The following is a 72089-nucleotide window of genomic DNA, read 5'->3' on the forward strand; positions in this document are numbered from 1 at the left end:
AGGAGTTGGGAGGAGAGTTGGCTACAGCTCCTTTCTGGTGAGCGGGGGAGTGAGCTGCAACCTCCTCTCAGGCGTCTATCTCCATGTCCTTGGCACAGGAAGGCAGGCATCTCCGGTTGTACAGTATAGAAACAAAAAGGTCTTTTCCTGGCTATAGAGAACAAAGAGCTTCTTTCTAGCTGTATTTTTAAAGATCAGGGAAAACAAGCTTCGGGAACATCCAGGGGCTTTACCTTCCAGGGAGAAATGCTCTAAGTCGGGGTCTCACAGACAAACCTGCTCGTGAATCCATTGTGTTGCTCTGACCTTAGTTATGAATTCATCACCTTCTAATTCTGCAATGGCTGCTGACTGAAGGTTTGGGACAATAGGGGACTGGACACCATACATGATTTCAAAAGGAGTTAGTCCTAACCTGTAAGGAGAGTTCCTTACTCTATACAGGGCAAAGGGAAGGAGTGTCACCCAGTCTATGGCAGTCTCTAGGGATAATTTAGTCAAGGCCTCCTGAAGTGTCCGATTCATTCTTTCTACCTGTCCTGAACTTAGGGATCTGTGCGCACAATGTAACTTCCAATCTGCCCCAATATATCTTGCTACATTCTGGCTTACTTTGGACACAAACACTGGTCCATTGTCTGATCTATCATATGTGGAAATCCATACCTGGGTAGGATGTCTTCCAGCAACTTCTTAGCCACTACCTTTAAAGTCTCAGTCTTCGTTGGAAAGGCTTCTGTCCACCCGGAGAAGGTATCCATGAACACTAATAAGTACCTCTAGCCATACTTTCCTGGTTTGATTTCTGTAAAATCAACTTCCCAGTAGGCCTCTGGTCTCTTATCTCACAGACATGAGCTAGGCTGTTCCGCAGTGTTGTGGGTATTGATCAATTGGCAAGCTTTGCAACTTGATACTACATCTTCGATAGTACGCTGCATGTTTCTGGAAGTCATTTTAGATTGTCTCACTGCATTTGCCATCCTGTATACAACACTGAAGTGTCTCTAGTATCAGTAATTCAGGGGTTACAACACATACATGCAGTCAAATCATATATATATATATCCATGGATATATATATATATATATATATATGTATAAATTAAAACAAGAACTCACTATAGAAAAAGGCCTACACCCAACAAACATAGACAGAGCCCAGCATACCAGTGCATATGCTATAGAAGCTCCTGGAGAGAAGACAGAAAGGTGAAAAAGATAACTGTCCAAGACTTCACATATCAAGAAGCCCCCCCCCCCCTAAATTCCAGGAAGGATCAGCACAAAGAGATTGTCAAAACCCAGAGAGGGGGGTGACAACAGGAGATAGTCTATAAAAGCATGTCTGTTTTTCTCCAGCAAAGGTGGACTTTCCTCTAGTTTCCATGAAGTCATTGTTTCCACTGGGATCAGACAGGAGGTCACCTGTGCTTCATTCAGAGAGTGTCTATGCCTGGTTTGTCCAGCACAGGAAAACTTTGGCTGCAGCCTGGCCATCGCAGGATGCTTCCAGCCAGGTTTAGACTGAGAACCTGTAGAACTAGAAAACGTGTGACTTTTGGCTGGAAAAGGAATGCAAGTAATCTTGCTGCCAAGCAGAGTGTGGTCCCTAAAGAGCCTGGCACTAGAAGAGGAAAGATACTTTGAGGGCACCCCGGGATTACACAGGACCACAATCACAGCAGGCTTAGAAGACATAGAAGTCGGTTTCAATGACTTAGATGTGAAAAGAGAAGCCAGGGTCTCCCTGCATGAGGGATAACTTGTGGGAATAACAAACATGTAAAATACAAGAGATATGGAGTCACCGACACTTCCACTTAGCTTTTTTTTGTTTGTTTGTTAAATGGTCTGAGAAGCAGCAGGGGTCAGGGTTGAAGTCATTTCAAGAAGTCCCTGAGATTGTAAATGAATCTGCCAGGGTAAAGCTGAGCCTTCCAGGGGGACCCTGGGAACAGAACAGCAAGGACATGGAATTACTAGGAAAGCTGTAGGCAGTCAGTTCTCTGAAACCAGCAAGGCCATCGTGGTGCCCATATCACACTGCACAACAGGCACGAAGGAAGCTACAATACTGAGTGTGTGTCTTGCTGCAGGTGGCTGTTGCCTTGGCCTCTTTATGATTTGCCTGTTTCTCTCTCGGGATGGGACTGTTGATTCTGTCCTGGAACTTTTCGGAGGTAGAGTCTAGCCAATTAGGTATGGTATTTGTAGTTTGACCATCTTGCAGGAGTATGTTTCATGCTCCCACTGTGATAAACTATGCTGCCCAAAGTACAGGCCCAGAGTAATGAGTCAGCGACCTGGGCTCAAGACCTCTACACCAGTGAGACAAATAGTGAACACATTCTTTAACAGTTGATTTATCTCTGAAATTTGGTTACAGAAAGGAAAGGGCTGACTCCATAGGTCCCTTAGTTACTTCATAGCCACCCTAGGCATCTGATTAATTGATGCAATGTTAACTTTCATTTCTTTTTCTTTTTTGTTTCTGGTTTCTCTGTGTAGACCTGTCTGTCCTGGAACTTGCTCTATAAACCAGACTGGCCTTAAGAGATCCCCCTGCCTCTGCTTGCCAATGTGTCTACCACCACCAGTGGGCCACTTGTAATGCCAGAATGTTCAAACTCAAGTAAATCTTATTTATCATGGCTTCAAAGTAAGAGATCAGTGGTTATGGCCATTCAACTGCCAAAGGGAAACTGTACAATGATTGCTTTAAGTGAAAAGACAAAAGTGTGATGTACGGATATGTAGGAAACTGTAACCTCTATGTGCAGTTTCAGACATCTGTTGTGGACCTTGGAAACATATCTCTCATAGATAAATAGACTACTATATTTGAAAATGGTGTTTGGGGAGTTATTTAGGCTCAATGAAGGCATGAGAGCTATGGCCTCATGATTCTTACCATTAGAGATCCAGCCCCGTCACCTCACTCCAATATGGGCTAATTTCTTTATCGTTTAAGGAAATTTAGGGTAAATCTCTTATTTGCCAACAAATCCCCGGGGACAGAAACCAGGTAGATTGCTTTCCTTGAACAAACTGTTTTCCTTTGCAGGACACTAAGCATAACCCTTCAACAGGTTTACTAGTTTCAGACCTCTGAGGATGTTCCAAACAAAAAACAAATAAACAAATAACAACAACAAAAAACACTGCCATACTGGCTGGTTTGTGTGTCAACTTGACACAGGCTGGAGTTATCACAGAGAAAGGAGCTTCAGTTGAGGAAATGCTTCCATGAGATCCAGCTGTGGGGCATTTTCTCAATTAGTGATCAAGGGGGAAAGGCCCCTTGTGGGTGAGACCATCTCTGGGCTGGTAGTCTTGGGTTCTATAAGAGAGCAGGCTGAGCAAGCCAGGGGAAGCAAGGCAGTAAGTAACATCACTCCATGACCTCTGCATCAGCTCCTGCTTCCTGACCTGCTTGAGTTCCAGCCTTGACTTCCTTTGGTGATGAATAGCACCATGGAAGTGTAAGCTGAATAAACTCTTTTTTTCCCTAACTTGCCTCTTGGTCATGATGTTTGTGCAGTAATAGAAACCCTGACTACGACAACTGCCTAGAGTTTTCAGAGAGATTGAGAAATCTGTTTGTCTATCATCTTTCCCCACCCTGCTCCTCCTCCTAGTGCTCAGTTCTTTTATGCAATAGGCACCTTTTCAAATAGTGTGCCTCTGCCCTGTTCAGAATCACCCCAGAAGCTTCAGATTCTTCTCTACCATGAACCTCAGCGCTGCACACCACCAAATATCCCTAAGTGATGGGAACAACATTCCACTCATTGGGCTTGGAACCTACTCAGATCCTAGACCGGTATGTATATTCGTGTGTGTGTATGTGTGTGTGTGTGTGTGTGTGTGTATGTGTGTGTTTGTTGTTGGTGGTGGTGTATGTTGCCTAAACCGATTTTAAATCAGAAGTCAAATTCTATCCGGTCACATTTTTAAGGTTATATAGTTGCAGAATGCAGTTTGTTTGATTTTTTTTTTCCTTCTCCATGAAAGTCAACTGAAGGCTAACAGCCAGAGTGAAACAAGGGACTTGGGAGTTAATGATTTATAAATAACTTTTTTAAAGTTTTTATTTAAGAACTTTTAGTTCAGTCTAATAAGTGTTTAATGAATACCTGCCACACAGGCATATCTTAATTCAAGCTTTTTCCATTGTGACATGATGTCACCATCCACAGAGTACAGGCTTCAAAAGAGTACAAACAAAGTCACAACATTTTAAATCTGTGAGTTTGTGGAGAGATGCATTCATAGTCACCTTTGTCCAGATGTGGTCTGTTGGCTACAGGCTAGACTCATCTGTAAGCATGAGTCTGTAGAAGCTTCCAGTATGAAGAGAGTGTCTTGCTATGTAGGCATTTACATTCTAGGAGAAAACAGACTCCTTACCTGTGGAAGCAGAGAAGGTGGAGTTTGGTTCTAGAACTGTGCCTAATATCTGAAAACAGTGAAAGGAGAGGAACCAACATCACCACACAGAAGAGTTTCTGCATGGTTGTTTCCCTGTGTTGCTTTGATCCTGTGGTAATGCTGACTCTCAAGGTGGTGAACATCGTGAAGCAACATTGGTGTCTTTGTGTTGACTGGGATGCAAACTCCAATTGAGGGTGTCAGAGGAGTGGCACTGGGGTCTTTATGCTGCCCATGTGTGATCATGCATACTTCCACTCCTCATCAACTACAAATCCCTCATTCCTTACCTTATGCTCTAAGCTTTTATAGGTTAGCTGACTTGTCTATCCAGCCCATTAGCCACTCTCCGTACATGCAGATCATGACCTAAGGCTGGGGAGAGGCACAGTGGGTGAAGTGTTTGCTTTACATAGGTGAGGATCTGAATTCACATACCGCTTCCCCACACCCCACACCCCACACCCTACTCCTGCTCCCCCGGGCACTCACATAAAAAGCCAGGCATGGTGGCATGTGCCTCTGACTCTAGCTCTATGTAGGGAATGGCAGGCAGATTCCATTTCCTCATTGGTCAGCCAGTCTAGTCAAGACCTAGAACTCCAGATTCTCCTGTTCTTCCATAGAGTCCCCAAGCTTCATCTACTGTTTGACTGTGGCTGTCTGCATCTGTCTGAGCTAGCTGCTAGGTGGAGCCTCTCAGAAGACAGCCGTGCTAGATTCCTGTCTGCAAGCATAATAGAGCAACATTAATAGTGGCAGGGATTGGTGCTTGCCCATGAGATGGGTCTCAAGTTGGGCTGGTTATTTTTTAAAGATAGGATCTTGCACTGATCCTAGAGCTCACTAGCTGCTACAGTGGCAGACCAATGAGCTCCAAGGATCAATCTGCTTGTCTCTGCTCCTCAAGCCAGCACTGCAGATACAGACTCACCCCTTCATGTGTAGCTTTTATGTGAGTGCTGGGGATCCAAGTTCAGGCCCTTGAGTTACTAGGGCATGCAGTTTACCAACTGAGCCATCTCGAAGCCCCTTATAGTAAACTTTGAAGGATCAAATCAAAGGATACCTCTTTCCACTCATGACATCCTAACTCCCACATGTTCACACATTGTCTCCTGTCCTACTGACACTCTGTAATCTTTCTCACTAGCCCGAGAAGTTTGTTAGAAAAGACCGTTGCTCGTTCAACTCTAGAGTCTCATGACAATGCCTTGTATGCAATGCATGTTCAAATAGTGCTTATTAATCTAATGGAAAAGTTTGTGAGAGGGATGTGTACATTAGACAATATGGAGATATAAATAAATTTAAAAAAATAATAGCTAAAAGTGTTCTAAACACCTAACTATGTGCCTGGAGCTCTGTACATGTTTTGTAGCACATGCATTTTCTAACATAATCCTCACATTGCAAAGCCAATACCAGTTAAGCCCACTGACAGATGGGGAAAGAGAGATGAGCATAGAGAGACTGAACCCATCACTCCAGGTTAGACTGCCAAGGCCCAGGGCTGAAATGTGAACCAATATCATTCATGTCCAGACCTTGGTCTCTGCACATTGCTTTGGCAATACTGGTTAAATCACATTTCTGAAGCTCCAGTGTCAAGGACAACCTGGAGTGCACAGATGGAGCATTGAATGAGGCAGTTCACCAGAGTCTCTTACCTCTACGATCTTCCAATCATCAAAGCATGACATTGGAAACTGTTCTGTGAGCTATAAATCAATGTATCATGAGATATCCTTTTAAAACCCATTTCCCTCCTCCCCATATTTATCCCCCTTATCTCATAAGGTCCCTGGGAAGACCTATGTGGCAGTGAAGACAGCTATTGATGAGGGGTACCAGCACATTGATGGTGCCTATGTTTACCACAATGAGCATGAAGTCGGTGAGGCCATCAGAGAAAAGATAGCAGAAGGGAAGGTAAAGAGGGAAGAGATCTTCTACTGCGGAAAGGTGAGTCATGTCTTACTATGTAGATACAGTGAATGGGGCGTAGTGTGAGAGCAGAGCTTAGTAAGATAGTCCTCACCAGGCATGCCCAAGGCCCTAGAAATGATCTTAATCAAACACTAGCAAACAATAAAGGGAGGAAGAGGGGGAAGAAAGGGAGGAGGTGGTGGGCAAATTATCATTTGTAATCCCTTAATTTGCTAAAAACAATATACCTGTGTATACATGCATGTCACTTAAACATAATACAGCACACACATCGAAATATAACAAGTAAACAGAAGGCCATGTGTAACTGAATTCATGGAAGGGCTGGTGGCTATGGCCTATGAAGCTCTGCCTTCACTGCAGTTTTACCAACACCCAAGGGCAGTATGAGGTGGAGGATGAGTGCACAGACTTTGTGGTAGGTTTTCATGGTGGTTTAGATAAGAATGACTCCATTGGCTCATATCCTTGTATGCTTAGTACCCAGTTTACACACTGTTTATAAGGATTGTGGGGGGGGGGGGCTTGTTTGAGGAGGGGTGTTCTTGTTGAAAGAGGTGTGTCACTAGGGGTAAACTTTAAGGTTTCAGTACTCTCTGTGGATCAGTAAGTAAAGCTCTCAGCTACTACTTCAGGTCCATGTCGGTGTGCTTGCCACCATGATGATAATGGGCTAAGCCTCTGAAACTGTAAGCAAGACCCCAATTAAATGCTTTTTTAAAATAAGAGTTGCTTTAGTCTTGGTGTCTCTACACAACAATGGAATAGTGACTAAGACAATTACCTGTGTGAGAACATTAATCCCACAGAATAATAAAAGAGAATACTTACAAAAGTAGCTATATGGTCCAGCTGTGAGATACTTAGCATTTATGAACCTTCTTTTCCCTATATAAGTTGTAAATGATAAAGCCAAGCATTTCCTAAACTTATGGGTTAGTATTTACAAAGCACTTGAACTGTACCTAGCACAAAACTAATATTGTATGTCCTTGTTGAACAAAGGAACATTAAAGAGGGCCTGTAATCCAAGCTACTCAGGAGGCTGAGGCAGAGGAATCACAGATCAATGCCTGTTTGGGAGAGTTAAGACAGCCTAAGTAACTTAACAAGACTTTATCTTTAATTTTAGAAAGGAATTAGGCTGTAGCTCAATGGTAGAGAGTTTACCTGGCATGATTAGGCCCTGGGTTCAATCCCCAGCACCTCAGAAAGAAAAGAAAAAGGAAACTAGGATGGAAAACATACTTTCACTTGGATGGAATGGCAATGATAATGGAAGCCCGTGGTGATAATGGAAGCATGTTTTTCTCCTCTCTCCTTTACATTTTTTCTATCCTATCCCCATTACTAGGGTTTGAACCCAGGGCCTTGTGCGTGTAAGGTAAGCACTGATGCACTAAGCTACATTCCAATCTTTGAAATGATATGTATATGCAGGTAGGTGTGTGTGTGTGTGTGTGTGAGAGAGAGAGAGAGAGAGAGAGAGAGAGAGAGAGAGAGACTGCGTGGTGTGTGACTGCATGGGTCAACCTCTGCTGTCATTCCTTTGTAGCAGCAATCCACCTTGTGTTTTTGAAGCAGGGTCTCTCACTGAGATTTGGGGGTCACTGATCAGCTTAGGCTAGCCAGCAAGACCAGGGATTACCTGTCTCTTCCCCTCTAGCACTGTAACTGTGTATATGCTACCAAGCCTGGCTCTTTTCCATGGGGCCAGGAGATTAAACTCAGGTCCTCATACTTGTATGTCAATCCCTTTACTGCCAGCCTCTTCCTCCAAAGCTCCCTCCATCAATTAATCCTTCCTTAAACTATAGTTTGAGACAGATTCTTGACATGTTACCTAATCTGGCCTGGGATTCTGAAGTCCAGGTAGACCTTGAACTTTCCACCCTTCTGCCACGGTCTACCAAGCAGTTAATATTAATTACTGTGTTGTAAAGGTGTCTTTTATTCTTTTGTTTAAATGTCAAGTCTCCAAGGCTTCTTGTCTCAGTCTGCTAACCTAGGCCTGGTCCTGAAAATGTCTAGTCTCTGTACAACCTTATCTAGACCTAGAATGTTTTCAGCCTCGGAGACTTACTGCTGAAGAAGCTCACCCTTGCTAGTTCTTTCTGGGCTCTGCTGGCTGATTCAACTCAGCTGCTTAGGCTCAAATTTTTCTCCAAGCTGGCTGATTTAATACGGCTTCTCTCAGTTTCAGAATTGCTCTGCTTGGCCTCATACTAACTTTGGCAATTTGTTCTAATCTGGCTCCTTCTCATTCTCTGGGTCTACCTGTTTCACCTGGTCTAACTTGTTCTCTCTCTGCAGCCTGTCTCTGTAAAACTGTCCTGGTAAAAATATCTTGTCCTGTATGCACTGTTCTCTCTCTCTCTCTCTCTCTCTCTCTCTCTCTCTCTCTCTTTCTTGTTTTTTTCGAGACAGGGTTTCTCTGTGTAGCCCTGGCTGTCCTGGAACTCACTCTGTAGACCAGGCTGGCCTCGAACTAAGAAATTTGCCTGCCTCTGCCTCCCAAATGCTGGGATTAAAGGCGTGTGCCACCATGCCCAGCTGCACTGCTCTCTTAAGCAGCCTCCCTTTCCTCTCTTTGGTCAGACTCTCTCAAATCTTTCTGATTCATCACTTTGTCTGCTACTCAATTAGACATCACTTTCAAACACATGTACTTTCTATTTCAAACTAACTTTGCCTTCATTGTTTGGGATTAAAGGTGTGTGTAAGGCAGAGCCATACAACAACTAGAAAGAGAGTTTTTCAGTAAATAATACAATCTCGGGATTCACAGTGTGATCAAATATCCTGCAACATTATGTCTGTACTTTTAAGACAAGATTAAAACTGGTGGAGTCTAATTTTCCAATTTTATATCCTGTGAAAAATATATAAGGTCAACACACACACACACAAAAGCTTTGGAATAAAATTTATGCTACAATAAAATGTACTGGTTTATCTGATTACCACTCTGTTTTCTGCATTGGCATGGAAACTTGGCCTTACTCATCCACCATTCAACACTTTGAACTCAGAGTAAAGCCTTAGCAATGGTTGGCAAAATTGCCCTGGGGTGTGAGACCAAATAAGACTGTGGAACAGTGGATTGTCACGGTGGTGTCAAGAGACTCATTGAGTCTTCCTACCCTCAAGTGTAACCATGCGTCTGTGATGGAAAAGGAGCAGATGACATGTGTGTGAGGGTTTTGCTATGTGAATGTGGAAGGAGTAGGTAGTCTTTCACTATCCTTCATGACTTTCTTTGCAGTTGTGGAATACAGAGCATGTCCCATCAATGGTCCTCCCAGCCCTGGAAAGGACGCTAAAGGCTCTCAAGCTAGATTACATAGACCTTTATGTTATCGAAATGCCCATGGCCTTTAAGGTAAGCCTACATACCTAAACTTTAGAGCTCTATTTCAGATTGATCATTCTTTAATAGCACTGAATGCTATAATGTTTGCTACCATAGATGGGAGTATAATGACCTTGCCTGACAAAAACTCAACAAATAATGCTTACAGGTTTGGGCCCACGTTTCTGAACTCAATGCGGTTTCTGTGATACATGTTTTAACAACTGTAGTTTTCCATCAAAATAACACTGTGCTCCACATTTTAGTTGGACAGTATCTAGACATATCCAACTTCGAACCCCACAGCCATAAAAATGTCTTCACATATCACAGAGCAAAGCACATAATATAATAATAATTTTTAGAAAGTCTTACCTTTCATCCCCATCAACAGGAGATGACTAAACACAGAGATCAGATTTGTGACACAAAAACCAAGGCGGAGTATGAGGATGACAATTATTTCTGGAATACAAGTACAGTCCTTTTGGCACTTTTCCCATCTATAGATACAATGTTTATTTAACACTCTGATATATACAGTTGCTGAGCAGCAAATGCTTTAAACTTTAATTGAGAGAAAGAGAAATTACGAAACAGAACTGGACTTGGGAGAGTGGATCCTTCACTTTGCCTGGGCAACACAGTAAAACTGGTTCTGGTAGAGGGGAAGTAGGTGAGGCAGCCCAGAGAGTGTGAGCATGAGAGAGCTGGCCCAGCCCCTCATCTGCTGTGCACTAGTGTGAGGGAGGGAAAGATGTCTAAAACACACTCACACACACCTGTGGCAGGCAGGTGAGCTGGCCTTGCTCCTCATCAGATGTAGCACTTGAAAGGACTGGAGAGTGAGCCCAGACCCTTGCCTGGGCAGCACAGTAGATTTGGCCCTGGTGGTATGTGTGAGGGACAGCTGGTCCTGCGGGCAAGAGCACAGGAGAATGGCTGGGCTGGCCCACTCAGCTACCACCCAGTCCCAGATTCAAGACTCAGAGTTGGCCCACCCCAACATCCACCTTGTCTATGACCTACTGCAGCTTGTCAAGGGGTCAGTCCTGCAGATCCAAATCTGCAGAATCTCCATGACACAGGGCAAGAACAAGATAACCGAGAGGTGTCCGGTATCAATAGCAGAAGCCAGAGACCTCGAACCAGACTCATGACTCACTGAACATTTGCAAGTAGGGCTGTGTGATCAAAGGGTGTGCTGTGGGATACACTGCAGCTTCCTTGGCGGGAGTGCGATATACTGCAGCTTCCTTGGCGAGATGGGTTTTGTTAGCTTGGTTTTTGTTTGTGTTTTCTTTTGTGGGGAGGTTGCAAGAGTGAGGGCAGATATAAAGGTGATGGGGAGATGAGTGAGATTGGATGAATGATGGGAAATTCACAAAGAATCAATAACAGGTATTTTTTTTTAAAAAAAAGAACAAAAACAAACAAAAAACCAGCAACTCAGAACTGAGTACTAAAATGCTAAAGTGACAGGCCAGTGGTTAAGCCTGCTTGCTGCTTTTGCAAAGGACCTGAATTTGATTCCCAGTGCCATTCCCAGCAGCTTACAGGCATCCGTGACTCCGTCTCCAGGGGACCTGGTGCCTTCTTTGGCCTCATGAATGTGTATATACATACAAATGGAAATAAATAAATCTTTTTCCTTTCTCTTATAATTTTTGCTTTTTCGAGACAGGGTTACTCTATGTAGCCCTGGCTGTCCTGGAACTCACTCTGTAGACCAGGCTGGCCTCAAGTTCAGAGATCCACCTGCCTCTATCTCTGAAGTGCTGAAATTAAAGACATGCAGGAGGCACAAGCATGTCCTTTTAAAACAAAGGAGCCAAACTAGTTAGCTGTCCGCAGATTGAATAGCATGGCACAGCTCCAGAGAACTTTGTGTCTCAGTGACTAACATAGTTTAAGCAATCAATCAATCGCACTGCCCAGGTTCTGCTTTGCTGTGACTGTCCTCTGAGGCCAAGGCTGGAAGGGACTCTGAAGATATTTTCCCTTTTGTGTGGAGGTATGGGCTTGGTGTCTTTGCAACAGCACTGATAACTGTACGCTTTTAGTCGGATGAGGATTTAACAGGCAGGACAATATAGATTTGTTTCTTCCCCTCAACTTCTCCCATGTCCTCAGTCTACCTATTCTCAAATTTACTACCTCATCATTCATATGTATATACATTCATGTATGTGTGTGTGTCTGTCTCTCTGTGTGTCTGTCTGTGTCTTTCTATGTGTCTGTCCGTGTGTATGTCTGTGTCTCTCTCTCTGTCTGTCTGTCTGTCTCTCTTTATCTCTCTGTGTATGTATCTGTCTATCTGTCTTTCTGTTTGTCTCTCTCTTTTGTGTGTGTGTCTGTCTGTGTCTGTGTGTGTCTGTCTGTGTCTCTCTCTGAGTCTGTCTCTCTGTGTATGTGTCTGTCTGTCTGTCTGTCTGTCTCTCTCTTTTGTGTGTGTGTGTGTGTATGTGTATGTGTGTGCGCGCATGTGTGTATGAAACCTACTGACTCCAGTTATTTTTGCCTTTATTTGCATGAGTTTTGGGATAACCACTTAGGATTGGGTTTTCATCACTTAAAAAACAAACAAACATCTGGTTCTCCCTCCCTCAGCTGCCACTGACTGTCTATAGCTCTTCATCTACTTGTTAGGCCTGATGAAATTTTCCTTCATCCATGTCAGCCTGTTGAATAATGTGGTCTTGACAGATCTTGTCCGGAGGACTATACTTTTTTTCGCCAAAAGATTTCTTCTCTCTCCTCCATGATTTGACCTTGTCAAGGGAGCAAAAACTTTGTTGTCTTGAACTTCAGATAGGATAGATTGCTAGAGCACCGACCCAGAAAGTCCTCATTCTCAGCTACCATGCTATTCTTTAAAAGGTACACATGGCTACCGGTAAAGCCTGAGGAATTCAGGCAAGGTAATGAAGTAATGTGCCAAATGCATTGGACAAATGGAGCTACCTGGAGACTCCCGCAAAGGGAAGGTTGTATTAACTAAAGATACTAACTATATCTAGAGGGCAAGAAGCCCTTGTGCACACAGATTAGCACTGGAGAAGCCAGAAAAAACGAAACATGCAGGCTCATCTCATCAAGGGAAAAATATGTCTACCTGTCTTCCTCCCAGAATGCTGGGCAAGACTGTGGTTCACATCCTGGTGACCCTTCGCTGTCTGTAGAGCCAGGCTTCAGATGTAACCTCCAGAATTTATGCTTTGTTTATCCCAGACCCTTTCCCCCAAAGCTTGAATGTTGTTTCTAAGTCTATTTATTAAGCCCCTTATGAGAGACGTCACGTCACTCCTACTTTACAGCAGCCTAAGCGATGTCTATGATATCTTAGGCCAGGCCAGCTCTGACACTGATCGTATGCTTACCTTAGCCAGACATTCTCCCAAGGCCCTAAGTCTGGAGCTTAAATACGGCTAAAACAAACCAATTTGATGTCAGAAGCCAAGAAGCTTGGCTCAGCACCGGCGGAGTCAGGCTAAAGAGAGTTTCATTCTTACCTCTTGCCTGGATCGTTTCTCTGCTGTCAACGATGCTTGCAGGGACCCTCCCAGCTGGCACCAAATGTGGGGCACACAACCCTTTGAGAAGGTAAGAACATTTTTTCTTTAAATAGAGTTCCAAGGTCTAGGAAACTTGGGCCTTTCACCCAAGCATTGTGCCCATGGAAGTGAGAGAATGGATATTAACACAAGTTTCCTCTGTCTATTGAAACACAGCATTTGGTACAATTATTGAGATACTTGTCAAGATCCAGAGGAATAAATTACTCAGAACAACAGCTCTGCACCTTTATACACATGGGAAGAATACAAAGAGAATCTACGTAAAGAGAGATTAAAATCCCTGGCTAACTCTTACAAGCTGGAGTAAGGTCTTGCTTAAACCCTCTCAGGAGAGAGAGAGAGAGAGGTGGGGGGGAGAGAGAGGGGGGGAGGAAGAGAGAGAGAGAGAGGAGAGAGAGAGAGAGAGAGAGAGAGAGGNAGAGAGAGAGAGGGGGGAGGNAGAGAGAGAGANAANAGAGAGAGAGAGAGANNAGAGAGAGAGAGAGAATTTTCTACTAGAAACAGTTATTGGCAGTTATTGGCAGAGCAGGCAAAGTCACAGAGTCACCTCAGGGCTCACCCTCCTGAGTGATGATGACCTGGCTAGAGTTCAAAGTTCTCTGCCTGCACTGCTTTCCACATAGCCCTTTCCACAGCCAGATCCTGGTAGTGCAGAGCAAATTCCAAAGTGTGAAATTCCAAAGAGCGGGGGTGGGGGGTGGGGGTGGGGGGGTTGGTGGGGGGTGGGGGGACTCTATTACTCCCACTATGAGCAGAGACTCTGCTGCCCCAGGGCTTAGTTTTACTTTGCTTGTCTCTTTGTGTGTGTTTTGTTTGTTTTCCCTCACAGTGAAAATAACTCAGTACAGACTGATCAATAGTCCCTTCATGGAGAAAAATTAAAACAGGCCCAGCTTTTAGTGCAGCAACAATTGCAACCAAAGTCTAAGTACCCAAGCCTGTGCTGACTAAGGTTCCTACAGGCTAATGGTTGTTCACTGCTGGTCTAATCAACACTTAAATGAGTGCTTAACTTGCATGGTAAATAAACCAAGAGAAGAAAATGTAAACGCAGCTCCAGATAAAATACAAAAGCAACCACCTTATAATTATTTAGGATGCATTATTACTCTACGACAAATTTGCCATCAGCCTCTCAGTGTAAAACTTCCCAACAATGTACTCTAAGTTACTTACAAAGTATGTGGGGCCCTATCAAATTGGGTGTATCCTTACCTGCCTGTCACTACTAAGAATTTGGTTCCAAATCATCCCCTGCCACGGACCATCCCAGTCGGGTATGGCGGTCCCTGGAATGAGGGTCCTCGAACCTAGGTGGGTAAGGATCCAGTGGTGACAAACAGAAACAAACACAGAAGCAGTTTGATCTGAGTGTATTCTGCAGCCATTAAACAGGGGATTTTATACATTAGAACACCAAACATTACATCTCTTAGAAACTATATCCAGTGAAACAATCACAGCTACCAACAAAAATCATTTGGCACAATAAAGCACAAAAATCATCCAAGCATTACAACTCTGAAACTATGTATTCAATGAATCACAAACAGAACAGGTGACATCATTATAAATCATCAAAATATAACAATTCTAAAAGGATGTATTCAATGGGGGGCTGTCGTCCAAGGCTAGTGGCATATTTCTTGGAACAGGTTAATAAATCTTTAACAGCCCAGACACTGAGGAGCACCGGGCAGGTAGCTGGCACCATGAAGATCTGGTCTTCAGAGCATGTCTTTGACCATCCATGAGAAACAGTTACTACAACAGCAATGGAGAAATACCCAAACCCCAAGAACCCGAGTACGGTTGACATTGATGTGCTGGACAGACATATGGATCCCTCTGCAAAGTTGCACAGCCACAGACTGCTCAGCACAGAGTGGGACCTGCCTTCCATTGTGAAGTCTTTTATTGGTGCAGCAAGAACGAAAACGTACGTGCAAGAGCATTCTGTAGTTGACCCGGTAAAGAGGACAACGGAGCTCAAGTCCACCAACATCTCATTTACAAATATGGTCTCCGGAGATGAGAGGCTCACATACAAGCCACACCCACAGGACCCAGAGAAAACTGCCCTGACCCAGGAAACCCTCATCACTGGGAAAAGGGTCAATCTCAGCAGCTACCTTGAAGGACTCATGGCAAGCACCATATCTTCCAATGCTAACAAAGGCCAAGAAGCAATGGAGTGGGTGATACATAAACTGAATGCTGAGACTGAGGAATTGGCACATCAGCACGAGAAAGCATAAGGGCACCAATGGCGGCGGGTGGCGGCGGCGGCGCTGGCAGCGCTGGTGGACAAATGACAATGGAAATTGGTGTGCAGCATCAGGGCCCCAGGACTCTCAAGCTGGCATCATATTATTTGTTATTTAAAAGATACAATTATTTTTAGGTAGATTTTTTTTTTAATGAGCTGGAGTAAGGCTGTGACTTTTGATCAAAAGAAAAGATCCAGGACTTGTAAGTCAAAGGGATCATCTGAGTTAGGATGTAAGACTGGGAGAGGCTATGTTCGTGTGAACAATTAATTAGGTTTGTTTGTTGTTGTTGTTTAAGTACTTAGAAGAAATTGGTGTTGATCTGGAGTCTCTTAAAGCTCCAGATACTGGAACACTACCTGGCAGCGGACCAACCAGAGCAGAACTCAGCCGTCCTCCTGGCCACTCAGTTGCCCGCTGCTATGAACCAGAACTGCCCACATAGAGTAACTCACTCTACATAGAGAAATTGTAAAATTTAAATGACGTTAATTTGTATAAAACAGTCTGCCCTGCTGGGAACCAGTGTTGGGATTTGGTACTTAAATGATATTTTTGGAGTGAAAATTAGCACTAAGGTAATATATGACTCCAGCAAAAATAGTATTTTATTATATTAATGGGCACTATAATGATTTGCCAAATTTTGTGACTAGTAAAGGCATTCCCTTCCTTGAAAAAAAAACCTTTAACGGTCAATACTCTTAATTGCTGAACTAACTCTCCAGCCCCATGGTCAATTATTATTCAACATCGAGTGCCTGATTTTTTTTTATAAATCTTCAGTGTATAAATTTAAACTATTTTAATTCTTTCTAATTAAGGCTTTCTTTACCATTTACCAAAATCCACCTCCGATGACCCATGTGTAGTCATATGAAATTTTATTGTTGGGAAAGTTTTTAATCTATTATAATAGTTTTGTAAATGATTTAGAAAGTCAAGCATTGGTTTCCCTGGGGATAAGGTCATGTTAGTGGCTCCATCTCTAGGGATGGTTTCTTACCCATTATTCTCACTGAAGATCTTGGCCTAAGCTACCAGGAACATGTAAGTAAGAAAAGGAGTAAGAGAAAACAAAACAAATAGATTGCCATGAGAACTACGGATCAATATTTTTTTTTTCTCCAGCGAAGAGTTCCACAACCAGTTCCAGGAGGCCTCCCTGTTCTGAGGTCGATCGCCTCAGTCTGTGGAACTGTCACACAGATCCTACTGGAGGTGGTGTGGCAATCCCCTTAAAAAAATTTTTTTTTGAAGATACCCTATGGGTATTACCTAAAATGACATCTAAAAATCCTATGGAGATTTCTCCTAGGGCTTCTCCAGGCGGCTCTTCAAAAAGACAAGAAGCATTTATTTATCTTTTATATACAATTCCACATGCACCACAGAAAAGACTGTACATACTCTAAACTCAGTGTATTCAGTTTTATTATGAGACATTTCTCAGCCTTAAATACTTTAACTCACCTCTTGTATAAATTTGTACATAAAAGATGCAGATACACTATCAGTGTAATCTGGCCTAACGTGAAAGGAAATGAATGGTTAAAAAATCTCTAAGGCTTTTCTACTTTCCATTCTTAAAAATCTCTTGTTCATTGGACATGAAAAAATATCTGTAAAATTTGTAACAAAAACTAGCTTGAAACTTATAACAAATAGGACTAAAGAGATGGCTCAGTGGTTAAGAGCACTGACTGCTCTTCCAGAGGTCCTGAGTTCAAATCGCAGCAACCAGAGATAGTGGCTCACAACCATCTGTAATGGGATCTGATGTCATCTTCTGATGTGTCTGAAGACAGCTACAGTGTACTCATCATGTATATAAATCATCATATATATAAAATGAATAAATAAAATATTTTCTTTAAAAAGTTTTTAAGAAAACCCATAACAAATGGTTAATAGCTTTAAAAATGTGTTCACAGGCAGCACCTATAAAAGGTGTCATTCCTACTGAGCCTCCTGCCTGTCCCCTTATGTCCTGTTTAGACTAAGGCGACCACACAGGCCTGCAAAATACTTTGGATTAGGATGAATTTTTATATAATGATAAATTCCTAAGGTTATAAAGGTCGTCTCAGGTTAACAAAACCTGACTTAGAGATGTATATTTAACCACTTAGGTCTTTGCTAACTGTTCAACATTAGACTTCAAGGAAATTTTAAATAAGAAATGTCAGGTATTTGATAAATAAGTTATATCTGATAAATAAGGTTTATAAATTCCTAAGATCTAGTTAGGGTAACAGAAACTGACTTAAAGATCAATGTCTAGCCTCTTTGTCTCTGCTAACTTAGTTAATTTAAGCTTTAGCTGTTTGGATAAACAGAGTCATTTAAAAAAAACCCTGATATTCGGTAACGGTGCATTATGAACAAGTCAAAAGCTAAAGTTCCCAGCTCTCTAAAGACTGTATTTATGGTTTAAATTTTGATTTTATTTTTTTGATGCTAAAAGATTTTCAATTAAATCTTAAATACGAATTATTAAGGCTCAAACTCAACAGGGATAAAATTATAAAAGCTACAGACTTATAAACTACTAAAGATAATTAAGAAATGAAAGTTAATTTTCTGGCACTTAAAAATTATCAGATTTTCCCTGGTCTATAAAGTGAGTTCCAGGACAGCCAGGGCTATACAGAGAAACCCTGTCTCGAAAAATCAAAAAAAAAAAAAAATATCAAATTTTGCAATGTGCTCAAAACTGTACTTGTAGTCATACTAAGTACAAATGCAATTCATTATACAGGGGCAAGCTTCATTTAGCATCCTGAATATGTTTTCAAGGTTAAGCCTAAAGCAATAATTAAAATAATAATAGTAATAATAATAATAATGAAGTTTGTTTATACAGACAGTTTATCTTGCTGACAGGCTTCACCCTAAAAGAGATAACTCACAAAACAGGTTCCAATATAAGTTTTTACTATTTCTTTATTTAAAGGGATTTTCTTTGCAATAGGTAAATTTTAAAAACTACTATCGGAACATGATAGTAATCGTGAACTACTGGCCCCTCTGTCTCTAGAGAACACTAGCAGAAAAGGCCCGTGGATGGGAAAGCCAGAAACAGCCTGACTCAGGAGCTGGCGGGCAGCTGCTCCAAAGGCTTTGTTCAGTGAGTTGTCTGTTCCTGAGACTACGGATGCGTTCCCTGCAGGTGCCTCATCAATGCCGCATCCATCCATGGTGCACTTGGAGTAGCAGCAAAATAAGAAAATTTACCTTGCCTTTTACATAAAGGAAGAAGACTTTTTCATTTCACGCCTTTCAGGCAATGAGAGCCGGGACGCTGCGGCGCAGATTCCTTTTTTATTTATGATTACCAAAACTTAAATTTTAAAATTTATATTTTTGTACAACATAAGAAAAAAATTAAAAACAACTGTGTAAACTGACTTGGGATGGACTTTGAAAACAGGAACTAATTTTTAAAAATGTTTTGAAAAAATATTTCATTTGGATAATATGGTAACTGCTAATTGCCAAAAGTAACTTCATGTTTCTCAAATCCCCCTTGGAGGTCAAAAGGAGTTAAATGAAAACATCAGTAGAAATTAAGTTATCTGGAAGTTTTCACCTATTATATTTTGAAACAGCCTAAAAATCTGTTACAGCAGACTGTCTACAAAATGTGGTACAACTGAAGCCATACAGCAGCTTATCTTTCTATGAAGCTGTTAAGCTTTGATGTTGCTCCCAGTTTTTGTTTCGTTTACAATATCAGCTGGCTATCAGCATTCATGATGACTTGGGAGAACGCTGTTATCTTCTCTTTCAGGACGCTCTGCATTTGTTTCTCAGGTACTTCTGAACACCCTGTTCCCTAACGGGAGAGGCTTGAGCTCAAAATTAAAATTGCCCTGAACCTTAAAAAAATCTCAAATTTCATAGCATGAACTTTAAGTCTTTAAAAGTTATTTGCCACTAGGCATGGTGGCACATGCCTTTAACCCAGCACTTGGAAGGCAGAGGCAGGCAGATTTCTGAGTTCGAGGCCAGCCTGGATTACAGAGTGAGTTCCAGGACAGCTAGGGCTACATAGTTCTCTTAGTAAAATCCTGTCTCAAAAACAAAACAAAACGAAACAAAAAAAGTTATTGGCCATTGTTTATTAAATAGATTTTGTTCATTTTTTAGTTTTATGCCTTTGGTCTTGATAAATGATCTAGACTCCAGCAAGAAAAGAAGTTAAAGTAGGCTCGTATGAGCTATCCTCTATTAAAGACACTGTTTCCTACAATCTAAAGAATTCTTAAATCTTTTTTAAACTTTTTATTTATTTACTTTGAGACAGAGTTTTACTAAGCAGCCCTGGCTAGCCTGGAACTCACTATGTAGACCAAGCTGGCCTTGAACTCACAGAGACTCAGCTACCTCTGTCTCTCAAGTGTTAGGATTAAAGCCTTGCACCATCATGTCAGGTCCCATTAAAGGAATAATTTGACAGTATCCCAAGCTTCTAGTGTATAATTAGTGGTGAATGAACATCAAATTGACAACTGGAACTACTGTTATCTATGTCTGGGATATTCACTATTGTCAAGTACATAGACATCTATGCTCAAAATTCACTGTAGATAGGTATACTGTCTTTCCCTGACTCATGCCCCAGGAGTGGGCTGAGACCCAGAAAAATAGCATTGTGTTACATTTAAATTTTTACTTTGTCAAATAGGACCTTATACATGTCCTTTCAAAGAGTTCCATTACAACTAAAAACTGATAATGATCCTGTCTAAAGCATCTTTTAAATAATAAGAGCTAAAATCTAATCAATGAAAAGGACCTGATGTTCTAACATCAAGGAGAGACTATGCTTATGTCTTTCCAGAAAATAAATAAAACCCCACACTTCCCACCTTGATGCATCTGGCACAAAATCCCCTAAGGTCATCAGACAAATGAAATATCTGAAAGTAGATGACAAACTAATCAAAAGGAGATGTGTGGTTGTACGAAAATGACCCCCATAAGTCCATAGGGGGTGGCTTTGTTATATGTGGCCTTGTTGAACAGTCTGTTACTGGGAGTGGGCTTTGAGGTTTCAGATGCTCAAACCAGGCCTAGCATTGATATCTCTTCCTGAACTGTAAGACAGCCCCAATTAAATGGTTTTCTTTATCAGAGTTGCTTTGGTCATGGTGTCTCTTCACAGCAATAGAAACCCTAATCAAGACAAGATGGAATAGTAAGTCTATTGCTAACTTGTGGGGAGAAACATCAAGACTTTAACTCATAAACTGAGACTTTGGGGAAACAGCAAGGACACTATCCTTGTGTGTCCTTGGGCACAGACCCAAAAATGTTGTTCCTATGTTTACTGACTCTATTTGTTCATTAACTCTCAGCTTGTCAATGCAAAAATCTCAATAGTTTTTGTCAGGTTCTTAAAAGACACACCTGTAAGAGCAGACAGTTTGATTGTGTTTGCCATGCTAGAGATTGTTTTTATGTTCTTTGATTGCTAATCACAGGACTAGTTACTGATACACAAAGAGAAGTCTCAAAGGTGACTTATATGATTAGTAAAACTATTAATACTGTGGCAAAAATATTAGCAGAAATTAATCAAGAGATGGGCGAAGTGAAGACCACAGTTTTATAAAACAGAGCCACTACAGATGATTTGTTGCTCAAGATTAATCTTGGTTGTCAACAATTTCTTGGCATGTGTTGCTTTAATGTGTCAGATTTTTCTATTACCATGGATGCTGGGGGCAAGAGGCCCTTGTGCACACAGATAAGCACTGGAGAATCCAGGAAAGTTAAGCATACCGCTTATCTCCTCAAAGGGAGAAGATTTTTACCTGTCTTCCTCTTGGAAAGGGTATAGTTTATAACCTGGTGACTTTTTGCTATCTGTAGAGCCAGGCTTCACCCATACCCCCTAGAATGTATGTTTTGTTAATCCTAGACCCGTCCCCTACCCCCCATGTTTTGATCATTGCTTCGGAGCCAACAGAACCCATCTTTATAGAAGAAGCCATGTGTGTCTTGTAAAGAGTTTCCATGTAAATATATCCTAAGTTTGTTGTAACTTGGAACTGAGTTGTCATCAGAAAACTTTTTTTTCCAAAATTGTGGTGCTTAAATATGACTAAAATAAACCAACAGATGTCAGACTTGAAGAAGTTCATCCCAACACCTGCTAAGTTGGGCTGAGTCAAGTTTCATTCTTACCTCACCTGGATCGTTTTCCTGCCAGCTGTGACACTTGCAGGGACCCCCACAATCATTAAACATCATATTCTGTATAATTACATATTACATTATTTAAAAGAGACAGTAATGTATAATATGGTATATAATTTTATGAAATATAATGTTTTATATATCATAATATTATATGTACATATAATATTTACTAGAAAAGTATATAAATTGGTAAACTTGATTTGCAAGGCCACAGCACATTGGCCTGTTGACAACTCGAATTATCTATTTTTAATTCTTAAGTCTAAATAAATGTTTTGTGTTTTACAGCCTGGAAAGGAAATTTACCCTAGAGATGAAAATGGCCGAACTATATATGACAAAACAAATCTGTGTGCCACGTGGGAGGTGAGTTCATGTGAGCATCTATTGTAAAATGTGGGTAGCTATTGTAAAAGGCCTACATTTTTTACCTACAGCCCCTATTATTCCTACACAAGCCCTGAGAGCTGAAGCCGTTACATTCAATAACAAGTAACAGAATTTCTAGCCACATGTGTAGACTATGAAACCTCCCTTTGTAGGTGCTCAGTAAGCCTTTCTTTTAATCTTGAAATGTGTGTGTGTGTGTGTGTGTGTGTGTGTGTGTGTGTGTGTGTGTGTGTGTGTGCTTGCACACATATATCATGTCAAGGTATATCTTGTGGGACCATGTGGGTCCTGGAGAATTGTACTCAGGTCATCAAGCTTGGCAGCAAGCCTTGGTGTTGAAGAATTCTTAATTCTTTCTGAAGATAGTAATTATCAGGAATGGAAAAAGAAACAGAGAATGTATTCTACCAAAATAGTACTTTAAAACATAAATGAGATAACTCACTAGTTTAAAATTGAGTTTTAAAAATTAATGTGATGTCCAAAAGAAATTAAAAATAGCCCATGTAAAGCTAAGAATTATCCTAGTTCCATTTGTGGACCATCCACTGGCTCTTTTCCCTGGGAGTGTATGAGTGGGAAGGTTCAAGAATGTAAGAAAACTGTTGTGAGTGTATGCAGGGAAGGGATGTTCTACGCTGGCCTGGGGGTGGATTACCCTGACTCAGCAAGTTATCTCTCCCTGCCTTTACTCCAGCTCTGTCTGCCAAGCCAAAGCCAAGAAATGAGGATGAGTAAGGATTTCTGTCTATTTCTTTCTGGGGGTACAGCTGATGGTGTAAACCACAGAGATGTCTGGAGGGTTTTCTGATAGCCATGGCCTGTATCCAAAAGGCCATCCACTTACTTTATTGTTGTGATGAACTTGGGAGTCTGGTCCTCCCTTCTAAGGGGCTGGCTGGGAAGGAAAACCAGGGCTCAGAGTAGCAGCACATTCGCTTCAGAAGAAAACTTATCTCAGTTATATCCCAAGGTAAACAGAACAGAGGACCAAGAAGGCTTTTGTCTTAAAGGCCTTAAAAAGAGAAGTCAGCTACACAAATAAAGAGCAAAAACAAACAAAAAACGAACTTAAGCAAATAAGTAAAAATAGTAACAAGGAAACATTTAAAAACACATGGGAATGCATATTCGTTAGGAAAAAATATAGATTTTTTTCTATTTATTTATTTTTTTATTAGGTATTTTCTTCATTTACATTTCCAATGCTATCCCAAAAGTCCCCCATACCCTCCCCCCCCCNACTCCCCTACCCACCCACTCCCACTTCTTGGCCCTGGCGTTCCCCTGTACTGAGGCATATAAAGTTTGCAAGACCAATGGGCCTCTCTTTCCAACCCTTCGTGTGAACAGCAGAAAACAAAACAAACAATAACAACAACTACCAGTTCAAGATGAAAGGAAAAGCTAAGCAATAGAAAGAATAAAGTTAGAATTCCCAGCTAAGAGGACAGAAGGACAAAAATGGCAGTATTTGAAGAAGGAAAGATCGTAAGTCCAGAAAGGAGGGGAAAGAACCCCACCCATGCCTGCGTGGAGCTGGGAATGGGCCTGGGGCCTCAGGAAAACATCCGCGTCCTCTGAGACATTGCAGCAACGCAGAGCATTTTACTTCTGCAGAAAGGGGCAGGCGCTAAACCAAGTAAGGAATCTTACCAGCTTTATTCCTGGCTCAGAGGGTCCTGTACCTCAGCTGATGGGTGTGGCCAGGCCTGGCCTCACATTCTCATGTGATTGGCTGACTTAAAAGTTAGTGAGCAGCTGATAAGCAGGACCCAGACTGACACAGAATGTAAACTTGAACATATATTTTGATTTCAGGAAAGTGCTAACCTGAGAAGAGAATTTATTTTATTTTTATTATTATTATTATTATTATTATTATTATTATTATTTTGCTAAGCGGTATTTTTACAGTTGTCTTTTAAATTGGTGTTTTCCTTGTCTTATTTACTCCTTTGACAGAAAAGACAACATATTTCTTTCACATTTCCCACAATGGTTATAACATGGTTTCAGAATATCAAGGAGAAATAGTAGGTGAAAAAAATTAAGCCTCTCAGAATATAGTAAATCCATAAATGACCCGTCCAGCAGGTCCAGTTATTCAAGGGTCTTGAGGGGATCTTCTCCTAAGAACCAAATGGGGGGAGGGAGAGACGAGAACCTTGTGCAATGAATGACACATGGAAGCAGTCTGAGTAGCATCAAGGTCTTACTGTATTTAGCAAGGCTCAAGGCTTAAATGCACAAACAAAGGAGGAAGTACTTCTCAGCAGGAGGGATGGGGCAGTGGAAATTTTTCTTTTGGCGACTACACAGGGAAGCAGGAACTTGGTGGTATCAGGGTACATCTTGTGGTCAGGACATCCAGCGCAGACTTAGGGCTGGAATAATCTGTGGTTGTTCTCAGAGCCGTGCGTCGGTGGCCCACTTTTGACCCCCTTTTCTTCTGGAGGGGAGAGGCCCAATTCAGAGATCAGGACAATTGTGTTGTCTTAATAGCTCCCAACACATAAATAAAGTCAAATAATCAAAAGTAATCAACTGAAAAAGAAGGCACAGAAAGAAGGGAAATGAATGATGTAAATCAGAAAATAAATTCCCATCAGGAAGACGTAGTGATGCCAATAATCATAGAATATGTGCAGTGTAAGCTCCTCAATGGAAAGGTAGAGCTTGCCAGAATGTAGGAAACCAAGTCCCATTGTGTGTGCATACATGCGTGTGTGTGTGTGTGTGTGTGTGTGTGTGAGAGAGAGAGAGAGAGAGAGAGAGAAATAATTTTAAATAAAAAGACAGAAGCATGTTAGCAGAACCATGTTAGAAAAAATACATTAGGTTAGCCTTAATCTGAAGAAATCTGGGTTGGCTATTTCAGCTTCTAGAAAGGAGCTTAGGCATGAAGCCCAGGCTAAAACAACAGAAAAGAGAAAGTAAGCAGTCCGTGTTTGTCATTGGAGATTTCAAAGCCGCTTACTAAATAAGAAAATAACTACACATAAAATCTGTGGGATTTATGAGATTCATGTGTGGTCAACCTTTTGACATAATTGACTCCCATAGAACTCTCCACCCAAATTCAGCAGAGGGCTGGAGACATGGCGCAGTGGCTAACAGCACTTGTTCCTACTGTGATGGACCCAGGTTTGGCACCTAACAACCATCTATAACTCCAATTCAAGAGGATCTGATGCCCTCTTCTGGACTCTTATGGCACTGCACACATGTGATGCTCAGACATTCATGAAGGCAAATTACCCATACTCATAAATAAAAATGAATAAGTCTAAAAAGAAAATAAACAAGCAAACAAAAACCAGAATGCCAGTTTTTAGTACCCATGGAAAATGTAACATAATTATGTTTTCTCATCCACAAAATATCTCAGTAAGTATTCTAGTTATTCAAAGTGTGCCATCTTATTAAGCTAAAATTAAATCTGAAACCAAGAACAAAAAGATATCTGAGAAAACATCAAATATTTAGGAACAGAGAAACACATGTAAATAATTCATAAGACAAAAAGGAAATAAAACCAACTATATGCAATCCACATGCTAGACTCACACAATTAGAAACTGAGTCTTTAAAAAAACAATATTAAATATTTAGATAGAAATTTGATAAAATATGCATAAGCTTTCAACATTAAAAAACTATGCTCTATAACTAAGTGAAATCAAAGCTCTAAATAAATGGAGAAATATACACCATTTCTTAATATTCAATTTTTATGATGTGAATTCTTACCAAACTTGTCCAAAGACTCAGTAAATCCTAGTAAAAAACTAAAATCACTCATTGAAATAAGAAAAAAAACTAATGCTAAAATTTATATGGAAATACAAATATCTACAATGCCCCCAAAGACCCTAGATAAAACAGAAAAGAAGGAGGCATAATGAGGAAGCATTGTAGGCATGTATGAAATTTCCAAAGAATAATTTTTAACGATTTTTATTTGTTTCTGCGTGAGCATATGCCATGCATGGAAGCCCATTGAGGCCACGAGAGGACTGAAGTTACAAGCAGATGTTAGCTGTGTGACATGGGTGCTGGACAGTGAATTTGGGTCCTTTAGGAGCCATCTCTCCAGACCCATTAAAAATAAACTTAAAAATATTAATTAAAACAGGAGTTGAAGGAGTTACAATAGATGTAAGAGTTGCTACACAGTTACAGAAATTGTATCCGGAATCAGTAGAACAGAGTAGGAAATGCTGAAATAGATCCACAGACTATGATGTCAAGATACTAGCAGGAGGGCCAGCGAGCAGGGGGGCGGGGGGGGAGATTGCCTCTTCAGTGGTGTGTTGAAACCAGCTCACACCAGCTAGCAAAACATGACTCTGCAAATATCTTTCCAACTGCATGGTCAGGGATGTCACTTGGCTGGCTTGAATACAGCCTAGAGATAAGGTGACATCACAGGGGTTGACAAACGCTATAACTGGGTTGTTCTTTCCCTGCCCTGGATAACTGGGTGTTAAATATTTATCCGCACTCCACTGCAGGTGTTTATAAATGGATAGTGTAAATGATTTTACTGTATGTGCATATATTAGAATCTATCAAAATGCATTTTCTTTTGTTTTAGTTTTTATAATATACATCTATTTGGGGATGGGGTGGGTGTGTACAACAATATTCATTCTTGCCTTCTGAGAGCATCTTTCCTGACTGTTGGCATTTTTCCCTACAGGCATTGGAAGCTTGCAAAGATGCTGGCTTGGTGAAATCCCTTGGGGTGTGTAATTTTAACCACAGGCAGCTGGAGCTCATCTTGAACAAGCCAGGACTCAAGTACAAACCAGTCACTAACCAGGTAGATCGGAGTGGCTTTGGCTAAGTGGGGAGAGGTATCCAATAGAACTTTAAAATGATAGCAAGGTTCCTGGGCTCTGCAGCACAAGGTCTTCCTGGTGCTCCATAGAAATCATAGTCTAAGACTCTAGACCACTCTTCTTTTAATTCACATCCCTTAAGAAAAAGGGCCCAGCTGGGCAGTGGTGATCCATGCCTTTAATTCCAGCACTTGGAAGGCAGAGGCAAGCAGATTTCTGAGTTCGAGATCAGACTGGTCTACAGAGTGAGTTTCAGGACATCTAGGGCTACACAGAAAAATCCTGTCTAGAAAAAAAATATATAAGGATGAGAGGAAGAGAGAAGAAGAAGAAGAAGAAGGAGGAGGAGGAAGAAGAAGAAGAGGAAGAAGAAGAAGAAGAAGAAGAAGAAGAAGAAGAAGAAGAAGAAGAAGAAGAAGAAGAAGAAGAAGAAGAAGAAGANAGAAGAAGAAGAAGAAGAAGAAGAAGAAGAAGAAGAAGAAGAAGAAGAAGAAGAAGAAGAAGAAGAAGAAGAAGAAGAAGAAGAAGAAGAGCCAATACAAGGCCAGCCTGGGTCATGGAGCAAGTCAGACCCCAGGCCAAGCTATATCATAGTTCAAGGCCTGCCTTTATGCTACAGAGTGAGACCCTGTCTCAAACAAAACAAAACAAAACAAAACAAAACAAAACAAAACAAAACAAAACAAACAACAACAACAACGCACACACAACAAGCCAAACAAACAAACAAACAAAAAACCCACTCAGGCATAGTGGGCACATCTGGAGAGGCAGAGGAAGATGAGCCTTGAGGTCACCCTGGGCTGCAGAACAAGAAAAAGTGTGTTTCAAAGAAACAAAACAAAACAAAACATTAAGCTATTTTGAGAGCTCAAATCCAGGCAAATGTAACCAGGACTTGTTTTTTAAAGATTTATTTATTTTACACTGTTGCTGTCTTCAGACACACCATAAGAGGGCATTGGATCCCATTACAGATAGTTGTTGTGGTTGTTGGGAATTGAACTCAGAACTTCTGGAAAAGTACTCTTAACTGCTGAGCCATCTCTCCAGCTCCCAGGATATTTGTTTTGCTTGTTTTTGAAGAAGAAAAGTAATGGGAAGGAAATGAGAGCTGCCAAATCAAGACATAATAAAGAGGATTTAAAATAATACAAGGCTCAGAAAATTAAGGAAGTAAGGTCCGTTCAGGACAGGAGCTTGAGACCAGCAATACCAATACCCTATCCCCAAAACTAAATAATATCTAAAGGGTGGCATGTGACCTAAGATACAAATTAATAAAAGAGGATAAATACTTAGAGGCTGACAAAGGCATAATAAAAACCTCTCCAAAACGAAACCGCACAAACTAGTGGGAAAACATGAATCTTTGAGTAGTATGAGGAAAATGGCTGACTCTCTTAGAAACAAGAAGAGGTCTACTGCACAGCGCCCTCCAAGGTTAAAAAGCAGGACTCATTTGTAAATACAATAGAAAAACTTCCAGAAAGAAGTTTCCTGGAGGGCTGGAGAGATGGCTCAGCGGTTAAGAGCACTGACTGCTCTTCCAAAGGTCCTGAGTTTAAATCCCAGCAACCACATGGTGGCTCACAACCATCCCTAGTGAGATGTGACGCCCTCTTCTGGTGTTTCTGTAGACAGCTGCAGTGTACTTATAATAAAGAAATAAATCTTTTTAAAAAATTAAAACAAAAAAAAAAAGAAGTTTCCTGGAACAATGTGTACAAAAGGAAGCCATGGAAAAGTCATGAAGAAAACTTGGAGCAATGTGGAAGTACTGGAAGGAGGACTGGGCTGCAGCCAATTGGTGGCATGCTCCTGTAGCGTGCACACTGTCCAGGGTTAGGTATCTAGAACTGAGAAAAAAACTGGTAGGAACAAAGGGCATGCAAAAATAGAAAGTGGTGGGGTTTTTAATATAATAGAATCCACAGAGTTATGAACTAAAAGTCTAATACAAGTGAATCGAAATCCGTGATAGGCAAAATAAACAGATGGGAATTCACAGGAAAATAGTCCCAGGAGTATGAAAGCTAGGAAAAATGCTTGCCTCGCTGTAAGAGAAAGCCTGATTGAAATATGATGTTCTATTACCTGTAACACATTCATATCATGCTTGCACAGGACCCAGGTTCGGGCCCCAGCACCCACCCAGCAACTCACAATCATTTGCAACTCCAGTTCTAGGGGGCTTGATACTGACTTCTGGTCTCCACAGGCACTGCTGCACACATGTGATGCCCACACACGTATGCAGGCAAAACATTCACATACATAAAGTAAAACTAAAACAAATCCTATTTAAAACAAAGCAAAACAAAAAAACAACCTACCAAACTTTTGAGAGTTTTAACAATGCTCTTCTAAGCAAAGGACATAGTGTCAATGAATCAATGAGTGCCCACTGTTCAGCCTTTCTGGATAGCTATTCCTATTTGTGGTTTTTTAGTTTTTCCACTGCGTTTTTATTTGTGTGTGTGTATGTGTCAGAAGTTGGTCCTATCTTTCTACCATGTGTATCCCAGGGATTGGAACTCAGGTCACAAGGCCGGCTGGCATCCACCTTTACCCACTGTGTCCTCTCTACAGCGCCTGAATAGCGTTCTAAGCTATGTAAAAGTTCATTTGATGAAGGGCCTGAGCTTTGTTCTCTTCTCTAATGTAACCACACAGGTGGAGTGCCACCCGTATTTCACCCAGACAAAACTCTTGAAATTCTGCCAGCAGCATGACATCGTCATTGTCGCACATAGCCCCTTAGGGACCTGCCGCAACCCATCATGGTAAGTCATGCTGTGTTCTCATCAAGAAATGTCTCTTTCTATGAGGACAGGGCAGAAAACCAGTGTGAATTAGCTGAGTAGGAGACTGTCTTTGGCTGTGGGATCGTCAAGAAATGGCCTGTTCATGTCAAGTTCCCTGTAAACAGATGAAAACTCACCATACCTTCCTTACTGAGGGGCTGACTTGTTGAGTACACTCAACGTATGGCATTTCCAACAGCTGCCCGATATGTAAGAAACATTCAGTAGATATTGAGGTATGATTGGACAGAGTTTCTGCAGTTGCATTCAGAAAGCTTTTAAGCTGTTGAATTTGGTACATGGTGGCAATACCTCTGATGGAATCAAGGAGCTTTAGGAAAATGTCTACCTTGATTGCAAGAGTTGAGCTACTTTCTTCTCTTCTGGTCTTTTTGCCTTTCCCTATATGTCTACTTCAGACCAAGCTCTCTGTAAGATTCTTCATGCTATAGGTACACACATGAAGAGAGAGAGCTGTGTGTGTGTGTGTGTGTGTGTGTGTGTGTGTGTGTGTGTGTGTGTATTATAGACATGTCTATTATGTGTCCTCTGAATCAGCCCCACCCATCTGCCTCTCTTGATCTTATGCTAGAACACCTCTTGATTCCATGATTGGTTACACTCAGAGAACTTGACTAGAGGTGACTTGAGTGTCCTGGCAGTGACCAGTGAACGAGAACACACCAGCAGGTGACTGATGGCTTTTTGCCTTTCATCTAAAGATGACGTGCATTTTCTTTTCTTCCCCACCGCCCCACCCTGAAGGGTGAACGTTTCTTCTCCACCCTTGTTAAATGATGAACTCCTAACCTCACTGGGGAAAAAGTACAATAAGACACAAGCTCAAATTGTGTTGCGTTTCAACATCCAGCGAGGGATAGTTGTCATTCCTAAAAGCTTTACCCCCGAAAGGATCAAAGAAAACTTTCAGGTAAGAGACATACCTTTGGACTTATGGAGAGACGGTGCTGACTGCTCTGACCCCCCTGGACAGTGTTCTGACTATTGTGATGACCTTCATCTAGCACAGCATCAATCTCATGTACACCCCTTCTGTGTCCTGCATGTCCAACACTCCTCTGCCTGTGTAACTCCTGCCAAACAGACATACTCCAGACTTGTAGACTAAAAGCCAACATAGACTTTCTGTGGCTGTTTCCACTGCTCTCTTCCTGTTTAAAGCAGCCTCTTGGAAAGGAGATCTCCTCTCAGTTCACTTCTATTATTTTAGACCCATTAAAACCGAACTCTCACCCTGGCTGTCTTGGTGGGCAGCTTTTCTGGGGGCTACCAGGGACTTGTGAGTGAGCAGATCTGGGACTTCATTCTCAGCCATTGTGGGGTCATGGCTTTCATCCACATTTAGTCCAGTTGACATGCTCTACCCCTTGGAACATTTGCTCTGACAGAAAACTAGATGATATGGAAGTTTTGAGAAGAAAAGCAAGAGCTTGGGTGGTTGGTGTGGGTTTCCGAGAGGGTCAAATGCAGTCCACACTGGCCTCAAACCTTCTGTGTAGCTAAGGATGGCTTTGAACTCTTGAAGCTTCTACCTCTACCTTCCAAGTTCCCAGGTTACAGGCATGACTACCTGGCAGTTAGTTTAATTTTATAGTATGAAATCTCCACTTATGTAAGGTAATTTTTGCCATGAAGTAAAAAAAGACTACAGAAAAATCAATTCGCACTGAACAAGGAGAAATAGTGATTAGAAACAACACAAAAAGAGAGAATGTGAAAGTTCACATTAGGTTAAAAACCATAATTTATAAAAGTGGACTTATTTGATTTAGGTCCCTGTTACTTATACATACGGACTCCCAGAAGAAACAGAAGCACTGCTACGTTTATAAAAGGCACTTGACAAATTTACATGATAGTGTAACACAGAAGCTGTGTTTCTTTTTCTTTACTTATTTACAATGCTAATGTATATCCTTTTGTTTTAGGATAAAATGTTCTGTAGATATCTGTTAAGTCCATTTGTTTCATAACTTCTGTTAGTTTCACTGTGCCTTTGGTTAGTTTCTGTTTCCATGATCTGTCCATTGATGAAAGTGGGGTGCTGAAGTCTCCCACTATTATTGTGTGTGGTGCAATGTGTGCTTTGAGATTTAGTAAACTTTCTTTTATGAGTATGGATGCCCTTGCATTTGGAGCATAGATGTTCAGAATTGAGAGTTCATCTTGGTAAATTTTACCTTTGATGAGTATGAAGTGTCCCTCCTTGTCTTTTTTGATAACTTTAAGTTTAAAGTCGACTTTATTCGATATTAGAATGGCTACTCCACCTTGTTTCTTGGGACCATTTGCCTGGAAAATTGTTTTCCAGCCTTTTACTCTGAGGTAGTGTCTGTCTTTGTCACTGAGGTGGGTTTCTTGTATGCATCAAAATATTGGGTCTTGTTTACATAACCAGTCTGTTAGTCTATGTCTTTTTATTGGGGATCTATTGTTATTAAGAGATATTAAAGAAAAGTAATTATTTTCTTCCTGTTATTTTTGTTGTTAGAGGTAGGATTCTGTTCATGTGGCTATCTTCTTTTAAGTTTGTTTAAAGATTACTTTCTTGCTTTTTCCAGGACATAGCTTTCTTCCTTGTGTTGGAGTTTTCCCTTTATTATCCTTTGAAGGGCTGGATTCATGGGAATTTATTGTGTAAATTTGGTTTTGTCATGGAATACTTTGTTTTCTCCATCTATGGTAATTGAGAGTTTTGTTGGGTATAGTAGCCTAGGCTGGCATTTGTGTTCTCTTAGGATCTGCATGACATCTGTCCAGGATTTTTTGGCTTTTATAGTCTCTGGTGAGAAGTCTGGTGTAATTCTAGTAGGTCTGCCTTTATATGTTACTTGACCTATTTCCCTTACTGTTTTTAATATTCTTTCTTTGTTTTGTGCATTTGATGTTTTTATTATGTGACAGGAGGAATTTCTTTTCTGATCCAAACTATTTGGAGTTCTATAGGCTTCTTGTATGTTCATGGGCATCTCTTTCTTTAGGTTAGGGAAGTTTTCTTCTATAATTTTGTTGAAGATATTTACTGGCCCTTTAAGTTAGGAATCTTCCTTCTCATCTATACCTATTATCCATAGGTTTGGTCTTCTCATTGTGTCCTGGATTTCCTGGATGTTTTGGGTTAGGATCTTTTTGCATTTCACATTTTCTTTGATTGTTGTGTCAATGTTTTCTATGGAGTCTTCTGTATCTGAGATTCTCTCTTCTATCTTTTGTATTCTGTTGGTGATGCTTGCATCTATGGCTCCCAATTTCTTTCCTAGGTTTTCTATCACCAGAGTTGTCTCCCTTTGTGATTTCTTTATTGTTTCTACTTCCATTTTTAGATCTTGGAAGGTTTTGTTCATTTCCTTCACCTGTTTGGTTGTGTTTTCCTGAACTTCTTTAAGGCATTTTTGTGTTTCCTCTTTAGGGGCTTTTACCTGTTTAGCTGTGTTCTCCTGTATTTCTTTAAGGGAGATATTTATGTCATTCTTAAATTCTTTGACCAGCATCATGAGATACTATTTTAAACCACAATTTTGCTTTTCTGGCGTGTTGGGGTATCCAGGACTCATTGTGGTGGGAATACTGTGTTCTGATGATGCCAAGTAGTCTTGGTTTCTGTTGGTAAGATTCTTGCATTTGCCTTTCGACATCTGGTAATCTCTGGTGTTAGATGTTCTTGCTGTCTCTGGATGGAGCTTGTTCCTCCTGTGAGTCTGTAAGCCTGTGTCAGCACTCCTGGGAGACCAACTCTCTCCTGGCAAGACCAGTGCACAGAGGGCTACAGAACAGACCCACCTCTTAGGTGCAGATGGAGGCCTGTAGGACCCTGTCCCTGTTGCTCTGCCACTTCTGCTGCCTGTGCACCTCTTGAGTAGGTCAACCTTAGAGAGTCACTGGAGAGAAAATGGCAATCTCACCTGAGTCCCTGGATCAGACATTTCCAAAAGCCTGTATTTCATAGAGTCTTTTGTAGAATCATCCTAGAAAGAATAATTTTCATCTGAAAAGGTGCTTTAATTTTGGCTGTTCTTTTCTTCAAATTAGATATAGAGATAGATAGATAGATATTTATAAATCTATAGATATATTGATATATTAATATACCTGCCAAAGTAGACTTTTAAATTTGGTCTTCTTCTTATTTGGGAAATATTGCATCTATAATTAGAATAAATCTTAGAGTCATCTCTCATTATTGATTTCATGAAATCTGTGACCTCACAAGGTCTGCTGCAGTTTGTCACTAGGATCCACGATAGAGTCACAGACTGGTGAAAAGTAAGTGGAAAGACCCCTCTTTTGAGCTATTAGTTTGTTTGGCACTGGATTTATGTAATTAATTTTTTTAATTTTTATTTTATTTTATTTTATTTTATATATGTCAGTGTTTTGCCTGCATGTTAATATGTGCACTGTGTGCATGCCCAGCTCCTGTTGATGCCAGAACAGGATGTCAGATCCCCTAGAAAAGAAGTTATAGGTGGTTGTAAGTCAGCACATGGGTGTTGGGAATCGAACTTCAGTATCTGGATAATAAATAATCAAAGAAAAGAATCCTCTGAAAAGAACAGTTAGAAATGATCTATAGAGGAGCAATTAAGTTCGTGTATTTAATATATCCTGTGAAAGATAAATGAATAAAAAATAAGAACAGATCACGAGGACCACTAATACATAAATAAAGGGAGATAGCTATGCTACATCTATACACTGTACCTGGAAAGAGAAAAAAGCAGAGCTGTGAGTGAAGAGGAACTGCTCACTTTTCCTCCCATGTGTGTTTCTTATCTTACAGTAGTACTGATTTACAAGGAGCATAGATTTACAGACTGCTTACATAATTACAAATTATAAACAGGTAAACTATATAGATTTTAAGTGAAAATAAAGATATTAAATGCTAATGCAGAATAACTATATATAAACAAAGTATAAAAGCTAGGAAAAAAATAAAAACAGGCTAGTAAGACGATTCAGTGGCTAAAGGCACTTGTTGCCAAAATTTCCATCACTTAAAAAAAAGAGCTCAAGGAGGTACACATAGTAGCCCACACTTAATCTCTGTACTGGGGAGGCAGAGACAGACAGATCTCTGTGTTTGAAGCCAGCTTGATCTACAAAGTGAGGTCCAGGACAGCCAGGTGATTTCTAGGACAGCCAGGGTTACATTGAGAAACCATGTCTCAAAACAAAACAAAACAAAACAAAACAAAACAAAACAAAACAAAACAAAACAAAACAAACAAATGTCCAATCCTGAAAGACCACATGGTGGAAGGAGAATTAATGCAAACATATACACATACATACACTAAATATATAAATGTGAGAAACACAGAAAGAAAATAATTGAAACAAACCCCTAGAAAGATGTTTTAAATGACGAGAGAAGCTTAAAGAATGGTGCACACCTGTGATCCCAGGAAGTTGACACAGGAGGATTGTGAGGTAGAAACCAGCCCAAGATAATACCTAGCATGTTCCAGTTTGAGCTACAAAGCAAGACATTATTATTATTATTATTATTATTATTATTATTATTAATTATTATAAGCAATTTTATTCTTTTAAAAAATTCTTCTCATACATTGAATCCTGACCACAGTTTGCCTTCCCTCCCCTGCAAACCCTATTCCCATGCCTCCTATCTCCCTCAGATCAAACCCTTCTCTTCCCTTCAGAGAATAGCAGGCCTCCCAGGGACATCCAAGGACATGCCATAACAAGCTACAACAAGACCAGGCACATACCATGACATCAAAGCTGGGCAAGGCAGCCCAGTAGTAGAAAAAGGGTCCCACAAGTAGGGGAAAGAGTCAAGGATAGTCCCTGCTCCCACTGTTAGGGTTTCCATAAGAACACCAAGCTACTCACCCATAATGTATGCAGAGGACCTAGGTCAGACCCCTACAGGCTCCCTGGTCTCTGCAAGTTCTCATGAGTTCCAGTCAGTTGGCTCTGGGGGCTGTGTTCTCCTGGTGCATCCCTGATCCCTCTGGTTCCTCTGATCCTTCCTCCCCTTTGTCTTTGGGACTCACAGAGCTCCACCTTGTTTGTCCGTGGCACTCTGCATCAGCTCCCATCAGTTGCTGGATGAAGTCTCTCTTGTCAAGAAACACTTAAAAAAACATTCTTGGCTGTCGGGGAGATGCAAATGAAAAGAATGAGCAGATTTAAAAGCTAGGAAATATTATTTTCAGTGTGTAAAGCAATACTCTAGAATTTTTAAAATCTAGTGTTTTATATTGTCTTAAAGTTTCATTGCTGTGAAGAAACACGAGGACCAAGGCATCCTTATAAAGGACAACATTTAATCAGAGCTGGCTTACAGGTTCAGAGGCTCAGTCCAGTATCATCATGGTGTGAAGCATGGCAGCATCCAGGCAGGCACAGTACAGGAACAGAGTTCTACATCTCCATCTGAAAGCTGCTAGTGCAGCTAGGATGAGCGTCTTGAAGGCCACATCCACAAGGCCACACCTACTCCAAGGCCACACTAACAGTGCCACTCCCAGGGCCAAGCATATATAAACCATCACATGTGTGTGTGTGTGTATCACATGTGTGTGTGTGCGTGTGTGTGCGCGCGCGCGCACACACACACACACACATAAGACTTCTTCACATGTGGAACAGTAGACGTTTTAAATGCATACTCTTTGGTAAGTCTGAATCATCCCAAGCAAAACTGCTTTTGAGGCAAAGGTCAGAGCAGAAGATCAAGCTGTCCCCCACCCTCCGCTTTGATGCACCACACTCCCACACGTACAGGAGCCCAGCTCTTTCAGATACTGACAGCTGGGCTGGCTCTTTTAAAAAGAGCCTTAGCTGAGACTCTCCTCTACTGTCTCCACTCTCTGATTAATCTTCACAAATGTTCTGTCTTCTATTTCCACTATTTAGATCTTTGACTTTTCTCTCACGGAAGAAGAAATGAAGGACATTGAAGCCTTGAATAAAAACATCCGCTATGTGGAGTTGCTCATGTAAGTGTCCGAGGATCACTAGTCCGGCAGTGCTTGTCACATGTTAACAATAAAGGCTCCTGTGAACCCTTGCCTGTACCCACCAGGATGAGGGATGAGCAGGATGCTCTGAATATTAGATAGGCTTAGGTGGATGTCTGCCACTTAGGTAAAGGTGTGGCATGGAGACAAAGAGAATTAACCCTTCATGCTATATCTGCTAGAGCAACAACACAAATTCTGAAATAACACTGTTTACGTCTAGCGAAAAATCAAAGCAATACCCAAGTTGGAGCAAATTCCTTTTTAAAAAACTCTGAAGCCTGCTTGTGTAGTAGTAGAAAGAGTGTCAGGTTGTGAACCAAGATCCTAGAGGTTAAGTCAAATACTTTCTTGTCTGTAAGATTCATAACATTGGGGCTGGGAAGATAGCTCAGTGGTTAAGAGTACTCAATGCTCTTTAGAAGTTCAGTTTCCAGCGTCCATATCAGGCAGATCACAATCACCAATAACTTCAGTTCCAAGGGAGTTACTGGTCTGCAAAGGCATGTAGTACACAAAGTTCACCCTCACACAACACCCAAAAATAAAAGTAGATAAATAAACTAAGCATGGTGGTACATACCCTATGTCCCAGCCTTTCAGGAGGCAGAAGCAGGAGGATCTCTGTGAATTCAAGGCTAGCTTGTTCTAACCAGTGAGTTCCAAGCCAGACAGAAATATTGAAGACACTTCTTTCAAAAATAAATACATAAATGAATAGAGCTGAAGAGATGGCTCAGTATCTAAGAGATGGCTCGGTGTCTAAGGACCTGGGTTTCCAATTCTCAGCATCTACATGGTAGCTAATAATCATCTGTGACTTCAGTTCTCAGGACTCTGACACCCTCTTCTGGCTTCACCAGGTACTAGGCAAGCATATGGTACATAGAGGTACATGAAGCCAAAACACCTATACACATAGAAATAATGAAATAAATCTTTTAAAAACATGATTTAGAGCTTCAAGCTCTGCCTACCAGCTATCTTTTCGATGAGACTTTACCACACCATATGTCTTAGTTAGGATTTTACTGCTGTAAATAGACATCATGACCAAGGCAACTCTTATAAGGACAACATTGGAGCTGGCTTACAGGTTCAGAGGTTCAGTCCATTGTCATCAATGCGGGAACATGGCAGAATCCAGGCAGGCATGGTGCAGGCAGAGCTGAGAGTTCTACATCTTCATCTAAAAGCTGCAACTGGAAGACAGCCTTTCAGGCAGTGAGGGTGAGGGTCTTATAGCCCACACCCACAGTGACACACCTACTCCAACAGGGCTGCACCTTCTAATAGTACCACTCCCTGAGCCAAGCATATACAAACCATCACACCATGTATAATTATTGTCAAGCTCACCCAAAACACTGTTCCCTAAACACTGCAGGTCTTTTAAATTAAAATTCATGTGGCTTATACACAGATAGCCAAATGTGTATATGCATGCACATATTTTGCTCTTCATTGCTTCCTGTTTGATTTCTCAAATCATGTTGGTGGTAACTATATTTGGTCTTCTCTTTTGGCAGTGAGTTCGGCAGCCCCCATTAAGCTAAAGGCACAGAGTTGGAACACAGTTGATCTCACTACTTTTCACGAGTAGGAAAGTATTTTGAATGCACTAATATTTTGATTCTCTGGATTACTGTAATAAAGCAGCCCCTGAGTGTGAGTTTTCCAGGGAGAACACTGCTTGGTGGCAAAACACACCACCCAGCCTCAGAACACATGAGAAAATGCAAGCACACGTAATATCTTACTGGAAACTAAGCCATAGTTAATCAATAGCTCTTGAAGAGATGTTATTGCTACTGGAAAGTATCATTAAATGAAGAAATAATATGGACTAAATCCGCCATCCTATTGATTTTCTTTTACTAAATTATGTGATTTACATTTGAAATACTAAAAGCAATTTTAACAATATTAGGGGAAAATGACTCATTCTTCAGAAAAGAATTTGAAAATCAGCAAAGTGATATGAAGATTAAGCTCCATTAATTTAAAGAAAAACTGTGCCTTCGAAGGGTAATGAGCTGCCCCTCTTCTCTGATGCTATTTTGTCAACCTCTGGCATTGGAGAGCCATGTTTGTTTTGTATTTTTGTAGTACTTTCAGAGAGCTGAATCTTGGCTATGTTCCATGATAGACATACACACACTCTAGATTGTTGTAGACACTCTCACATTTGTTATTTAAAAATTAGGATTGTCGTCGTCATAGTTGTTGTCATCGTCATGGTCATTATTGTAACAGTACAAGATAGGATCATCAGCATCATTATTACAAACAGTAACACTTTGAATTCGAGGATAGGCAGGAAATCTCTCACCTTGTTCTGTTCTGAGTGAAGTGATGTAGCCACAACCACCTTTTCCATGCCTACCTACTATGTGCATCATTGTGGAAAGGTACCGGTTTAAGGAGAAATGAGAATGAAGTACAAGGGGTAACAAAAGGGAAAGGACTAGAAACAAAACTTCAGGAGGCTGGTAACACAGCTGTGCCACCAGGACAGTAAAGTGTCTTCCTCTTACGGCATTGTCTTGGCAGGTGGAGTGACCATCCTGAATACCCATTTCATGACGAATACTGAACATGGAGATTTCTTCAACAGAGTTTTTTTTTTTCTTCATTCAAGATTGTAAACTGATTAATCCACTCCAGATGTAGATAAATGGGGTCTTGCTCTCTTCAGATTAAGATGAGCAGAGCACACCATGCTTAACTTTTGTGTAGTATTAACTCAGCTAGCTCTGATGAAGAGAAAAGAAGATTTAAATCTATCTGGATAGTTCTTTGCAAATGTTTTACTAATATCTTTAGATCAATGTCTTCTAGACTGTTCATGGAAATCACTAAACTTTACTCAAAAGTAGCATGTAAAAGCAGGTCCATGAATCTGAGACTAATATAGGGAGTCTGATTTGTTTAACCTTTAGCAGGACAAAGAGGTTTGCAGTTGGCATGCTTCCTGGTGCTGACCATGACCATGACCTACCAAATGTTTGGACCATTAGTTGCAAGATGGTCACAGCCAAGGCAGTAATCCACATGCCATTCCTAATGCACCTTGAGTAGAGACAGAACTGGAAGGCTTGAAAAGTCCTAAAGAAGAACATACCGTAGGATGTTCCAGGGCTAGAGGTTCCTGCTGCAGTGCTTGCCTGGCAGGCTGGAGGCCCAGGGTGAGGGAGGTGGGGATGAGGGCAATCGGCAAAGCCATGCTGATTCTGTTTTTATCATTTGTTTCCATTCAGTGTGCCCATTCAGCTTTTAATGTGCGTGAAGGATGGACAGCACTGATTCTTTCTTAAATTGTTTTTGTTTAGGAGGGTGGGAAATTGAGACAGGGTCTTGTGTAGTCCAGACTGCTCACAAACCTGCTGTGCAGTTGAGACCAGTTTTGGATTCTGAATCCCTGGTCTTTCTCCCATTTTTAATGCCCTGAGCTTCCATGTGACTGGTAAGCCCTACTTGTACTATGTTATAATCATTCTTGCCTGCACTCATCAAGAAAACCACCATGCAAGGTGGCAAGAAACAAGATATACAAATCAAGCTTTGTACCATAAAATCATCTGAAGATGGTGATTTAAAAAAAAAAAAAATTATGTATATGAGCACACTGTAGCTGACTTCAGACACACCAGAAGAGGGCATCAGATCTCATTATGGATAGTTGTGAGCCACCATGTGGTTGCTGGGAATTGAACTCAGGACCTCTGGAAGAGCAGCCAGTGCTCTTAACTGCTGAGCATCTCTCCAGCCCCCAAATGAATGTTTTTTTTTTTTTCTTTTCTAAAGAAGGATTTGAGAAATGCTGGAAGAAAAGGCTTTGTAAAACTAGTTTTTTAAGATCTTAAGAATATAGTGGGGTAGCTATCTGAATTTTGACAAAGCTGAAAGTTCTAAAAGAGCACGAGTCATTTTACTATATATATAAATTTTTAAAACATGAATTAAATGATTACAACTGTATCTATTTTTAGTTCATCTAAAATACAATACATTTGCTTATATTAGATCATTTTCAAAGGGTGAGAAGATTCTTCAAAAATAATATATTTTTAATATCAATAGTCAAAATCAAATGGCCCAAAGAGAACCATTTTTGAGAAATTATCACTTAAAAATGTGATCAACACGAATCGTTTTTGTTTCAATATTGTTAGAAATGCTTTTCTCTGGGAAATATTTTATTCACAAGAATTAATAAAATATGATGATTTGTTCCAGCACATGGTCTCTGTTCTGTTTCTAAGATAGGGGAGGAGCATCTACATCAAAGTAAGTTGAAAGGGCCCGAGGTTGAGCTTTGGGAAGAAAAGAAAGAAAAGGCTACAGAATGAGAAATCGGAGTCCACCTCCATTGCTCTTTAGGGTTCTTTGTGGGGGGTCGTGTGGAAGCAGGCCTAGGCTTAACATTTTTAACAAACCATTCCTGGAGGTGGATATATTTTTTTAAAGTCCTGCCATTTGTCAGAGGATATATTCCTAAATCAAAGAAGGGTAAGTTTCATCTTAACTGTAGAAGAGATGGAAAGAAAAGAGTTGGAGACAGAAAATAGAGAAGTCAGGAGAGAATATAGTCTGACATTTCATCTATTATGGTATCAAGTACTTCTCCCTCTCCACTGCCCAGAGTTTATGTTGAAAATGTAACCTCCAGTGCCTCAAAACATGGCATTACTTGAAAAGGTCATGATATCTATGATTAATTAACATGGGGTCAGACTGGAGGAAGATGACCCTTAATCTTAAATGATTGATATCCTCATTAAAATAAATAAATAATAAATAATAAATAAATAAGTAAGTAACAAAAAGGGCATTCAGACAACACAGAAGGAGAAAGCCAGATAAGGATGAATGTAGAGGTCAGGCTGATGCTTCTGTGAGCTAGGAGACACCAAATATTGCTACCACCTATCTGAAACGAGGTAAGATATTTTCCTTCAGAAGGATTTACTTTCAGCCCTACAAATACCTTGCTCCCAGACAACTCGCCTTGGGAATTCTGAAGTATTCAATTTCTGTTGCTCAAGCCATACTGACGGTGATAGTTTGTTGTGGCTTCCCTACAAACTAGCACCCCAGAGTCTTTTTTGACCTGCCCACACTGGCTATTCAGAGAGACATCCATTTAACCACTCAAGGAAGATGACCCTGGAATACTATTCTCGAGAAGAATGATGTCATATCTGGGCTGTCAGAGGCATTGCATAACTGGTCAGTCAGTTAAGTGGTTAACCAAGTTCTTTGTTCCTTCTTGTTTTCTTTCTGGATTTCACTTATAATAAATTTGTTAAAAACACACACACACACACAATCTGTTCTGTGTCTCATTAATACCTCATTTTCTTTTTCCAGCATCATTTGTGGTTTTCTTTAGCATATCAATAGAATGCTAACTTCGTAGGTTAAATGCTCTTTTGACCAATGTTTTTAGTGTCTCTTTTTTTCTTCTTTAGTGATACAGACACTGAACATAGTGAGCTTTTTCTAAGAACTGTTGCTGTTAAGATTTTACAAACAGATTTTTAGTTTTGTTTCTAGGTATTTTCTTAACTCCTATCTTAATTAATTTGCTGGGAACCTGCTGAATGTGGAATGGCGTGAAGTAGAACACAGAGGACAGAGGTGGACAGAGGTAGCTTTAAAGACTGATGGTCTCCAGAACTAGTTTTAACGACTGATGGTCTCTGGCCTTTAAACTCTCTAACCATGCTGAATGCTGAACCTGCTGGCTTCTAAAAAAAAATAAAATGCTAGTAGCTTTCTTGCTTATTCTGAGGTTAAAGGCCTCTGGCTTGGTGGTTAAGACCTATAGCCTGACAGGGCTGGGAGTGGGGCTGGTGTGAGATCTAACTAAGTAAGGAGTAATTGCTAGGACTTTTACTCTCTTGCCTAGAAGCCTTGCCGCTGGTTTGTCAGGTGGGAGGGAGGCTTGGAGCAATAAACTTTTATTGAGCCAGGAGAAGAGAGTCACTCACAGAAGGAAAAACTTTTACACAAGCAAGTAAACATAAACTCATATACATTCATATGCAAACTTATGCACACAAACTAATTCGAACCATGCAAACCACATGAGCTTAGCCACATACTTATAATTTCATACTTACCCACACACATCCATACTTATATATACATATGGAGCAAAAGACCAAGCGCCAGTGCAGAAAGTACTCATTCATTCTGGATGGAAAATGAGCTACAATCTTTATTACATGGAGAAAGAGAAAGCCTCTATCCTTTTATTGCTACGTGAATTAAACCCACGTTTGTAAGAAGAAAGTTTTGTCTTCTTTAGTAAGGCTAAGCCCGCTTTTCGGTTAAGAAGAGACCTGTGCTGTCCCATGGTCCCAGGAGAAGCCTGCCTGCTCTTTCTGTTCTCTCTGCAGCTTCTTCCTTGTCCCTCTTTCTCTCTGCATTCTGTGTATTTCTTTCTTAATTTCTAAGTTCTCTTTTAATTCATAAGCTATTCTACTCTGCTGTCTTTTTCCTTCCTCTGCCTAATCTTGCTCTCTCCTCCTGCTCTGATGCAGTAATATCCTGCAATGCAATAATTTCTAGTTTTTTCTGCCTTTTCTAGGGGAAGAGCCCACATAGTTTTTCCAAGCATCCCCCCCCCTTTTTTTTTTTTTTTACAAAAGTTCACTAAACGTTCAAACGTAAGTTCAAATCATAAATTGAATAGGAAGTTTACAACCGAGAATGTTTACATGCATATCCACTAAGAGAAATTATCTGTCTAAACATTAATTTTCTGTCACTGGCTCCGCAAGTTCATGGAAAGTTAAAAACCATAATTTTTGTGTCTGAGTTGACACTGAAGTTTTGTATAGATAAACTCAGTCAGTATTTGCACCTATAATAAATGTTAGTTATGACCTTTGGTTAATTGTTTTACAACCCCTTGGAATGTGCTCTGAGTTGTAAATGCCTGCTTGCTATCTCAGAAGCAATTAACTCATGACACTTGAAGACTGTCAGAGTTTTTATTGCAGTATTCATATCAGAGAAGACTTATAACAGCCGTCCTATTATAAAGGGCTTAATAATTACTAGTATAATTTTAGGAATTCTTATAAACTTACCACTAAGAATTAAGAAATCATCTATTTGTCTATATAGCACCACTACAAGACAGTACATCTTCATTGATCTGCAGAAATATGCTCAACAGGATAGGCTAATACCTTGATTATTATATAATATTTAATAATAACAGGAAAGGCGTATCAAATGCAAGAAGCAATCCTGGGATGAAGTCTCTATGGGAATCTGTCTCACAGAGCTCACCCATCATAAGCCATGCAAAAATGGTAGGTCACCTCCAGGAAGGTTACCTGCCAACCTTAGCCTATCCTAAATGGCTCCTAACATTAATTCTTTGACTAATAGCTGCTTATGGATGACTGGAGAGATGGCTCACTGGTTAGCCTCACTTGAGGCTTCCAGAGGACCTGAATTCTGTTCAGGTAGCTCACAACCACCTGAGGCTCCCATCCCCATAGACCCAATACATCCTTTCAGATTCTTTAGTTGTATGTACAGATGTATCATACACTCACACAGACATGCACTCACATACACATAATAAAAGTAAAGAAAAGAGTAACTGTTTAATAGCTATTTGCAAGCTATTATATTTTAATTTGTAATGTGAGGGCTTTATCTTCCTAAGTTTATAGTCTAATTTTTTTTCACACCGAGTTCAGAAAACATCGTGGATCAGTGTTTTTGATGTGAGATTGGGACCACCTATAGTCTGCTCTAATGTCTCGAGTTGGATATAATGGATGGATCATTCTGAATTATCATGTTTTACCTGATACTAGAGAAGTCACAATGACTGAGTGATTTCATTCCTTTACCACTGTGGTCCTTAACTAGGAGCAGTCATGTCCTGTCCTTCTGCAGAAGACATCTAAGGATGTCTCTGCTTGTCATAACTGGAGTTAGGAACAACATAGAAATGGAATGAGCACCTAGGAAATAAAGGCAAAAATATTACTTAATACCTTCAAATTGCCAGGCAGTTTTTAAAACAAAGAATTATCTAACCCTAAATAGTCAGGCGGAGGCTGCAACACCCTGCTAACACAAGCTCTTTTTTCTTTTTTTTTTTTAATTTTATTCTCCTTTTATAATTACATCCCAACCACATTTTCCCCTCCCTTCTCCAGTTCCAGTGTCGTCCTCCTCCTCCTCCTCCTCCTCCTCCTNTAGGGAAGTGGGGGGCGGTATGGGGGACTTTTGGGATAGCATTGGAAATGTAATTGAGGAAAATATGTAATAAAAAAAAACAGTGAAAAAAAAAAAAGAAAGAAAGAAAACCATCCATTTCATCTAGATTTTCCCATTTTTGTTGAGTATAGGCTTTTAAAATAGGATCTGGTGATTTTTTGAATTTCCTCCATTTCTGTTGTTATTTCTCCCTTTTCATTTCTGATTTTATTAATTTGGATACTGTCTCTTGGCCCTTAGTTAGTTTGGTTAGGAGTTTATCAATCTTGTTGATTCTTTCAAAAAACCAGATTTTGGTTTTGCTAATTCTTTATATTTGTTTCCTTTGTTTCTATTTGGTTGATTTCAGCCCTGAGTTTGACTATTTCCTGCCTTCTACTCCTCTTGGGTGAGTTTGCTTCTTTTTGTTCTAGAGCTCTCAGCTGTGTTGTTAAGTTGTTAGTGTAAGATCTTTCCAGTTTTTTTCCCCCCAGGGCCCTTAATGCTAATGAACTTTCCTCTTAGCACTGCTTTCATTGTGTCCCATAAGTTTGGTTATGAAACGTCAACATTTTAATTAAATTCCAGGAAGTCTTTAATTTCTTTCTTTATTTCTTCCCTGACCAAGTTATCATTGAATAAAGAGTTGTTCAGTTTCCACATATATGTGGGCTTTCTGCAGTTTTTGCTGTTATTGAAGAACAGCCTTAGGCCATGGTGATCTGATAGGATGCATGGTATTATTTCAATCTTCTTGTATCTGTTGAGGGATGTTTTGTGACCAATTGTATGGTCAATATTGGAGAAGGTACCATGAGGTGCTGAGGAGAAGGTGTAGTCTTTTGTTTTAGGGTGAAATCTTCTGTAGGTATCTGTTAAATCCATTTGGTTTATAACCTCTCTTAGTTTTACTGTGTCTGTTTAGTTTCTGTTTCAATGACCTGTCCATTGGTAAGAGTGGAGTGTTGAAATTTCCCACTATTATTGTGTGGGTTTCAATGTGTGTTTTGAGTTTTAGTAAAGTTTCTTTTATGAATTTGGGCGTTCTTAAATTTGGAGCATAGATAATCAGAACTGAGACTTTCCCTTGGTGGATTTTCCCCTAGATGAATATGAAGTGTCCTTCTTCCTCACGTTTCATAACTCAGAAAATTGGAAATAGATCTATCTAAAGACCCAGCTATACCACTCTTGGAAATATACTCAAAAGATGTCCTACCATACCACAGGAGCACTTGTTCCACTATGATCATAGTGGCCTTATTTGTGATAGCCAGAAGCTGGGAACAACATAGATGTCCCACGACAAAAGAATGGATACAGACTATGTGGTTCATTTACACAATGGAATACTACTCAACTATTAAGAATGAGGACATCTTGAGTTTCACAGGCAAATGGATGGAACTAGAAAATATCATACTGAATGAGGTAACTCAGACCCAAGAGGACATGCATGCTATATACTCACTAATACGTGGATATTAGCCAAAAAAAAATATATATATACAGAATGCCCAAGACACAGAACTAAAAAGAAAGCTCAACAAGCTGAAGTGCCCAAGTGAGGACACCTCAGTCCTACTTGAGAGAGAGAAGAAAGCAATCACAAGTGGGGAGGGAGGAAGGGAACTGGGAGGAAAAGTGGGCAGGGAGGGGAAGTGTGTGTGGGAGAACCTGATCTGGTATTGTTGAGGGAAAAGGACTGAAGCCCTGAGGACCAGCAGAAAAAATGTAAACAAGGGACCTTAGATGAAATGCCTGACAGTAGGGAGAGGGAGATTATAGATCCCACCTCCAGCAGGAAGACAGGACATCAAGTGGGGGTTGGGGTTCCAATTCCACAGTCATCTCTGAACCATAATTGTTCCTGTCTGAAAGAATTACAGGGATGGAAATGGAGAGGAGCCTGAGGAAAAGAAGGTTCAGTGACAGGCCCAAAGTGGGATCCAGCTCAAGGGGAGGTCCTAAGGCCCTACACTATTAATGAGCCTATGGAGTGCTCACAAAAAGGGATCTGTCGTGACTGCCCCCTGAAAAACTCAACAAGCAGCTGAAAGAGTCAGATGTAGATATTTGTACCCAACCAATGGACAGAAGCTGCTGACTCCTGTTGTTGAATTAAGGAAGGCTGAAAGGAGCTGAGGAAAACCAGGAGTCTCAATTAATCTGGACCCCTGAGATTTTTTTAAACACTGGACCACCAACCAGACAGCATACACCAGCTGATATGAGGTCCCCAACATACATACAGTAGAGGACTTCTGGGTCTGTGTTCATTCAAAGATGAAGCACCTAAGCCTCAAGAGACTGGAGTCCCCAGGGAGTTTATAGGTCAGGTGGGGTGGGGTGTGGGAGCATTTACTTGGATATGGGGTAGGGTGTGGAGGAGGTGTGGGATGTGGAGCAGTCCAAGGGTAGATGGGGATGGGTGGGGAATGGAATATGGAGTGTAAAAATATAAATTAAAAATAAAAAATGAAAAAAAAAACCAACAACAATTACGAAAAACACATGTCAGAGAGATTCCAGGTCCTAGGGGGAACTTAATACTTGTGTTCAAGAAATTAGCATATGTTCTTTGCTTTCTGTTGCTGTGATAAACACCATGACCAAAACCAACTTGTAAAAAAGAAAGTTTGTTTAGTTCTGGGAGCAGCCTGTTTTTCTCTCCTACTTAGTATTGGGGGTTGGAAGGGATAAGGGTGGAGAAGTGTGGTAGAAATAGCTAAAAATCCAGTTTTAAGTGGCACCCAACATGGGGCACAACAGAATGAGGAATCTTATTTCCAATGCTACAGAGGAAACAGCAAGGAATGGAGGGAATAGATATTCTGTTTCAGGAAATCAGCAAAAGATTTATCATGGCAGTTGCTGCAAGGCTATCTGTCTGCTTTGCTCCAAAAGGTAAAATTTTTGTTTTTGTTGTCATCATGGTCGTTGTTGTTCCCCTCCCCTCCCCCTCCCCCTCCCCTTCCTCTTCCTTCTTCTTCTTCTCCTTCTCCTTCTCCTTCTCCTTCTCCTTCTGCTCCTCCTCCTCCTCCTCCTCCTCCAGTTCCAGTGTCCTCCTCCTCCTCCCCCTCCTCCTCCTCCAGTTCCAGTGTCCTCCTCTTCCTCCTTCCCCTCACCTACTCAGGGGAGGCCTCCTAGAGGTACCAACCAAACATGACAAATGAAGTTGCAATAAGAGTAGGCACCTCCCCTCATACTAAGGCTGGACAAGGCTACCTAGTAGGAGGAAAAGGGTTCTAAAAGCAGGCAAATGAGTCAGAGACAATGCCCCCTGCTCCCACTGTTAGTAGTACCACAAGAAGACCAAGCTACACAACCATAAGGACCTAGGTTAGGGCCATCCAGGCTCCCTGGTTGTTGGTTCAGTCTGTGTGAGCCCCGATGAGGCCAGGTTACTTGATTATGTGGGTTTTCTTGTGGTGTCCTTGACCCCTCTGGCTCCTACAGTCTTCCCTCCCCCTCATCCACAGGATTCCCTAAGCTCTGCTTAATGTTTGGCTGTGGGTCTCTGCACCATCAGTTTCTGGATGACCCTCTCTGTGATGATGATTATGCTAGGCTCCTGTCTACAATTATAGCAGAATTGTAAGGATCAAGGACAAAAAGAAGGAGTTGGATTGGCAAAAAGATGAGAGGAAAAAAAAATCCAAAAAAAGTAATCCAAAGTGCACTCAAGAAGAAACTGCTGCAAATGCAAGGACACTTTTAGACATACTCTAGTCTTAAAGCCAACTGCAAGTTAAAGCATATAAACTGTTAGGGGGCGGGGGCGGGGGTGGGGGGAGGGGCTTTTGGTAAATTGGCATGCACAAAGCCCTAGGCTGGATCCCAGAACTGCTTGAAACAAGACAAACTCATACACAGTGGTAATCTGAGCACTGGGAAGTAGAGGCAGAAGGATAAGAATTTCAAGGTCGGGGCTGGAGAGATGGCTCAGCAGGTAAGAGCACTGGCTGCTCTTCCAGAGGTCCTGAGTTCAATTCCCAGCAACCAAGTGGTGGCTCACAATAATCTGTAATGGGATCCGATGCCCTCTTCTGGTGTCTCTGAAGAGAGACAGTATACTCACATACATTAAATAAAAAATTCTTTAAAAAAAAAAAATTTCAAGGTCATTCTTCCTCCCTTCTTATCTCTGAGAATATGATACCTGAAGAAGAAAGAGTGGCAGAAAAACAGAACACTGCCTAGGGTAACTTCACAGAACTACAGGACTGTAGGAGGAAAAGAAGTGAAGTGGATTGCAGTTTACTCCCAGCGTGCAGTTTGGGAGGGGAAGAGGAGGGAGACCATAGCCACATGAGAAATGGGGAGATATATCAGTATTGATGAGGTCTCTCTGTGAGCTACAAAGGGCCGTTGTCATGAATGTACATCCCCCTCCTGCCTGAGGAAAGCAAAGAATCCAGAGTCAGGAGCAAACCCAGGGAAAGGGTTTATATCATAATCCTAACAAGCTGGCTCTTGGTGTAAGTTACATTGTTCTAATGCTCTGGGAGCAGAGACTGTTGTCTTTCCCATGATTTTATCTGTGCAACACCAGTGTTCCTTTAGCTACTCCATAAAACTGTTTCACAACAATTTAGTGATACCTCAGAAAGAGCTAAATACACAGCACTGAAGAACTCATACACCCTGAGCAGTCCTGAGCAAAAAGAATAGCGCAGGGAGGCTCTGGGGAGGTGGCTCAGTGAGTAACCTACTTGCTGTGTGTGCAAGCATGAGAACCTGGGTTCAGATCCCCAGCACCTATGTAAAAACCCATAGTGCCGAGGAGGAGAAGGCTGATCTCTGGAGCTCACTAGCCAGTCAGCTGGCCAGGACCTGTGAGCTCCATAGTTATTTTATCTTAGAAAATAAAGTGGAGACCAACTGAGGAAGACACCTGATGTCAAAGTCTGGCCTCCATACATATACAAACACATGCATGTGCACACATGCCTATGTGTTCACACACAGATAGACAGATACACACGTGCATGAGTGCATGCACGCGTGCACGAACACACACACACACAAATAGACAGACAGACAGACACGAACACACACACACACACACACGAGTAGTTCTGGAGGCATCTCCATATCTGACTTCAGATTATACTACAAAGCCATAATAACACATCAGCATGGTACTGACAAAAAATGGAAACATAGAGCAATCAAGAAGAACAGAGGACTCAGATATAAACTCATGCAGCCACAGCCAAGTGATTTTTTTTTCACAAAGATATCAAAAAAACTCATATTAGAGAAAAGAGAGACTTCAACAAATAGTGCTAGGAAAACTGAATGTCCACATTATCCTCCCTCTGTCTCTGTACAAAAATCGACTACTGATGGATCAAAGACCTTAATGTTAAACTGAGACTTTTAAATTGCTGGGGTCATGGGGAATGAAAAACACTTCAAGATAGAGACAGGCAGAGGCTTTGGGGATTAGATCCACTGGCTCGGGAAATAGTATCAATTGACAGACGGGACCTCATGAAAGCAGAGAGCTTCTGTACAGCCAAGGAGACTGGTAATCAATCAAGTGGAGAGACAGTCACAGAGCAGTAGGAGAGTCTTTGCCAGCCATGCATCTAACAAGAATAATAGCTAGAGAAATAACCCAACTGTGAGCGGACTGGGGAAATGAACAGGCTGGTGTCATCTCAAAAGACAAATACAAATGGCCAAGAAACGCTGGGAAGGATGTTCAACCTCACTAGTAATCAAAGAGATGCAAAGCCAGTGTGCACTGAAATCCCTTCCTACCCCCATCTCCCAAAGGCAGCCATTAACAAAACAAATGAGAATAAATGCTGAGGGGGATGTGGGCATGTAAACTAGTCAGACATCATGGATATCAGCACAGAGTGGCTTCATATCCCAAGGAACACAAAGGAAGGCAGATAGATAGATAGATAGATAGATAGATAGATAGATAGATTCAAATATATAGATAGAGACAATAAAGGCAAATATAGATATATAGAGATAGATATACTACTATATATTATGTATATTTATATAAAATATATGTGTGTATATGTGTATTGTATATGTATGTGTACATATATTATGTATACATATACATATATGTATATTATATGTGTATAGATGTATATTATATTGAAAGACCCCCGAAGGGAGACCCTCACTCAAGTCTCGGGACAGCCGCGAACCCAAGAAGACACTGAGACCGAACTCTGAGTATATGAAGGAAGATTTAATAAAGCAACAGCAAGCAAGCACATGAACCAGAGCTCTGGGGTCGAAACTCATACACCAAGCATGGTATAGAGGAGATTCGACCCCGGCCCAAGTTTTTCTCAGGCTTTTATAGAAAACAGCCAAGGGGGGAGCAGGGCAGGGAAAGTACAAATTTACGTCACCAAGGGGTCCTGCCAAGAGTTTTTCCAAGGGGCTTTCCATAACCTAGGGGTCGTGTCCTATATTTTGGCAATGTACCTGATCTATTGGAACATTCTGAGGTTTGTTCAAACCCTTATCTCAAGAATGTTCCTGGCACAGTCTTCAGTTGGGAGGGGTTGGACTAGGTTTGTTCCAGGAGACCCTTATCTAAAAAATGTTCTTGGAACAGTTTTCATTTGGGAGCAGGTCGGACTCTGGGGTGAAGAGTTCAGGAATGTACTCTGGGGTAAAAAGTTCAGGAGTGTTCCGGGAACAGTCTCTAGATGGGAGGGGTAAGGGGACTCTGAGTTGAAGAGTTCAGGAAGAGTTCAGTAATTTTCCTCTTTCAATATGTGTATGTATATGTGTATATTTACATATATACTATATATATATGTAAAAATCCAGATGCATGTGCCTATTGTCCCAGCTACTTGGAAGGCTGAGTCAGCAGGATCTTTTGTTTGAAAATATAAGGCCAGCTTAAACAAAACTGCAAGACATGGTTTCTTTAAAAAATATTTTAAAGACTTATTTCATTTCGAAATTATGTATATCTATATGTACATGTGTCTTTGTAGAGATGAGGGATGTGTACGTGAGTACAGGTGCCTGCACAGTCCAGAAGAGGAAGTTGGATGCCCTGGAGCTGAGGTTTCAGGTAGTTGTAAGCTGCCCATGCTCTGAGTCACTGTCCATTTCTTTAGCCCCACTTTAGAAAAATATTGTGTAATGATTTTTTTTAACAGTTGAAAGAAGTATTGGGATTTACTTTAGTGATGTGTAAAATGTCGAAGACCAGCTTCAATACCACAGGGTAAACTGAGGCAGGTGGATGTAGTGTTGGTGACAGGGGCTGGGCTCTGATGGTACCCAGTGTTAGCCTCCATGGATAGCAGCAAGCAGTTACAAACAGAAAGAGAGGAGGGAGAAACCGGTGCTAATGGCAACTGGTGTGTCCTGCTATTGATAGTAGTCACCAGGAGCTGCCACTGATGGTGGCCAGCTGCTCTGCCGCTGGTGATGGTTGGCAATAAGAGAAAAGAAAGAAGGAGAAAAAAAATCGTGCATATACACACTGGATGAAGCAAAGTAGGCTCCAACAAGTAAGGTCCAACAACTTTACATATATGCATGAATACATACATAATACATGCATACATACAGACAAAAAGACAGAAAGTCAGATAGAAAGATCCACAGACAGATTCACATCCATGCATTGGGTGGATGGAGCAAAGCTCCAACTACCTTACACATACACACATATTTGGTGGATGAAGAAAAGCTCCATAGAGCTGGCTTCAACCATTTTACATATACGTGTGTGTGTGTGTGTGTGTGTGTGTGTGTGTGTGTGTGTGCGCGCGCGCGCGCGCGCACATACACATAGAGTTGGTGGCTAGAGCAAAGCTCTAACAACTTTATTTTTCCTCTTATACTGTTTTATACCCCTTAAGACAATATTATATAATAAGAAGAATTACTTCAAAAACAGATAAAATCATTACACAAGAGGGAGTCACAGCAAGATTGTTAATTATTTCTTGTAGCCTCCTTCAGCCTAGACAGGCTGGTTCAGACTGTCTGCCACTGAGGCGTAGCCACCTGCTGTGCTGCTTCTCATCCCTCTCCTTTGATGTGCCACTACCTGCTACCTGCCTGAGGCTGAACCGGTTCTCCAGGATTTTCTGGAGTTAACACCAAACTGTGAATTTGGCGAGTTTCTGCTAAAAGGCTGTTCGAACAACTTCACAAGAAGTTTGGGCATGATCGGGGATGGGCTCCCCTCTTTATAAGTGCAGATTTTATCATTAAATATTGAGCCTTGATCAGAATCCTGTCTTGGTTCCATCTTTCTCTCTTCTGCCTAGTTTCCTTTTCTTTCAGCTCCAAGATGCCTCCCAGGTTCGAACCTGGACATGAGAGCCGCAAGCCGGCCCCAACAATTTCTTTTTCTATTAAAACTCATACCAAACTAAACACTTTTTGCCAAAGACCATCCTCAGCTTTGAGAGGTGGTCCTGAGGAAGGGGTGTTTGGGAGCAGCAGAAGAAATGATTTGAAGTCAATGATGGGGTGGGTGCAAGCTGACAACTCTGTAGTCTACTCTGTTAGAAAAAATTCTGAAAGCTCTCTAGATAGCTCGTGGATTTTCTAAACAAAATTAGAAAAGATGATAGAAAAAAATTCTTGAGTTTTCCAACCAAAGTCAGAAAACCTGCCAGACAAAATTTTTGTGTTTTCTGAGGAAATACTGAACCAAAACAAGACCAAAATATATGCTGGGCAAACTCCAAACTCAGCATCTCCATAGCATCATCATAGCATCTCCATAGCATCATCATAGCATCATCATAGCATCATCATAGCATCATCATAGCATCATCATAGCATNTCATCATAGCATCATCATAGCATCATCATAGCATTATCATAGCATCTCCATAGCATCATCATAGCATCATCATAGCATCATCATAGCATCATCATGCCAAAGTGCTCCTCAGATCTCCAGCTCCATCTTTGTTGACTGAACAGACTTCTTTCTCCTGGACTGAGTCTACTCCCTGTTAGCAGCTTTCCTCAGCAGGTGTCCCACAGCTCTGATATCTTTAATATCTTGAGGTATCCAAGGATACTTCAGCTTCATAGCTTCTTGTTCCAATGCCTGGGATCCATCCACACATAATCTTCTGGGCTTCTCAAAAGGGGTTGAGTCACTTCTCCAGCTCTGCCTTCTGTAGCACTCTAGGCTCTGGTTGACTCCACTCCATTACTGCTGCTGTTCTTGGTGGTCATTCCATGGTACTGGTATCTCCAAAACTATGGGGGTCTTCCACTGCAATTAGGCTTCACCAATGGGCTCTCATAGGTTCTCTTCATGACGCCAAACCTCAACTTGTTTACATGACACCTTCCTTCAGTCCTGGGCCTTCACCTGCAATTGAGGCTGTACCTTCACCAGTGGCCTTCCCTGGCCCCAAGCCTCAGTTGCTCTTCATGATCCTTTTATGCCTTCAAAACCAGTACTACCTTACACATTACCAGCTGCAGCATGAGGTACACCCTTGGCTATCTCTGGAATACAGCTTCTTTGTGCTCTCAGAAAATGCTTCCCAGAAGATTTCACCTCAGTGATGCTGATTGATCTTTTCTTAATCACTGCTAATTTCTTAGCTCCAGCTAACCAGCATTAATTGTCCCAATAGTTTCCTTCTCTTGACTATAAAGCCAGAGCCACATGGTCAACACTGTCAAATTCTGCTGCTTGCCGGGGCTGGAACATGGCCCCTTGTTCAAGTACATTATCAACAGCTTTCTGTTTTCCAACTCCTTCACTCCCTAAGCTCAGCTGTCCTGGATCTCTGTAGATTGACTTTGAACTCGGAGATCTGCATGCCTCTGTCTCCTGAGTTCTGGGATTAAAGGCATGAGAATTACCACACCTGGACCTAATCTTTTCTCTACTTGGAACCTTCTCTGTTTCGGGCTGGCCTTGAACTCAGAGATCTGCTTGTCTCTGTCTCCTAGGATTAAAGGTGTGTACCACCATGCCTGGGCCTAAGCTTTTCACAGCTATGATTCCTCAAGATCTGGATCAAAAGCTTGTGTCTTCCAGCTCTAAGATTTGGATCACAATTGTGCCCTCCATTTCTGGAATTTAGTTCATTCCAGATTAAAAGCCCAAATCAAAACAATACCCGGGTCATACTAATGCTTAGATATAACTATCCCTTCTTCAGTTGCAAAAGCATAAGTTTAGCTGTGTGGGATCTTGCCCCAAGGCCACCACTCCTTTAATTCCATTAAATATCCTTAAACACAGGATTTCTCTTCGTTCCACTTCCTAGTGCCCCTTTACTCTTTGAACCATACATTTTGTAGTTTTCCCTTTGAAGCTTGCTCCATTTTACATCAAAATGTGCTTCGTAAGAATGAACATTAGTAACTACACAACAGAATTTATACCAGGCTGTTTTGAGACTTCCTTTGTCAAAGCAATTAATCTAAATCTCTTCACCTTAGCCTCAGGCAGACTCTTTGGATAATGTGTGTGTGTGTGGGGGGGGAGGAACAGCCATATTCTTCACCAAGATATCACAAAAAACAGTCTCTAGGCCACATACTAAATATTCTTCTCCACTGAAACCTCTTGGGCGAGATCTACATAGTTCAAATCATCCTAAACACCAATGTTTTCCATATTCCTAATAGGATGATGGTACATTAAGCCCCATTTAAAGCATTCCACTGCTTTCCCAAGTTCCAAAATTCACATTCCTCCAGAGAAAATTATGATCAGGCCTATCATGGCAATACCGCAGAGGCTGGTACCAACGTCTGTCTTAGCGTTTTACTGCTGTGAAGAGACACCATGACCAAGGCAATTTTTATAAAGGAAAACATTTACTTGGGGTTGGCCTGCTGATTCTGGGGTTCAGTCCATTATCATCACATGGTAGCATCCAGGCAGGCATGGCACTGGAGGAGCTGAGAGTTCTACATCTTGTTCAGGCAGCTGCAGGGAGAAAACTGGCTTCCAGGAAGCTAGGAGGTTTTGAAGTCTACCCCCACAGTAACACAGTTCCTCCAACAATGCCACTTCTATTCCAACAAGGCCACACTTCTAATAGTGCCACTCCGTGGGTCAAGCATATTCAAACAACCACAAGCAGTAAAGAACAATCCAGATATAAAACTCCTGGGGCCATACCTTTCCAGGGTACATCCATCCGTGCAAAGTGGTGGGCCATCTACAGGAAGCCTACTTGCTTACTGCACCACCTCCTGCATGGCTGTGAAAGACCTCCGAAGGGAGACCCTCACTCAAGTCTGAGGATAATAGCGGACCCCCAAGAACTCATGAGAGACCAAACTTGATGCAAACTACACGAGGCTTTATTCGGGGAAAGCCAGAGCTCTGGGGTTGACCCCGAGGGGAAAGGGGTTCCAGTTTTTATAGGTCCTCAAAGGGGAAAGGAGAAGGAGGAAGTAGGGGATTTCCAGATCTAAACAATGTCTATTCTTAAATGATTGATTTCTCAAGAAATAGGTATGGGAGGGAAACAAGGAAAGAGTCTAATGAAGGTGCAGTAATTCTGGATTGGCCCCGACTGTGGTTGCTGGGGAGATTTTCCGACTCTATCCCAGCAACCAGTATAACAAATACCTGGCAGTGAGGTGCAGCAGTGGGCACACACCTGGGTTCAAGGAACGGTCAGAACATTGGCAGACACACGGGTTCAAGGAGTGGCCAGAGCATTGTGCACCTCTATTTTTCTAAATTAGTGAAGCTACTTCTACTAACAATGAAATCTATTTTGCCAATTTCAGGGCTTCTGTGACCTTTTACATTCTGTCAGGATCTTTCAGCTGCTGTCAGTAAATAAATACATGACCTAAAATAAAATAAGATACTTGGAGGAAAGTTACATATATGCATACTTGTGTATATACTTATATATTATATATACATACATAATTTCTAAAATTAAACCAGCTCCGTGGGCTATATACAACACAAGAGATTAAAATTCAATGCTGACAGGGATCAGTAATGTTAAATTCTTCAGTACCAGGGATTTAACCCAACCTCATGTGTTAAGCAAAGAGCCTACCACACAGCTATAGCCCAAACCCTGCTCTTAGTTGGTTTTGTTCTTGTAGTTGTTTGTTTGTTTGTTTGTTGTTTTGTTTTGGGATGGGCTTTTTCTAAGCTGCCCAAGCTGGCTTTGGGCTCACTTTGTAGCTTATGCACGCTTTGAACTTGCAATTCTTCTGCCTCAGCCTCTCCAAGTTCTATAATTACAGATGTGTACCACCACATTTAGCTACCATCAAATTAGTTTAAATTAGATGTATGTAAATAAATGTACACCAATAATCAACATTATATCAACTATAAAAAGTCATGTCTTTGCAAGACAGGGTAGGACTATAAAAAAAATAAAGAAATCTAAAGCCATGCACAGTAACCATAACAACAGCAAGAAAAACTGAAAGTAACTGTGAGGCTAACATTTTGTTAAAACACTGAAAACTATGTTACTTTTAACTATAAATACATACAGAAGGAATAAAAACACAATGAATATTTACTTAGAGTACTATAATTAAAATTTTTAGAAATATTGAATTGGTTTTATTTCTTTATATATTAAAAAAAAAAGAAAAGAAAAGAATGCATCAAGAGTGGTGTGGACAGTTTTGCTTCAACTGTTAACTCACTCATAATCCAGAACAAGTATTCCTGAGAACTATCACAGTCTCTGAGTCTGAAGTAGATAGCAGCATTTTTGTCCCCTGTGCCTGCAGTCTCCAAGAGTGCCTCAGTGGAAAACTTTCTGTTTGCATGAGCCTGTGAGCATGCATGCATGCATGTGTACACACGTGTGCACACACATACACACACACGCACACATGCACACTCACAGGATATATCCATTCTTCTCTTCACAGGCACCTTTCCTCATTGGTGACCAACAGTTCCCCTTTACTGAGTGCCTCTGGCTGTGTTCCTTGAATGGCAGCTCTGTCAGCATTCCCGCCAACACGACTTTCTTCTATCACTTCACTGATGTTTGATTCAAATGTCCTCCGAGCATTCTCGCTGCATTTGTCAGTAGGGTTTCCCTCTACTGAGATAGAATATACCATTACCTTTGCTCCCGTGTTGTTGGCCTGCAGTTCCTAAGTACTGGACACGCCTTCACCCTTCCTCATCTCCTAATCTCCCTGGACATCATGGCATTGACAGCTAGCCATAAAAGAAAGAAAAACCAAAAAATCTAGAATGGGTCATCATTTTATCTTGCTCAAAATAAAAGGATGCAGAAGAGAAAAACCATAGCTACTCACATTCACGCTCTGAGTGGACTGAGTTCTCTTCATAAAATCTAATCAGTCATAATTAGGGAGTGCACGGTGTAATGAATATGCATACGACGTGGAAAAATTGAATGAAGTCAATGATCATGGGTATGGTAATTCTTACTCACAAGTAATCCTTACTCATCCCTGATGGTCAACTATAACTGCAGACCCTTTAGCCAGCATCTCCCTCTGTCTCTCCCACCCACTCGATGCAGCCTCAGATAGTCACCATCCCCTGAAGTGAAAGGGTTTGGTCACTTTGCGTTGTTCTCTGCCCTCGTAGAGGCAGAAACAATGGCAGTGGGTAAAAGGTCTGTAATGGAGACAGCAGCTGTTGTGATTAAAGTGCTCACAGATACAAGCACGGCCCAGGAAACAACTGCTGGACTAAGCAAACCTTTGCACTGCACACTTGTCATTTTAATGACTATATAATGACAATTATCAGAGGGAAAGTTATTTTCTTTAAAAGATATAATGCAAACTTTCCCTTGGGTTGTTTGTTTGTTTGTTTGTTTGTTTGTTTGTTTGTTTGTTTTTCAGGCTAGAAATAGTCCATTACAGCAAGAATGGGTAGACTATAAAGCCTGCGTGGATTAGGGATGCCGGAATTTACCTGGTATCTGTTTGGACCACATCCAGCAGACAGAAAGAGAAAGAATATTTGCTATCATTTGAATATGAAGTGTCCTCACAAACTCACTTGGTGGATGCTTAGTCCCTAAATGTTAGGTGAGTTGGTAGAGACCTTGGGAAGTGGGGCCTAGCTGGAAAAAGTGGTTCACTGTAGCTGTGATTTTGAAGGTTAGACTGGGGCCCCAGTAATCCCTATTCCTATCCCTGTTCCTGTCACTGTCCCTGTCCCTATCCCGGTCCCTTGTCCCTAGTCTCCATCCCTATCTGTATCCCAATCCCTTGTCCCTTGTTTCTTATCCCTATCTCTATCCCTTGTCCATTGTCTCTATCCTCATCCCCAACCCCATCCCCACCCCATCTCTCCTTTCTATCCACAAGGTAAAGACGTTTGTCCAGAACAGATGCTCCTGCAAGAATGCAGAGCCAAGTGAAAGTCTCTAAATCTGTTAGCTGAAATAAATCTTCCAGGCTTTAGGGCATTTGGTTGCTGTGACCAGGAGACTGATGAATACACACTGGAAGTCTTTCGACAGAGAACTGGACTTGCATCTGCGTCAAAGCTCATCAGACACACAACCGTGAGCTGCATGACTCATTTCTTTCTGAGAAAATCCATATTGGCAGTAATGGTATTTGCAGACACCCTACAGGGGAGACCGACTTTCCTAACGCTCCCTGGATTGACCCATCTACTCTGTGTTGAGCAGTGAGCTCCCAGCTTCCTGCTCCCGCTATCAGGGTTTTCGCTTGCTGCCACAGCCAAGCTTCCCTGCCACGGTGGACAGGAGTCTGGAGTCGTAGGCCTAAATAAACACTTCCGCAGGATTCCGGTCATGGTGGTCACAGCCACAAGGAAGTAACCGATATATGGGGGAAAGGTGGATGTGCAAACTAGAGAGTCTAGCAAGGACATACTGCTTTTTTTTTTTTTTTTTTTTTTTTTTTTTTTTTTTTTTTTTGGGGGGGGGTTTTTTTTTATAGCCTTGGCTGTCCTGGAACTCACTTTGTAGACCAGGCTGGCCTCAAACTCAGAAATCCACCTGCCTCTGCCTCCTGGGATTAAAGGCGTGTGCCACCACGCCCAGCAGACATACTGCTTTTATATCATCCAAGGCTGAGGAGTCCTGAGTGGACCAGTCATCAGCTGGGGACCATCTGGATTTATCTGGGGCTCTGACACAGTGATATCTATTTGTTTTGCTTTTTAGCAACAGACTGTATTTTTGCAAAGGAAAAAAAAACTTACATTTGAAATCTCATATTTAGGAGAAATAAGAGCTATTTTCAATTGCTTCCCACCCCAATTTACCTAACAACATGCATTTTATATCTTAAAATTCATGTGTTTACAACAAGTCAATTACTTAAAACAATGAAGTGTTTTTGATAAACCCTAGATTTTTTTTAAAGTGGAAATCCCGGAGTGCTATCATGCTCTTGTAACACCTACTTGAAAGGCTGAGGCAGGAGAATCACTTGACCTACCAATTTGAGATACACTTGGACAACAGAGTAAGACCCGAATCTCAGAATAAGAATAATAATAATTTAGTTGATTAATAATAATATAAATAATCAGGGGGCTAGAGGGATGGGTCTGTGGTGGGCAACTGTTGTGGCTCTTGTGAAAGACCGCCTTTAGTTTTCTGCATCCACATAGCAGTTCATAAACACTTGTTAATTCCGGTTCTGGTGCTCTGATGCTGTCCTCTGTCCTCTGCAGCAACAGGGGCTGGAGAGATGGCTCAGGGGTTAAGAGCACTGGCTGTTCTTCCAGAGGACCTGAGTTCAATTCCCAGCAACCACATAGTGGCTTACACAACCATCTATAAGATCTGGTGCCCTCTTCTGGAGTACAAGCATACATGCATTGAGAATATTATATATAATACATAAAGAAATCTTTAAAAGAAAAGAAAAGAAAAGAAAAAGAAAAACCGGGGGGAGGGGGGAATTTAAGGATAAATACTGATAATCAGAAGGAGAAAAAGAAGGACGAGACAGACCTTTGACCATCTTGAGGGCAACTCTATATTCTTCAGTTGCAAATTGTTAAGCATTCTGAAATAATAGCAATAATTATAGGAAATAATAGCATTTTTTTCTGCTTCTTCAACTCTGAGATTCTTACCTAGGTGTTGAATCTGTAACCCTCACTGATGTCCTTCCCATAAGCATAAAATCAACACCAGGTCCCACACTTACTCTCAGGACTGAGATTGTTGCATTGCTACTCTGCAGCACATTGCATATGTAGATATCACTGAGCAATGACAATCAACAACCACAAAGGTCCCCGAGGAGTCTCAGGATGAATGGCCAGTTTCTACCTTCCACTGTGGTACAGCTCAAATGGGATAGATTTGTGATTTTAAAGATTGTTTCCTTTATAGTCACACATACATGTAAAGATAGCCATAAACCTATATATTATTTGAACATAAATAAAAGGTAGATAGAAATCAATAATAGAATAGTCCTATTAGGGCTGAAGAGGTGGACCAGAGCTTAAGAGTGGCTATTGCTCTTCCAGAGGACGAAGGCTCAGTTCCCAGCATCCACATTCCAACATACAACCATCTGTGTGGTTCTAGAGGATCTGATTCCCTTTTCTGGACTCCACGGGCAATGGATAGGCACATGGTACACCTACAAACATGCAGGCAAAATACTCAAAGACATTAAATTTAAAAATATTTTTAAAAACCTCTTCTTCTTTAAAAAAAAAAATAGTCCTGTGGATGCTACTTGTCTTGTAGCGTGTTCAGAAGGCTGGAAAGACTTGAGATGTAGCTCAGTGACAGGATGCATGGCTCCATGTGAGAGGCCCTCGATTCCGTCCTTTGCACTGAAGAGGATGTAGGGGAGAGATAAAGGAAGGGGGAAAGAAAAGAGGATGCTGTAAAAAAAAAAAAATTATGAGTTACTAGACGTCTATACTCTTTAATAATTGTCACCAATACCTTGAGTTGTTGATGTTGCAGTACCCTATGTTCTATAAGATTTGGAATAGCAATTTTATTCTGAAAGGTAGACAGTTCGCTTTTCTTATTTTTCATTATTATATATTTTCTGTGCTAGGGAATGAAGTCAGAGCCTCCCACATGCTAGGTATACAACTCTGCCACTAAGGCTGACCTTGGGAAATCAATATCCATATGGTAATGTTTCCATGAGTTAATTCAATCAGAAAGTACTGGTGGGGTGGGATCTGGGAGGAAGAGAGCAAGAGAGAGGGAGGGGAGGGAGGACACACAGACAGGAGGAGAGAGTGAGGAGCACACCCTTGTAATTTCTTCCCCCAGACGAATCCCTAATTTGAACCATAATGCTGTATGCCCCTCGGTTTTCTAGGGACAGGCCTAACAATAGAGACAACAGCAGTTCTACTGCTGAAGAACCACCTCCACAGCCATGGTCCTAGGGCCAAGCCAGGCCACTCCAGAGTTGCACTTTCAGGCTGAGAACACCAGGTGGCATATGATGGCTGAATCAGAGCTTTGGTAACTATGGCAACCAGCCACCATTCCAGCTCTGCAGCTGCCATCTTTTATCCAAAGCTGTGCTTTGTGCACACTGGTTTTATTTTTCCCCCTCCTCCTCCTCCCCTTTTCCTCCTCCTCCTCTTCTTCCTCCTCCTTCTTTGAAATGGTTATACTGTCTGCTTCTCATCCTTCATGTTGTCAGGATCCCTACTTCCACCGGGGAGATTCAGGTGCCAGAGGTAGATAAATACCCTGGGTCTGTTGTGTCAACTTGATTTCTTGTGCATTATTCATTGTGTCTGCCTAAAGTCTCTGGACACTGGTACTAGAGAGGGCCATACCTTTTCCCACTGCTGATTTTCTCCAGGAGAAAAGCCTTTCTGGGAGGGGAATAAATGGTGGAATATGTGAATTTTCTCTTCATCAAAGTTGAGAACAAATGTAACCTCACTGAAGGTTCAGTGACACTGAAAACTGCCTGCGAAAAGTGTGTAGGAAAACATCATGGATCTATAGAACAAAGGTGGCTCTTCATAGCAATCTTCCAAATAAACAGTATTCAACATATGCAGCAATATTTTTTGGTGTCTGCCATGAGAATAACAAACCAAGTATTTATAAATCATAAACTAGCCTTTTCCTTTCATGCTACTCAAAAGCTCTGAGATTTTGTAAGTTAATTGCAAGCCATTGCCCGTGGTGATTGGCAGTATATCACAAGCCTGGCTGCCAAAGGCACTCTTTGCTATTGAGAAGAAAATGGAAATGAATATTCTCCAAACTGCTCCCTTAAATTCCCTAACAGGCTTTGGGTTTGAGCTGCAACTCAGCACATCTCTTTAATCAGGTTTTTCCCCCCTCAATGTCTGTTAGCTCAGCCATATTGTAAGTGAGCATTGCTTTGATTAAGGATTCTACTTGAGATCAAAATTATAAATTAAAACAAAGAATCAAACTATGATTTGGGGGTCCCCTGAAAAACTAAGACTTCACCATGTATGTGCAGTATAATGATTATCATAAGAATGAAACGGAGACCACCCACTTGGAAAAATAGGCTGAAAAGGAAAAAATTACACTATTAGCAGCTGTAAGAAAATGAGTAGATTTCTCGTCTCTCTGCTTTCTGAAGCTTTCACCGTTTTAGTGAGAATTTATTACTGTCAGAAACATGGAAGTATGAAAGTACTTGTCACGTGTTTATCTGTGAGGGCGAGTTCATTCTTTCCCACACGTCAGATTATAGATGTAAGCCCTAGAGCATCTTGTTTCAAGTCATGAGCTTTCTGATCTGAACTGTTTTTGAAAGACCCCCGAAGGGAGACCCTCACTCAAGTCTCGGGACAGCCGAGAACCCAAGAAGACACTGAGACCGAACTCAGAATATAGGAAGGAAGATTTAATAAATGCACAACGAGAAAGCACATGAACCAGAGCTCTGGGGTCGAAACTCATACACCCGGTCTATTGGAACATTATCTCAAAAATGTTCTTGGGGTTGTTCCAGGAAGCCTTTATCTAAAAAATGTTCTTGGAACAGTTCTCAATTGGGAGGGGGTCGGACTCTGGGGTGAAGAGTTCAGGAATGTACTCTGGGGTGAAGAGTTCAGGAGTGTTCCGGGAACAATCTCCAGATGGGAGGGGTAGGACTCTGAGTTGAAGAGTTCAGGTGGCTAGTAATTTTTCTCCTTCATTTTAATTCATGACGATTGCTAGCTAGGTTATCAAACGCTTACAGAAGGAAAGAGTAGAAAGAAAATCTTTTGCAAAGAAATCTGTAAATAAGAGATTCCTGATGAAACTGTTTTTATCTGGGATCCTCCAGGAATGCTAGCATTACATAAGCGTGTGGGAAGAGAGAAATGTCACACATAATATGATGCAAAACTCAATTTCCTATTACTCCATTAAAAAAAAATAATCTAGTAGGAGGACTATGGTATATTTGTATATAATTCATTGACAAAGCTGATTTAATAATCATGTGTTTTTCACACATGTTAGTATTTTATAAGTCCCACCTCTGACCCCTAGTCCCGACCCTGATCCATCCTGTCCCAGCCCCAGGACCCTTCACCTTGCTTTAATCTTCTGCATAAGCAGAAAAGGAGGAAGGAGAGGAAGGGAAGAAGAAATTGAGTTTGGTAATCCTCCACCAGGATGCCAGCCGTTCTGAGGGGATATTATCAGTCGCATTATCGGTTCAATAACATGAAAACATGCTCAGATTATACAAGCATGTGCAAATTGCTATGATCCTGAGCAAGATGGTGGATAGATATATCCAGTGATTCACAAGCAAACCCTCCGTTGTTTCTCAATTTGGGGAATTATATTCTCCAAAGTGTTTTTCTTTCCTGTCTTTTTTGCCCAATTATTGCTTTTAATAACATTTTTAGGCTAGCAATTTACTTAAAGAGAAGAGAGAACTGAGTGTGCAGAACTGTCCTCTGACCTAAGAAGATACATGTGTCTACTGAAGTATTTTATCATGAGTATAACGACAACCTAATACACTAATTCCTTCATTTGCTCATGGCAGTTTCTCAGGGTTATTCTCTTCTCTTTCTCCACTCTAACTGGAGGAACACCACTATTTCCATCATCGCTGACCAGAAGGTGCCTCATCTGACTTTAAGAAAGACTGAGTGTTGGAAAAGAATCATCTCAATGTTGCAAGAAGGATCACATGAATAGTGAGGAAGTAACTCCAAGGCTATTTCCTTTTGCAAAGAGAGTGCATCACAGCCCGAACAGGGCCAGCACTTGAGCCTGTCGGTCATCCCTAGAGAAAGGCGGTGGCGACAGTTGGTTATTTCTCTTCGATTGGGGGTTCAACCTCGCAAACCAGTTCCGATTGGCTAATTTGAAAAGCTGCAGGAAGGAAGCAAAGGAAAGAAGAGAGGGACGGGCTACTCTCCAATCCATCCGTTCCAGGGATGTAGCAGGTCTTGTGCATAAACAAAAGTTTTACCAGGTAGAGTTTGAATCCCGTCACACATACATTTTTACAAGGTAAGAGAGGTTTTGTAGAATACTGGTGCTTGGCAGGCTAGCTGCCTTTGATGGGGGGAAGGGAGGATTTCTCAAGAGCAAAGGTCAGGGGAGGCCACTAGGGGAGCCCAAGTCTATCTTTGTTTTAGCTCGGGCACTGTAAATAACAAACACCCTCTTCTCAAAAGGAGGCAGAATATGGGAAAAGATCCTTCTCAAGTCTGATTTCTCATAATCTCCGAAAGGAAAGCCTTCTACATCCTGCTTGCTAAGCCTCCCATAAGGAAAAATTACTATTCATTTGCCTACGCTCACACATTCTCAGTTTCCTCTGGATTCTAATCTTCTCTAAATCGAGAACAAAGGTCTTCACAGTACTACTAGGCTTTGCCCTCTAGTTCAGGTTTAGAAGCCGCTGGGCTCTCTTGCCTCTGGGCAAGTCTGTCTACTGCACTTCACAAGGGAGGAAGAAACGAAAAGACTGTCTAGCCCTAAGCTTTTTTTCTTCACGTCTGTACGGATCTGCCTAGGAATCCCCAAAGCAAGTAGAAGATAAATAAGCCCTGGTCTATTCTTCCTTTGTTTGAGATTTAATTCTCAAGGAGATTTCCTTCAAGGATTGGATTTGGGGAGGTCTTTTCACTTTGTATAGATGATTTGAGCAGATCATTTGCATCTATAAAGGGACGGAGGAAACACTGAATGGTGGCCACTTCTATAGAAGAAACAGTGAAGGAGCTTCGTGAACTTATTCTACCCTGCGCATGTGAAAAGCACAGAGTAGAGTTTTCAGGGCCCGAATATCATCCCTAAATAGCTATAGCTCTCTTTGCAATCGCTTCACATCACTAGTTTCAAAGCTACAATCCCTGAAAAACAAAAAAATCCAGATAGTCTTAGTCATATTCTCTCTCTCTCTCTCTCTCTCTCTCTCTCTGTGTGTGTGTGTGTGTGTGTGTGTGTGTGTGTGTGTGTGTGATCCAGTATTAAATACAATATTAACCCAGTGTAACCAGCAAGTCAAGAAAAATGATAACTACAAACTGAAAACCTTGGAGCCTCTTCTATCAACAGATTTCTTTCACAAATCAGATACTGCTCAAACTATATGTTCTCATTTAAGTGATGCTCCCCTTATTAAAGCCAAGTAGACTTTCCTAAGAGAAATAACAAAATAAAATGCAGTGCAACTGAACAACAACAAAAAAAAAATGATTAAAATTAAGGAAATGATAAAGAGGAAAAGAAGAGCAGACATAAATCACAACAAATGGAACAGAGGCAAGATCCAAGTTATAATACCATACAGGTCTATTTATGATTTATATATCATGGGCTAGGAGGAATTTTTTTTTCACTGTGGAGGAGGGGCTGTGAACAAAGAGTGCTCACGCACACCCGGGGAACAGTGTCAGATTTCACACACAGAGACAGCTGAGACTCTGCAGACCTGAGTAACACAGCAGCTCTCAACACTGACAGACAGAAGAGCTTCCCTGAACCCCTTCATCTACCACCCAGCCACAGTAGCACCTCTACCCAAAGCCTCGCCTACACCCTTCAAGGACAAAGGTCATACACATTACAAAAGGAAAGCTCTGGCCGCAGGGAAAGCTAGCTGTTGATAAGAGTTCTGTGGATGTCAGAGAAGAGTATTAGCTTTATTTTTATCAGGTAAACAATAGAGATCAACGCGGTGTGGACGTGGGTATCTGATAAGAAGCCTGATGTAATTCAAAATGCCGGACTGCCTATCCTCTTTCTCCAGCAATGGAGAGCCCTCTAGAGATCACTATTTTTATTTTATTTTTTAAGATTTATTTCTTTTCTTTTCTGTGTATGTGTGTTTTGACTGCACATACATATCCGCACGTGTACCACACATGTGCCTGGTACCCAAGCAAGCCAGAAGAAGGTGTCAGATTCCCTGGAACTGCAGCGACAGATGACTGTGAGCCAACATGTGGATGCCAGAATTTGAACAGAGTCCTCTGGAAGAGCAGCAATGCTCTAACCTCTGAGCCACATCTCCAGCCCTAATTCTTGCTTTTGGAAAGTAGTAGGTGGGACAAGGAAGTCTCCCAATCACATGAAAATAAAAGTCAGATGACGTGAGACCCGTAGAAGAGTGCTGAGATCGAGCTGTTCCGTGATATTGTAAAAACCGATAGACGGCCTCCATTTTGGATGCAAATACAGAGGCAAGTATGCAAACACCACCATGCGTCCTATACTGCCTATAGTACACAGACTAATAAATAACTTATCCTTTAAGATAGAAGGGGCGCCACTCTATAAATTGCCTATGGTATACGGGACTATGGGAGCACAGGGAAATATTAAAATTTATGCCAGAAAAAACTAGGTCCAAGAACTTATCACACACATCAGACTAAGGAAAGATGCAGACCGTCACCTGGATTGCCAAAGAGGAGAGCAGCTAACCTTATGATGGCAGCAGCCTGCTAACCTGTCACTGACCACCTGATGTGTGTGTCACAGCACAGACTCCTATCCCAGGAGTCTCAGCTCCCCGTCGTCCCCATGGCCAATTCCACCTATTTGACCTGCCAGCCAGCCACTGCCTATTCATCTGGACTCCATCTTTCTCTTTTCCTCTACATTTTCCATGGTCCCACACCTTGCTTTTATGGTTCGACTTGACTGGGCAGCCTGATTCTACAGCAGCAGGAGTCCAGCAAACCTTCAGCCAGCCTTGGTTTGTTATCTTTTCCCCCCCACAGAAACTGTTTAGACATATTTATCAGGTTCTCAACCCTGCCCCTCTTCAGCTTTCTTGAAAATCCTTGAACTATGCTATGGCCTCTTTAGACCTTTTGAAGCCATTCTGTAGTGCATGCTCGTGTGTGTGTGTGTGTGTGTGTGTGTGTGTGTGTGTGTGTCTGTGTGTGTCTGTGTGTGTCTGTGTGTGTGTTTTCAAGTTTGTGTGTTAAAGAGAGGGAAGAGGGAGATTTGAGGGTAATTGTATGGCTGGTTTTGTGTGTCAACTTGACACAAGCTGGAGTTATCACAGAGAAAGGAGCCTCCCTTGAGGAAATGCCTCCATGAGATCCAGCTGTAAGGCATTTTCTCAATTAGTGATCAAGGGTGGGAAGGTCCATTGTGGGTGGTGCCATCTCTGGACTGGTAGTCCTGGGTTCCATAAGAAAGCAAGCTGAGCAGGCCAGGGGAAGCAAGCCAGTAAAGAACATCCCTCCATGGCCTCTGCATCAGCTCCTTCTTCCTGACCTGTTTGAGTTTCAGTCCTGAACTTCCTTTGGTGATGAACAGCAGCATGGAAATGTAAGCTGAATAAGCCCTTTCCTCCCCAGCTTTCTTCTCGGTCATGATGTTGGTGTAGGAATAGAAGCCCTGACTTAGACAGTAGTGATCAGCAATTAAGATTGGAATAGAGAAACTTGCTAGCTTCAGTGGCTCTCTCAGAAAGTGGTACTTCTTAGCAAATAATGCCCAGAGAGCCAATACCTTGTGAATTCATTGTCATGCAATAAATTCTGACACCATTGGAAGAGCCAAATGTGTTCATCTGTGTTTCTGATACAGCACACACATGACAGGCAGAAAGATGTGATCCCTTTTCCTGCCATCAGGAGGGCCACAGCAAACACTTAGAAAAAAAAAAAAACAAAAAACAAAACAAAAAGACAAATTAACAGGAGAAAAATATAATGGATTTATTTCATCAAAGTAGCACATGAGATTTCAGAGACAAAGTGACCCATGGGGAAATGGTCAGTGTATGCTTACATTTGATAAGGATGAATACATGAATAGAACTGGATTGGATGGAGAAGATGCAACCTTGTGGTCCCAGACTAAGAACATAAACAAAACAAGACCTATCTAAATTCTTCAGGCTTCTCTGTCCAGCTTTCCCTTCTCTGAGGTACAGGACTGAATCCTTCCTCAAGGCCTTTTGTCCTATGTCCTACAACATAAGTCAGACAGTACTTTTTTATTTTTATTTTTTTAAATGGCTGTCTCTTATACAAGGAGGTGGGAAGGAGTAGAGCAGTGGTCTTCACCCTGTGGGGTCACGACCTCTTTGAGGGTCACACATCAGATATCCTGCATATCAGATATTTACAGATCTAACATGTATTAAAGGCCTGCAGTATTAGGAAAGTTGAGGGCCACTGGGCTAGAAAAATACTCTTGATTTTTTTGAGACAAGATGCTCTGTGTGCCCCAGGTTTACCTCCAATTAATGATTCTCTTCTGTCTCCCAGTGCTAAGATTACAGGCATGAGTTACAACACACAGGGTAGAGTAATATCTATGGGCTATATGGCTTGGTATGTGTGAGTCTTGTCTTTATGATCTGCTATAGAGAAGAGAAATTCTGGTTTTCATAACTTGTCTAGAGAGAGAAAGGAGGACCCCTCAAATTCAGGGGGAGGCCATGAGGGAGTCTTTACATTGTCATTCAGTTCAAAGGACTGAGCATGCCTAAGAGGCACTGTTTGATCTACTACTTTTTGAAGTTCGGCCATCCTAAACCCAAAAGGCCAAAGGAATAAAAATGTGTAAGATAAAATGCATCAATCACAGGTTAGAAGCTAGAGTGAAGACAAGATTAGTAATGAGCAGAGAAGATCAGGGGACTCTGTTAAAATAATTAAATGTGAGAACACTAGATGGGATGGTTCCAAAGCCCTGGGTCCCTATGTAGGCAAGACAAAACCTAATTCAAATACTCTATCTGCAAATGATTAGCTAAAAGGAAAACAGAACTTAAGCTTAGCCAATCAGAAACTGCCAACTAACCTCTAACTGGAGACCTTCAACTGGAATGATCCAGATAAGGCTACTACCCACTTTAACCAAATATTTCCTTTGCCTCATTTCCATGTTTACCTAACATCGACATAAAATAAAACTCCACTTTAGGGAAATAAGAAAGTCATTTATTCGGAGCCAAATGTGATAGGTCATGGCCTGGAAACAGGGAGTCAGGTTACCTTGAATGACATTTTCCACCATGGCAAAGTCCCATGAACTTTTCTCATCACAGATAAGAAAGGCATAAGTCAGTGTGTTTACAAAATGCACTTTTGGTGGTGGGCTGCAGTAAGGTACTGAGGTGTTTGTTTGTTTGTTTTTATAAGCTCTGGGTGCCAGCAGTACTAGAGTCTTAGCTTTAATGCTGCTGGAGGCAAGCAGTCCTGAGGATCTTAAGTCAGTGACCAAGGTTGGTAGGCAATGACTTTAAGGGCAATAAAGACAGATCAAGGTCACTTTGGCTCTGGATTTACAACATTCCACCAAGAGCAGCCTGCGGGTTCTTAACTGCCACTGTGACTTTTTCACTTCTTGTAAAGCCTCTTCCTGGACTCCTTCAGTCTTTACTATCCAACTTACCAACCGCATCTTCCTGTAATGAATTCATCACAACGTAAGTATCTCTTAGTTTATCTTGTCACAGTCCTCAACGAAAGGGCTTTAACGGAGTCCAGAAGAGACTATAGGAGCGTGGGTGTGAGATAGGACGGAAGGATAGAGGAAAATGAGAGGACCTGAGAAGGGACAGGAGTTCCCCACCCTGGGATCTTATTGTCTAAAAGCTGGAAGACTTCAACACAGCTGATAAAACCAAAATTTCCCAAACGACCATGCTAAGAACAACAAAGGACATGAGTTTTCCCAAAGCCAGGATGATTGGGGACTTGAGTTTTATTGTAGTGACACCTTCCTCTCTCAATCCAAAGTCTAGATGGTGCAATTCATAAAACCACCATATGCTCTCATTGGCAGGGGCTGGAGAGATTGTTCCATAGTGAGGAGTGCTTGCTGCTCTTGTATCCATGAGATCCAGCTGTAAGGCATTCTCTCAATTAGTGATCAAGGGGGAAAGGCCCCTTGTGGGTGGTGCCATCTCTAGGCTGGTAGTCTTGGGTTCTATAAGAGAGCAGGCTGAGCAAGCCAGGGGAAGCAAGCCAGTAAAGAACATCCCTCCATGGCTTCTGCATCAGCTCCTGCTTGAGTTCCAGTCCTGACTTCCTTTGGTGATGAACAGCAATATGGAAGTGTAAGCTGAATAAACCCTTTCCTCCCCAACGTGCTTCTTGGTCATGATGTTTTGTCCAGGAATAGAAATCCTAAGACAGTCACATTAATGATATTTATAAAGACCCCTACTTGCAACTCTCTCTCTCTCTCTCTCTCTCTCTCTCTCTCTCTCTCTCTCTCAAGGCCCACACTTAAGTCTTAAGACTGTGTGCTGTTCTCTCCCTGTGGTGTGACTCTCAAAGTAGTTCAGAAATTCATGAGTTTCACTTTCCTCTGGCTCATACTGAAGTTCATTTCTGTGGGATGCCAAGGATCTGACTCAAGTGGAGGCTGCTAAGGGCAGAGGGGTCTCCTCAGGTGGCTGGTGGCATTCCTGTGGTGTGTTTCCCTGCCACGGAGGACAGAAGGAGGCTGAATCTCAGCACTGTAGATCAGAAAGTCTCATGCTTTGACAGAAGGTGGGATGCTAGGAAGTCTAAAACACAAATATTGTTACAATGAAGGGAAACAGAAGAGCCTGTGTTGAGGCAGTAAACATTCCAGTGTGTCCTCAGCAGCTGTGCCTCAGAGC

At 41.4% G+C, this 72089-nt stretch overlaps 1 protein-coding gene and 1 pseudogene across 2 annotated transcripts; both read left to right on the forward strand.

The window, feature by feature from the left end:
• The first annotated feature begins 3649 nt into the window (after window positions 1–3649).
• Window positions 3650–41092, forward strand: Akr1d1 (aldo-keto reductase family 1 member D1). Of its 2 annotated transcripts, XM_021165556.2 has the most exons (9): window positions 3651–3826; window positions 6235–6399; window positions 9650–9766; window positions 22083–22160; window positions 26890–27012; window positions 29708–29817; window positions 30604–30769; window positions 36748–36830; window positions 39405–41092. In XM_021165556.2, exons 1-9 carry the CDS (start codon window positions 3734–3736, stop codon window positions 39445–39447), a joined length of 978 nt encoding a protein of 325 aa, XP_021021215.1. In that variant the 5' UTR covers window positions 3651–3733; the 3' UTR covers window positions 39448–41092. The 2 variants fall into 2 exon arrangements, with proteins under 2 accessions (XP_021021216.1, XP_021021215.1); XM_021165557.2 differs by lacking the exon at window positions 6235–6399 and having other exon boundaries at window positions 3650–3826; window positions 39405–40501.
• On the forward strand, window positions 14914–16324 carry LOC110296787 (annotated as a pseudogene).
• Window positions 41093–72089: the final 30997 nt, after the last annotated feature.

The sequence above is a fragment of the Mus caroli genome, chromosome 6 (assembly GCF_900094665.2).
Source record: "Mus caroli chromosome 6, CAROLI_EIJ_v1.1, whole genome shotgun sequence".
Lineage (NCBI taxonomy): Eukaryota > Metazoa > Chordata > Mammalia > Rodentia > Muridae > Mus > Mus caroli.

What these genes read in the sequence shown, in the direction of transcription:
- Akr1d1 (XM_021165556.2), top strand. Translation starts at nt 3,734, where the DNA reads ATGAACCTCAGCGCTGCACACCACCAAATATCCCTAAGTGATGGGAAC. An exon ending in AGATCTTCTACTGCGGAAAG is followed by an intron (nt 6,400 to 9,649) that starts GTGAGTCATGTC and finishes CTTTCTTTGCAG; the next exon opens with TTGTGGAATACAGAGCATGT. An exon ending in ACCTGCCGCAACCCATCATG is followed by an intron (nt 29,818 to 30,603) that starts GTAAGTCATGCT and finishes CCCACCCTGAAG; the next exon opens with GGTGAACGTTTCTTCTCCAC.